Source organism: Cinclus cinclus, chromosome 2, assembly GCF_963662255.1.
Source record: "Cinclus cinclus chromosome 2, bCinCin1.1, whole genome shotgun sequence".
NCBI classification, from domain to species: domain Eukaryota; kingdom Metazoa; phylum Chordata; class Aves; order Passeriformes; family Cinclidae; genus Cinclus; species Cinclus cinclus.
In genome coordinates this window covers 112,964,035-113,030,122 of record NC_085047.1, presented here as the reverse complement: position 1 = coordinate 113,030,122, position 66,088 = coordinate 112,964,035, and the positions used below count along the sequence as shown (strand labels likewise).

Below are 66,088 nucleotides of genomic sequence, written 5' to 3'. Positions count from 1 at the left end.
AGCAGTCTGTGAGTGACTGTCCCAGTGTCAGTGAGCAAAGTATGTGTCTCTTATGTCATCTTGTGTCCACTGGGAGCATCACTTTATAGAGGACAATATCAGCTGGTTATTAAGATGTGCTGCTGCTAGTATTGGAAGCTGCTCAGACAATAATCACCCCTCTGTATTATTAATTTTTAGCTACAGTACCACTTTCCCAAGGACAGCATCCAGCCTTTTGGTACGTTATAAAATAGAATTTACTCTTGCTGTGTACTGCAATTAGCAGTTTTCACTGATCCTCTGGATGGATGTTAGTCCTCCATTAGGATTATGCAAAAAAAAAAAAACAAAAAGAGTGCAACAAAAAACAGTTTGAGTCAGAACTTCCAGTGGGGGCTTTAATGATTTTTTCAGGGCATTATAAACCAGTTGTGCAAACGTCAAGGAATTGTGCTGCTCTGCTAGGCTGGGCTGACATGAGAGGGCTTTCTTTGGGGTGGCAGAGAGCTGTGAGCTGTGCTGTGCTGCAGCACCACAGGACTGAGCAGGTGGAGCTGCTTTGGTGCCCACTGGCCCAGGGATCTCTGCTGGGTTTCAGTGCTGGTGTGTGCACATGGAAGTCATCGTCAGATCTGGGCTTTAATATCCAGAAATCTCTCTCAAGTGGCTCTGGGTTTCAGATTTGGAGCCAAAATATCAGAGAAGAAAAATTACCTGTGTGGGTGGTAGTTTGTAAGAGAACATTTGAGTACCTTGTGCTACCCAGAAAATAGATGGTTTAATGTCTTCAGAACATATCATTTCTTTGTACAGCTGTCTGCTTTGCAAACAGAATGTTTCTGTGATTTTCTTTTTTTAAGATGTACACAGTGAAAATATTTTTTTTTGTATGGGGTGTTTAGATCATGAAGATAAGGTAATTTAAACTTTGTGTCCTTAACTGTATTTATTAAAGCTCTAGGCCTTTGTCTTGCTCTATGCTCTTAAGTTTTGTGAGACAGTGCAAGAGTCTATACACTTGATTAGCAAAACACTTTAAAAGCCCTGCGAAATATTAATGAATGTCCCATCAGCTACTGGTAACACTTAATTTCCAGGGCTGTTTTGTACCTCCTCAGTCTCTGAGTTGTGTCACTGGTTTGATCCAGCACGTGCTTCATGCTTGACCTGAACAGTGTCAGAATGAGCTCATTTTTCACTGTTTTGCTGAGCAGAGCTGCAGGGATAGCCTCAAACCCACAGGGACTTAGGGAAGGTTCCAGGTCCTTGCAGGGAGCTCTAGGAGGGTCCTGAGCCTGCACTCACCTGGCTGGAAGGTTGACCTCACACATTTTGAGTAAACCAGGGGGAAATACTCGATATGTGAACTCAAAAGTCTGTGCTCTGTTTGGGCTGTGGTTAAATGTAACAGAATTGTGAAGCAATATTCCTTGAAAGGATTTCCATCCTCCTGGAATGGGAAACTGCTCCTGGAATGTCAAACTGCTCCTCACTCAATCAGGCTGATCCTGGGGCACTGCTGAAACAGTCTCTGATGGGGCAAAAATAACATTGCAACCCCAAAAAAGCAGTGTTGGCACAACTTCAGTGCCTGTGTGGGGAGGGAGAGATGGATGGAGGACCACTTTAGCTGGAGATTCCAATCCCTTTCCCCAAAAATGGGTGTAGAGCTTTATACTGGTTTACTGAAGCAGTTCAAACTCTGCTGCACTCAGATTTTGAGAAGCTGTCCCCTGTGGGCTGAAGCCTGAGGTTAAAAAGCTTTTGGTTATATTTCTGAAGATATTTAAGTGTGTTTTGGGGTTTACTTGTTGGGGCTGCTGCTGTTATTTATTTATTTATTTGAATAGCTTTTGCACTGCAGTGGCTTGGGTATGGGGTAATAACAGATTATATTTCAGTTCTTCCAAGCTACAAATTTGTTGGACAAAAAGATAAAGATTTGTTTTTCTTTTTTAAAAAACCCAAAAGGTCCCCCAAATAGTGAATAAACTGTGTTTTGTTAGTATCAAGTGTCTATATCCATTAATCTGGAAATGAGCAAGACTGATAAAATTTTGTATGTAAAAATGTGAGTGACCAGTAGGTGCAGCCAAATTTAAATACAACTGCAGGGTTGGTTTGTTGGTTTTTTTAATGTTGATTATTGTGAATTTTATGCATTCACCATCCTGTGTTGAATAAAAAGTAGATTCTATTCTAAACAGAGAAGTGTTGAGTACTTTATCTTTTACATCTTCATGAAGAAATGCTCCATGTATTGGTTGGGAGGACAGACATCCCTGCAGGGACATTTTCCTGAGTCAGGGGCTGAGTGTGGCTCCTGTGGTGACTTTTAAGGTGACATTTCTTTGCTGTCTGCTTTGCTTTCTCTTCAATATATATGGAACTGACATGGAAAAGCTTCATCCTTCCACTCTAGCTCTGATCATCTCCCAGCTTTTAATTGTCTGGATTCTGTTAAAAAGTTCGAGGGGGTTCTTGTGACTGCCTGACACACAATGTCCAAACCACAGGTGCTCTGGGGAAAAACTGATTGGAAAGGAAAACAATTTCTAGTAACAGAATTTCTGACCAAAATGTGCCTGAGGTGCCTTATAGGAATAGGCAAATAATAGCTGGGGTGCTTTATAAAAAAAGGGAGACTCAAATCCCAGCTTCTGTTCTGCCTGGTGGGGAGCAGGAGCATCCCTTGTGAAAATATTTTGTGAAAGCCCTAGCTGCTGCTGGACACGTTGCAGGGAGGGTTTGCCTCTGTGTGTAGGAAGGGTTTATAGGGTGGGAAGAAGGTAAATAAGTAGCAGGGACAGCAGTGTCATGTTCTGAAGTCTTTTTGAGATTCCTTCTGCCTGTAAGTTCTGCAAACACACTCTGTGCACCAAGACTTCATCCTGGGTGTTTTGCTAGTAGGGGAAATTCCAGAAGGGATTCTGCCATTTGTTTGAGGAGATTATTTCATGTGCTTCTGGCATGCCCTCCTTAGAATAACAGTGGGGATCCTCCACGTGTGTTTGTGCCAATGCTGTGCTGCCTCAGACTCTGAACTTGTGCTCACGCCCGGCGTTCTTTGGTTGCTGCTGAAGGTTTCTGCAGCAACTGATGCCTGGGGTGCAAAAAGTGCTGCTCAGGTGTAAGACGGTGTGAATTAAATCAGAGGGTGTTTAGAGATGTTTGAGGCTGGTGGCTTTCATCCAGAATTAATGTGGAGAAGATTGATTGTAATTCCATCAAACGGCGAGGTCCGGGATTGGTAATGGTGGCATTCTCTGGCCTGAATTAAATTTATGGCCTGTGTATTATGTAAGTGGTTAAACTAGATTATTTCATGGTTTGTCCCAACCTCTGATAGGATGTTGTGATTGCTGACCTATGCCCTTTTCACCTTGGAGCAAGGCTGGTTGGGTTTTGTTTTGCTGTGCTGAAGCAGCCAGGGGATGGTGGGGACATGACCTGCTCTGCTGTCCCAGCCTGCAGGGGCTGGGCAGGGGCTGCAGACACTCCTGGGGTTGTGTCTGCTGCTCTGGGGACCTTGAACTGCATTTGCTGCCACGCTGAGTTAAAAATGTGACTGTCATCCTTATGGCTGGGGAGAGGAAGGGGAGAATTTAACTGCTGGTATAATTCAGCCTCACGTCCTGTGCCCTTAAGTGCTGGGTTATGTGTCTCACTGCCTAAGAGTTTAATAAACTGGGTTGTTATAAAGTGTTAGTTGTTTCCTCCTTTGTCTCCCTTCTTTGGGTTTTTTTTCCAGTTTGGAATAAGGAGATAATTAGTTGATGCTTGGGGTGGGTTTTTTTTTTCTGTAATTCCTCTGTCTACCAGCTACCCTTTGGCTGCAGTGAAACACTGACTGCTCTGTATACTGGGAATACAAGAGCCAAACTTTCTTCAGCACATTTCAGGATCCTGCTCAACTCCTGCTCAGCTACAAAAATGTGTGCCAAGTCTCTTGATGCTATGTTAATGTTGAGGATTTTAAGGATGTTTTCTTCACCTCATGATGATACTGGGGTAGGGTTTCTCTCCCTCCTTCTCTTAAAAAGCAGCTGACAAATACCCACATTTCCACAATATTCCCTTTAGTCCAGTTGTTTGTTTCATTAAAAAGACTTCAGTGTACTGCCATGAGCTTTGGAATTCTGTTACAAGGCTGGGGTTATTTTCAGTTTATCTGGTACCTAAGCCCTGAACAGGTGGTGTGCATTTCACGGGTTATTCAGAAACCAGCAGCTGCTGCCAGCTTTGGGGCCAGAACTGGAAGCAGCAGCCTGAGTTGGTGTATTGAAACAAAGTGATCAATAATGTCTGAGTGCTCAGCTTCTCTTCCCTGAGATGTGAAGGGTGCTTGATGTGGGCAGCCCATCACAGCTGAAGGACACAGGCAAAACCTTTGGAAGGGGTGAGTTGCCTCTGAATCTTCCACCAAACACACTGCTGTTAAGTCTGCTGCAAGGACAGAGTATTATATTCGAGTCTGAGTCACCCAATTTCACCACAGGCCACATGAGGCTTCAGCTTAGTAAGTACAGCAGGTTCTGAATTTTATTCTTAAATTGCTTGGATCATCTGGTTGGAAGCAGCTGAATGCTGTGTCCTTCTGTTGTGTCCTGCAGAATCTGCAGGTTTAGTTTTATACTGAGAGGTAACAGTGGGATTCAATTTAGCCATTGCTGTTAAAAGTCTTTATAAACCTTCCTCTCCCTCTGGCTGGAGCTTTTCAGTTACATGAAAGGAAGAAAATATGGTAAAAAAAGAACAAAAGAGGTCAAAATATCTCAAAAAACATACTCCTTCCAAATTTTGCTTGCTTGCTTGACACCAAGGGAGATCCACTATCACAGCTGGTTTGTGTGTCAGCCTGTAAATCTGTGCAGTTGCTGAAAGCAGAGAAAAATAGAAACCTTTGGGTTTCCTTGCTCTGATTTCCACAGTGGCAGTTCTCAAAATAGATGTCCCCAGCCCAAAAAGGCAGAACCAGCATGACTGACAAATCTGGGGTGCAGGCAGAGAAGCCCAAGGATGTTTGGTTTAGGACTGATACCTGTGTTAGAGCTGAATTAGATAGATTAAATTCCCATACAAATCCCCCTGGGGCATGTCATGAAGCTCTAAACTTACCCCAGGTGTCAGCAAATAATCTTTTGAGGAGGGTGAAATCCATCACTGGCAAAGCACCTAGAAATGGAGCTAGAATAGATGAAATCCTGCATTTTTCAGAACGGTATTCACTGTCATTTGAAATGAGGCCTCCTGGTTGAAAGGCTGCAGATGATGTAAGCCTTACAGTAACAGGGAAAACAAAGCTCCCGTGTTTGCCTGCTTGAAATCCTCTAATAAAATAATGCATCTGTCAAAGCAGCATCTAAATGCCATTCCTCTGTGTCATCAAAAGGGAAATGTTATTCCAAAACGCAGACTGGTTCTCATACACAGAGTTTTTTCAGGCTTCCCAGACCCATAAAAGCAGTCAAGAGGGATGATTAGCAGCTCTGGTACGTTCACCTTGTGCATCTCTGCAAACATCAGGAGCTGCCTTCTGCATTGTTTTTGTTGTCTCTGTTTTTCAAGCACATTTGGAATGTCCACATAAATGGGTTCTGCTTGGAACAAGAGCAAAAAAACACCCCCATGATAAATTGCCTTGCTGGTCTTATATTTTAGGCAAAGAAAAAGAAGAAAAAAAAAAAGTTGTAGTACTGCGTGCCTTCTGTACAAGTTTAGTATTCTGTGGCATGAGTCTGTTTTCAAGCAAGTTTGCCCAAGCAATTACTCTGTGAATTTACGGTTCAATTCACCCAGAGTCAAATCCTGGGTTGTTTTGGAGCAGCCTTTGCTGGGCTCTGCCTGTGCAGGTATCTGGCAGCAGCTCCTGCTTGTGCTGGAGGCTGGGCTGGTGTGCCAAGGGCAGGATGCTTTCACAAAGTGATCCTGAGTGATGGGTTTTGTGTCTGAGGAGGACTTGATCAAGTTTAAACCTCCTCACCTTTGGAGCTGGTTTCTGAAGCCAGCAGGCTCCCAAAGGATCATGGCCAAAGAAACAAGGAGCAGATGCACCCAGGGAGCAGCAGAGGCAGCACTGGGGAGAAACAGGGTTCCAAAGACGGGAGGAGAGTGTGGGGCTCCTCTTGGGTAGTGTTGGGATGTCTTAATCTTGTTGGAGGTCTGTGCATCCTTACAGACAACTCAGTGGGAATTCCTAAAATTAATACTCAGCAATGCTAACGGTGATGTTTGTTGCAACGTGATGCTGTAACATGCCAATAATATTTAATTCATGGAACCACCACCAGTCTCAGTGGTGTGTGTGTGTGTGTGTGTGTGTGTGTGTTTGAGGGGGAAGGAAGCCTGTTCACAGTGCAGGTTGTGCCTTCCAGCTTTGCAGAGACTGTCCCAGACGTGGGTGTGCTCACAGACCTGCACACAACACAGGCACTCCACTGAACAGCAGCTCCCCTTCTTCAAACACAGCTCCAGCCTCACCCTGGGAATGTGATGTGTTTGGGTGGGAGGAGGGGAGAGCAGTGTGGAGAAATAAAACAGACCAAAAGCACCACTTTATTAAGAGAAACAAAGTGATCTGTTGCCTTTGGCTTTCCCCCTAGCGCTAGGGTCAGGCTCTCACAAGCTCCAAAGTAAGCAGGGCTTGGGTTCCTCTGCAGGAATTCTGTTTGGCTGCTGAGTGATTCTGGCCCTGGGGCTTTGCTGCTGCCCCTGGGCACAATTCCTTGGGCAGAGGGAGGCAGAGAGCTGGTGGCTCTGCTGGCAGAGGGGCTGGATGGCAGATTGAAGGGGGAAGAGTGTGGAGCCCCTTCCTCCCTGGCAGGTGAAGACAGCGAAGCAGACAGTGGGGAGCAGAGCACTGACCAGAGGAGATGATGGTGAACCAGCAGCAGGGGGAAACAAATGAGTAAAAACACAGGGAAAAGCTGTGGGGTTGGAGAAAAGGGCTGGGTACAACGTTGTGCCCTTTTTAGTGGAGGGCTCCTGTGTGTTTATTTCTGTATGTATATTTCTGTGTGTTTATTTCTGTACGTCTTTGATCTCAGTTTCTTAATCTCAGTTTCTTGTTCCTGATCTGATTCTTCTCTGAAAACCTCCTTCCTGCCTACTTGAATACTTTAGGGGGGGGGCTAAGGTCCAAGGAGAGGAAAGCCTTCACATCCAGTGTCCAGGATGTGGGGAAGCAGCTGAAGGTGAGAGGATAGGATTTGGCGGGGGGGGGGGAAATAAATTTGTGTGAATCCAGTGAAATCCAAAACCAAAGGAAAAAACAGAAAGAGGAGGATGAAGGAGCAGGAAGGAGACATGGCTTCAGGTGTTAGAGTGTGACTGGAGAGAGTCCAGCCTCTAACAAAGCCCCTCTGGAAGAAACTTCTCACTAAAAGGTTTGTCTGGGGCCACCTCTAAGGAAAGGACGGTGCAGGGGGGAAGGGGAAGCATGGGCTGAAACCCAGGACTGGGGTGAAAAGCTGGACTGTGTCCAGTCAAATGGAGGCTGGAGAAAGCAGAGTGAAAAGTAATCCAAAAATAAAATAAAATTCAAGTTCTGTATGAGGCACTCCCTCCCCCCATAAGTTACTTCCCTTTCATTTTCTGCATAACTTCAGTGCTGCCCTGTCTCCTGACCATGCCATTAATCCATGATGTTTACTGTTTGCTCAGGAAATTGGACTGTCTTATTACATGAAAATCTGAGCTCAATTTTCCTCAGTGAGAGTTTCTGGCTCTCAAAGTTCTAGAGGGAATCTCCTGTACCTGACATGGATGAGCAGTCAGGTTCAGTGAAGAGGAGACAACCAAAAAGAAGAGCCACAAATGTGTTATTTGAAGGCAGACAGTAATGATTGGTCATCCAATCTTTTGAGTTCCTTTGGTCATGACCTGTGATTTTTTGGAGATGGTAAGAATGCTCTGGAGAGTCGTGTGACTCCCAGGAAAAGTGACACTCAAGTACTCATAATTTTGAGAACTTGGTTAAAAATGTCCCCATTTAATGTTGGCTTCAAATATTCTGACAGAGCAGATCATACACTTTCAGTGCTACTGGAGGCTTTTGTCATCTTTTTCACATGGATTCTGTGGCAGTTTTTTGGCCTCCCTCCCTAAAAGCTGAGACTCTTCCATCTCTTCTATTGAGAAAATGTTCTTTGGCCTGTTAATGGAAACAGCACTGCACAAACAGAACGAATAAGAGAAAATACCTACATCACAGAAAAAAAAAGTCATATACCTGAGAGATTACCTAGCTATTTATGAAAACTGCTATTCTAAAAATATTAACATCTAATTTTTAATGTACTGCAAAGAGCTGTGCAAAATCTGCTTGACCCCCCCCCCCCTTCCAGGAATTCCAGGTGACTCTCTCTGAAGAGATTCAGCTGAGGGACAATCTCCCACCCATTGAAAAGCATCCCCAAGCAGAGCAGCACTTTGCAGACATTCCTGCTGCTGTGCTGGTGTTGCTGGAGGGGGTGATCTGCAGCGTGCAGACAAGGAGGCTCCAGGGATGAGTCAGGGATGCAGAAATGATCACCTCCTGCTCTGCCCATGCCAGCTCTGCCCCTGTCCCCACCTCTGTGAACTGTGGGACAGGCTGGCACCAGGATCAGCAGCCCTCAGTCTTTGGGTTAATCTTTGGGTTGCCAAGACTTCGGGGTGTCTGAGGTCTGCTTGTCAGGGAGATGGAGGAGCTGATTTACAGTGAGTCACTGCACAGCTCCGAGCTGCTCACATGGCAGCCTCCCAAAACAGGCATCTGAAGTAACTTCACTTTCCTGCACCACATCAAATGCCAGGCAGCTTTCCTCAAGTCGAGCCATATATCCCTTGCCTGCAGGCTGGGATCATGGGCTGCAGCCCCTGCTCAGATTTTGCTGCCAAGAGCATGAGCCAACCTTGCCCAGTGGAGGGAACTGATGAATTGATTTTTCCACTTCTTGGCCATCATCCCTCTAAATGATCTAGTGGGTGACTCCAGGCACACTTAATTTTTTTTTTTTTAATTTCTCATCAGCTCTTGAAAGTTCCAGTTGGGTCTCTTAATTTCTTCCTTGACCTTATGAAAACAGAGCTCTGAGAGCTGGGCTTTCCCAGCATCTCTATTCCAGGGATGCAGCAGAGTCATTATCAGCCACGTGTGTGTGTGCTTTGCCTTGCAAGCTCCAGGTCCTGCAGAGGTGCCTGAGACAGGATTCTTGGCTCTCTCCTACTTCAAATGAAAGCCTAAGAACACGCAGCTGGATTGAGGAGATGGCAATGGGAAACAAAGAGGTAGGAAATGGAAAGCAGAGAGGGAAGGGAAGCTGAAAATCAAGCAGAGAGGTTTCAATGGAAAGGAGGGCAGCCAAAGGCTCTCTGTAGGCACACCATGGCACAGGACTTGGAGATTCTGGGGGTCCTGTGGCTCCTGGAGGTAGTGGAAAGTGGAATCAGGATGCCAAGGACCTGGTGCCTCTGCCATAGTGAAAGGAAATGCTTGAGGAGGGTGAGCTCCTGCCAGCCCCAGCAGGGAAAGGCAATGGATCTGCATCACTGGGAGACCTTCAGGAAACCAAGCTGGGACCTGCCAGGTATTGCAAGTGTTGTAGAAAACAATCACTGAAAAAAACTGCTAACATAGAGCAGGAGAAAAAAGGGTTTTTTCCCCTCAATACACAAAAGAGAAAAGCCAAGAAATGCCAGATGCTGTATTGGACAGGTGCTTTACAAAATGGAAGGACTGCCCATGGCTTGAGTCTGCTCTTCTCTAAGCCAGCACTGCACACACAGATATTTGTGAGGTAACAGAGATGGCTGTTTCCACTTCCACAAGATTTGAGCCTGTTAACTGGCTCTGAGTGTTGAGACACAGCGAGAATTCCTGCTAGGTACCAGAATTTTCCCTACAGCTGTAAAGAGAATGAAGGCAGCATTATCACCTCGGTGGCCAACGCTGCTGGATTAAAGAGCAAAGCTGGTTCCCCAGTGAGTAATCCCACATCTCCCGCCCACAGAGCTCTGTTCTGCACCCCAGTGCCCTGGACCAGCCACATCAGATGTCACAGCTCCCTCCCAGCCCACGTTCCTGGGGGTTTGCCATGGAAACCAGGATGACAGCGAGTGTGGCTGTACTGCCTGGACTGGGAATGGGGCTGGGGTGAGCCACAGGACCCAGAAATGGGGCTGGAGCCAGGAGTGAGGTGAAGAGTTGTGCTGCTGAGTGGGGAGGGGCCAAACACCACTTTCAGATGTTTCCAGAGTTTTCAGGGCTTGTGTGGACAAATCCTATAAGGGTCCCAATATTAACAACCAGTCATTCTCTAATTAACCTTCAATATGATCACTTCCAGGACTGGGTCTGTGGAAATCTAGCAGTGTGCAAAAGAAATGTGCAAAGAAGTGAGGTAAAATTTCCATGTGCAGCACACCCTTTCTGAGGGTTTATGGACAGGAGTGAGAGCTGGGATGGAAAGGTCAATTGTGCTCTGTGTGGAGGAGCTCCCACTGCCACAGCCATCACTTGGCTGTTAACAGCATAAATCAGAAAGTCAATTCCTGCAGGGAACCTGCCTGACTTCAAGTCTATGGGGGAAAAAAACACCTAGATGCAAAAATGACAAAACACCATAGAGGGTGAAAAGAAGGAGAGAAGACTGAGTGAAGTAGGGAGAAGAGGAGCTGTGGGAGGGAAAGAAAAACCTTCCCAGCTCCAGGGCCAATCTGGCATTTTGGCAGGTTGGAGCATGGAGAGGTGAAGCAGCAGATCAGGGCCCTGTGGGGACATGGAGACAGACAGACACATGCAAGGGACCTGCAGGAGAAGGGATTAATGGGCAAAGAAAGCACTTGAATGCTTAGATATGGAATAGGTGAGGAAAAAAGTTAATTTCAAAGAAGTACTATTCTCTGTTTCTAATTCTAGGCGAACTTTTCTCGAAGTACAAAATCTTTCCCTGAAAGATTTATATTTTCTGGCTCTTTCCCCCTCATCTCAATCCCCCTGAAGATCCCTGCTGTGCTGTCCCCAGGGCTAGATGTGCACACAGAGATTTGCAAGGGGCACTGGATTTTTTGGCTGCAGCAAGAGGCTGAGGGCTGTGCTCTCACCATGTCAGCACAGTGACCTCAGGGCTGGAGAAAGACAGAGATGAGAGGGGACAGGAATGGTGCAGGGCCTGCATGGAGAGTGGCTTGAGCAGCCCTTTCCATCCTTAAAGCTTCTCCCTCGCCCTCTGAGCAGGGTTTGCAGCAGGGGGAGATCTCAGCCCGTGCAAAGCCAGCGTGGCTGAGCTGTGCCTCGACAGCAGCCAGCCCCAGGGCAATGTGGGATCCGAGCATCCTCCGGTGGCACCTTGGAAACCCCAACAAAGCTGCCTCTGAACCACACACACAGAGCTGATGCCAGGCCTGGGAGACAGAACTGCCTTTTTTCACTCCTTCTTGGCCTCAGTAAACAGTGCACGAGAGGCAAAGCAGAGCTGTGAAACACTTGATGTGCCCCCTGTGATCAGGGGCACAAGAGCCTGGTACTGCCCTGAGCTGGCCAAAACATTCCTCTAAGGCAAATGATGGAAAATCACTGGCTGGCACCGTAATGCTTGGATTTGGTCTTGAATTTGAAGGACTTGATGAAATAGGATAATGCTTCCAAATAATTTTTCGCTCCACATTGCCCAGTGTGTACTGAAATTAGGAGATTCTAGAAGGTTAAACCAACTCAAGGCAGTGATCTGCTGGAGCTGCACATTCTCTTTGGTGAATGTTATCTTTCGTCTCCTTTCAGGCATGGGCTTGAACTGAGCCTTCGATTGTATCAGGCTTTTGTCATAATTTCTGAGTGCTGAGCTTTTGAAGATTCACTTCTACATGAAGATCTTGAAAAGAGCAATAGTCAGCAGTTTTACAGCAAAGCAGTTTTTCCAACAAGTATTAATGTAATTAGGGAGGGGGGGATGTGTGCTGGAGCTATAGAAACACAATTTTAAATACACAGAAAGAGTAGATAGGACAAGGACAGTGGAGAGGCAGGACTAGGATCATCACCTGATGATCTTAGATTCAGAGCTTGTCTTTTTGCTGGCTGGAGAAGCTGGTCACATGTAAAAAAAAAAATCAAAAAGTAGATTCTCACCAGTGTGAGACTTTGACCACTAGATTATCTCAATGAGGTGTGATCAAATCCTGAAATGCACCAGTGACATTGTCTGACCACGCCTGGAGTGGGTGATCACAGTGGGAGAGCTCAGTGTCCTTCTCTACAACCCCAAATGTCCCATGTGCATCCCCCAGAGTGAGTGTTCTTGATCTCTCTTTCCAAATGGCCGCACTTTTGTTCCTCAGGAACCTGCTGGGTCAGTCAAGTCACTCAGGACTGAATCACAGCAGAGCAGGTTACAGAATAATGGGTCACAGAGGTCCTGGCTGGTGTACAGAAGCAGTGGGCTCGGTGTGGAAGGGCTGTTGAAGTGGGAGAAGCTGTAGCTCAGAATAGCCATGGGGGTCACCTGTGGACCAATCTGAGGGATCAACCCCTGGGCTAGTTTAGAGGATAGTCTGTTGGATAGACTGCAATACAGCCTAGAGGACAGTGGAGTGGCTAGTGGGATGTGGGACAGGCTGTGGCACAGCCGAGGGGACAGCCCACAGAACCCCCAGGATACCCCTGCAGTGGCAAGGGCTCTCTCCTGGGAAACGTCCAGTGCCTGCTCCAAGCTGGCAGAGGAAGGATGTGAGGCAAAGGCTTGCACTTCCCAAAAGAATCACCTTGCTGCTGGCTCTGAGAGCTTTAGGAGCACCACTGGCTTCAGCCTGAAAGGTTCTGACTCCCAGGGAGCTCTGGGACCCACTCAGCCCTCCAGCCCCTACAAATCCCCTTTGCAGAGCAGCAGAGCCCTGTCTGCATTTCCAGGGGCAGCCAAGGACAAACCGCAGCCAAGGACAAACCGCAGCCAGGGACAAACCACGGCCAAGGACAAGCCACAGACAAGCCCCTTGGCCTCTGCTGGGGTCAGTTTTGTCTCTGGCTAAAGAAAGGGTTTGGGGTGGGCAAGATGAGCAGCACCGACCCCTCTGCCCCAAGCTCTGCTCTCCCAGCCTGCATCACTAAAGGACAGGAGATGCTTTTGCAGCCCCTCCACCAAAAGCCCCGGAAAACCCAGAGATTCAGTGCTGGCAGGACAGGCTGTGTGCCGGCTGTGCAGCCTCTCTGCTGCCTCCGAGCTCCGTCCCCGCCGTGCCCGATCCTCTCCCCGGCTCCCCAGGCACTGCACCCCGGGCACGGCAGATGGCATCGGGCATCTGCTCCGGGAGCACCGCCGGGGCTTCGCTCCCTCCTGCTTTCCTCATGGGAGACGCCTTTGCCGGAGACTTCACGTTCCCCTAAATAACAAATGCCTTCACTCCGGGGGTGGCACGGATGGCGGTGGGCGAGAGCGTGGGCTTTGTGGTTTCTTCGTGCTGCTGGAGCTTACAGGGGGGAAACACGCTTCTGCTTTTTCTTCTGTCCTTGTAATGATAAAGGGGAAGGGGAGGGGGGGCGCGGGGGGGAAGGGATGTGGAAATGGAGCTGCTGAGTTTGGATTGAGACGGTCCAAGCCCTGGCTGGCAGTGGGTGTCTGAAAGGACACTTCCAGCACAGAGCACTTCCAGACGGGAGCCTGTCCCTGTGCAAGCAGCTCACCAGGAGAAGCACTAACTAATAATTACGGTCCTGTTTCAGCGTAAAATCAAATTATATCTCTCACCACCCCGATGCAGGAGGTTTCTCTTCCTCCGCAGCGCAGCCCACCCCACCCCCTGGGATAAATGCCACTTGATCTTGTGCGTAACAGGAGCTGGTCAGTCCCAGGGTCAGATCCCGAATGCGAATGCCCAGCAGTTCTCAGCCTTAAAGCCAAGAGGGGTTGTTGCTATGGGAATGGAGAGGGGGCTTGCAGGCAGCATCTGGAGCCTGTGTCTTTCCCTGTCCGAGGCAGCTGGATTTGGAGGGAAGCGAAACTAAAAGGAGGTGGCAGAGAGAGACAGAGGCACAGCAAAATGCATGCATGTTAGAGGAGGGACCTTCCCAGAATGAGAGTACAGTGGGATACAGAAGAGCGGGGACACCAAACTGTCAGGCAGCGGTGGCTCGGCTGGGTAGGATAAAGCTGAATTTCTGCTCTGATTGACACCGGAAACAAGTCCGGTGAGAGCCCAGCTATAGCAAGATGGGATCTGCCTCCTCCACTTACCGGCCCAAATGTATTTATTTGGACATTGATGGAAGAATTCAAAAGGTACTTTTGCTGTTTTTCACCAAGTGGCGTGTCCGGCCGCGGCGGGCGGTGCTGGCTGCACGGCCGATCCCGCAGCGCACCCAGCGGGCTCCGGATCCCTTTTGGAGGGGAAAAGGGGGGGGGATTCCTGCGTGCCTTCTGCTTTGTACACGGATGTTTGTTTAAAGGGGAAGGGGAGGCTGGCAGAGGGGAGGGCTGGGCGCTGCCAACACTGAGTCGCTGCCAGCTCTCCCTGCCGGCGTGGGGACGGATGCTCGGTCTCGCAGCCGCGCTGCCTCCCGCTCCCGGAGCGCCGTCGCGCCGTGTTTACAAAGTTTAGCCTGGGGAGAGGTTCCCCCCCTCCGGGCAGCGGGAGCAGGGAGTACAGCCGAGCCCCTTGGAGACTGCCTGCCCCAGGTTCTGTTCCGGCCGTGGGTGTCACCCCCCGGCCCAGCCGGAGGTCAGGCAGGTGCCGGGCTCTTTGTGCGATGCCGCTGCATCGCCGGGGGCTGCGGCGACCCCGCCGCCTGTGCCGAAGTAAAACGCCGATAATTAAAACTTTCCCTGCCGTTCGCCTGCCTCGTTTGGTTAAGCACGGTTGGCAGCGCAGGGAGAACTGAGCTGCGGGAGAAATGTGTCCTGGCTGAAAGGGAGAGCTCGCACGCTGCCGAGCTGACAGCCCACTGCTTTTAAACACAAACAATGCCGACGCCTTTCTGCAAGTCTTTCCCCCCCCGACCCCCCTTCTCTTTGTCGGCAGTTCTTTGGCCGCAAACCAAGTGCCTTTTCTGTAACAGAGGGCTGCTGCCAGGCTCCAGAGCAAGTAAACTCTGATTTGCAAAATTCAGATCTCTTTAAGTTTTCGGTTCACCCAGCCTGGCCTTTCGCTTCTTCTTTGTAAAGAAACAGCAGCGATGCCCTGTCCCTCCCCTCCCCTCTGCTGTGTGAGTGGCCGCAGAGGTGAATGGAGAGCTGGTTCTCACAGTCCCATCCCACCACACATCCCCTCCCTCCAATCCCCTCCACCACTGCCCTGCAGACACACGGCGACCGCTCAAAGTCGTGTCCTCAAGAACAAGACCTTGGAGAATCCAGATCTGTGCCGGAATCCCCAGAGAAAGCCGCTCCTCTTCATCCATCTTAGACGTGTCTTAGTCGTGATGATAGTCCCTCTGCTGCCGTGAGATTGTGCCTGCCGGCTCTGCTGAGCTGAGAGCACTGATTCTCTTTTTCCAGGGTTTAATAAATCGGTTGCCTGGTGGCCTCCCAAAGCATGGATTGAATGGAGCCTCCCGGTACCTTTTGTAAAGTTCAGTACAAAAAATATATTTTGGCATTTCGAAAGGGTGGTGTTTCCACAGATGTCGGTAATGCACAGTGTTTGTCATCTATGCTGGATTAAAAAAAAAATACAGCATTTCTCCAAACAGCCTCTGGAGAGTACTTATAACACTAGAGGCACAGTCACATGAGAAAGCAAATGCAAAGTCAGGCAGCATTAAGGGGGTTTTAAGCTGGATAAATGTTATCTGTTTCTTTTGTCAGATGTAAAATCCCGCCTGTGTAATGTTTGGAAGGATTCCTGAAGTAAAAATGCCGTGTAAATGGGGTTCACCCAGCGGTAAGCAGGGCATAGCTCAGATTCTCCTGCCTTCTCAGTAACGTCGTTAGAAAGAAGCAGAAGGGAGGGGTGGGGGACAAAAAGCAGCAGCTCTTAATCTTCCACGGAATGCAGCAGTGGAGACTTCTAAAGGGAACTCATTAAATCAATGCTAAGCTTCTTGTCAGCCAATAACGAGGTACGAGCTTCATTACAACAGCACTTGTTGAGCTGGAAAGGGCTCAGCTCCAACTCGAACTGGCCAGGCTGGGCATCGTGCAATAGAGCTGGGCATCCTACCCCAGCACTGCTTGTGCTTGCAACTGCACAGAGGCAGTTTTTGTCTTTCTGTGGCCTCATCCTGAATTTCCTCCGGTGCAGCCGCAGGGTGTGCTGCTGACTTTGGGAGAAGTTGTTTCACCTCGGCGTTGGGGTAAAGGAAGGGACAAACCCGGCCCAGAGAGCCCCCCCTGGGACCCTGTGTCCTGCAGATGAGCACTGCAAAGAGCTCTGCAGCAGGAGATGGAATCAAACTAAGTAGCTTTGTGTGTTGGCAGGTCCAGAGGGGCACAGCAGGGAAGGCAGAGGGACCTCATGGTTATAAAAGAAGAGTTGGTTTGGTTTGAAATCCTTCCCAGGAGTTATTCGAATAAAGGAGCTCATCAGCCCAGTTGAAAGTAGGACCACGCCGGTGCCAGCACATCCCAGAGGAAGGGCTGAAGTCCATTTCTGTCTCACAGAATCCTTCTGGACAAAATGTCCAGCCCACAGCTGGGTAACTGTGTGAGCAAGTGGCTCAGAAGTCAGGCACAAGGGGTTGTAGTGAACAGGGTGACATCAGGCTGGTGTTCCATTACTGGTGATGTTCTAGAGGGCTCCTCTGCTTTTCAACACCCTCATCAACAACCTGGACACGGGAATCTAATGAATACTAAATAAGTTTGCTGCTCGCACTAAATTGGGAGGAGCAGAGAGGCCTTGCAGGAAGACCTTGACAAATTTCGGGGCTTGGGCAACCACCAACTGTATGAAGTTCAACAAGGGAAAATGAAGGATACTGCACCTGGGATGAGGTAACCCTGGCTGTGTGCATAGACTGGAGAATGAGATGCTGAAGACCAGTACCCAGGAAAGGGACCTGGGAGTCCTGGTTGATAGAAATTTGAATATGAATAATCAGCAGTGCCTTGGCAGTCAGGAGGGACATCCCTGTTCTGAGGACATCAGGCCAGCATCACCAGCCAGGCAAGGGAGGGGATTGTCCTACTCTGCAATGGGCTGGGACAGCCTCACCTCGAGTGGTGGGGGCAGTTTTGGGCACCATAACATTAAAAAGTCATTAAACTATTGGAGAGTGTCCCAAGGAGGGCCATGAGGATGGTAAAGAGCCTTGAGGGGAAGCTGTGTGAGGAGCAGCTGAGGTCACTTGGTCTGTTCAGCCTGCAGAAGAGGGGACTGGGATAAACTGACCTTCCAGAGGCACAGCAGGGGCTGTGGGAGAGGGAAGATCAAAGGCTGTGGGATTACAGCCACACTCCAGGTCCAGGGCTCTGCACAAACCTGCTTCAAAGAGGTCACTTGCTCTCGGAGCTGGGTGAAAAATGAAATTCCAGTGTAATGCTCTCCTATCCAGCACCCACATGAAGGGGTGCACACCAAGGGGAAACAAGTGTTGCTCGCTTTATTTATTTCTAAAGGATCTTCTCAGCCAGCCATCCATTACCCACTTGCTTGGACACACGCCTCCCTCTGCACTTCTCAGGAGCACCTGGGGCTGGGCACACAGGGAAACACCTCCGTGTGCCAGCCCTGCCACAGCTTGCTCTGCTGCCAGGCACAGCAGAAGACAGCAGGGCAAGGGGAAGCCGTGGCTGTGTTTCATGTAGGATAAGGTGACCTCGACAAACCACCATGGACTGGGATTTCTCCTAGTTCCTGGAGTGCCACTAGATGGGGTCAAGCACCCAACCCCACCCCCCCAAACTCCTCTCCTTTGGAGAGGAGCCAAACTTAAGCCAGATCTGGAGTCTTATTTTCCTTTATCCTGTTATTAACCCTTTGGCTGCGTTTTGAAGAAAAATTCCTATTGAGTCTGTTTTGAATTAAAAATCCACCAGATTTTTAAAAACATTCCCCAGCTCATGCCCAATCTTTTTTTTCCAGGGAGAAACTACTGGGAACATTTTCTTTTGACCTTTGATATTTAAATGGTAGCAGAGTGGAACCAACCAGTGGTCTTATTCCCAGCAGGATGGCTTCATGGCTCTCCTTTTCAAATGTCACAGGGTAGTGGCTTTTCTTGCAGAGTTTTAAGGAGTTTCTCTGAGAAAAAGGCTTGTTTCAAGAGGATTTCTGTCTCCAGTGTCTTAATCAACATCATATTTGTAACAAGTATGGAAACTCAGTGGGCTACAGAGCCTGAAGGAAATGGAAAAAACGAATAAGACTGTTGCCTTTGTCAAGGATTCTATGAAATCACTCTGGTATTTTCCTCAGAAAGCAAGTAAAGAATTTTGGGGTAATTTTGCAGGATTATTTAGTCATACTGGATATTAAGCAGAAAATTTGCCTTTTTTTTTTTTTTCCGAAGAAATTAATTGAGTTCAAGGTTTCTGGGTGTCTACTGACCTGACTTGTATTGCAGGACACTGAGCCATCCACAGCCATTGTTCCTCTTGGCCCAAGGTCCCACCCAAACAAACAGGACAAGGCTCAGACTAAGCTTTGGTGCCTTGGTTGTTGCATTAAAACATCAGCACGCAGGAATCGCTTCTGTCACATGAGATTTTCTTTTCAATTACAGCAGCAGCAGCATCTGTGGTATAAATGCCCAGATTCTAGCAAAGCAAACAGATTTTTCCAAGGCTTTTTCCAAAAGTAACTCAGTGAGGGTTACTTTTTACCTGCAAAACTGGATTCAGATGAAAAACAAAACACAGCAGAAGAAATAATGGCATGATGATCCCTTCAAGGCAATGAAGTATTTTTGCATCCCGATGACTCTTTCAACAGAGCAAGGCAAGCCCATGGAGCCCATCCTGTGTCTGTTTGGACTGAGGGTTTAGGGGAACACCCTTTCAGCTGCCAGACACCAAAGGGGGGCACAGGATGGGTGTTCATGGACACCTCTGGGGGCTGCTCTGTGCCACATCCTGCTTTAGCACAGTGAGGCACAGGAATGTTTTTGTGGGATCAAGGCCATTTTCTTAATGCTGGCAGACCTCTGTGGGTGTGGGAGGGTAAAAGGTGGCACAGCCTGAGTCTGGTCAGGCTGTGGCTAACCTTGGCTTTCTCACTTTAGCTGTCCCTGGTGAGTTTGGGGTGGCTGCTTGTTCTTGTTGTAAAGCAGCACAAAATGAGCAGCAGGTTCCTTGAACTCTGTCAAATTGAAGCATATAAACATTTTAAGGAGTAAAAGTGGCTTAAACTCATGCTTTTAAAAATATGAAAGATAACATCACACGTGGGTCTCTCTCTCCCCTACTCCCCCTTCTCCTTGCTCCCCAGTGAGAGCTCCTCAGAACATTTAGGGAGCCAAACCATAACACCAGCACAGCTCCAAAATTCTTCCATACCCTTCACCCAGCAAGGCTTGTTTACTGCTGTTTATCTTTGTGAAGTCACACTCGGTGTATTATATTTCTTACAGTTTATGTTCACACTAGTCCAGACAAAATATAAGTTTAACACTCTCAGTCTAACACTTTCCTCATAGGTAACTCTGGTGTTACGTATGGGTACAGACCAGCCAAATATAGCTTATTCTCCTCATATACAACTCTTCTGGCTCCTCACAAACAAGACAAAGTCATTCTGTTTCTAGAACTGATGCCTTAAGGTTTAGCTTTTGTATTTTTCAGATTCAGTACTGCATCAGTATATAACTCTAAACTTCATATAAAGTGTTAGCAAGTTCTCCTCACAGTTCAGTCAGACAAAACAATCCTTTTCCAGCCCCAGAACCAAGGACACCATTGCACTTCAGCCCCAAAAAGTGCAAACAGCAGAGAACTGAGGAGAGAATCTGGGAGGATGGGACTGCAGAACCTGGAGCTGGAATTGGACAATGAACCCCAATGTGGAAATGGACCAAAACTTATAAAAGTGTGAAAACTCATGACCTGGGGTCCATCTTGGGTAGAGACATGGCCAGGCTCTTGTACTGCCCAAGGTGTGTCCTTGTCAGGCCTTTTAATAAATCCCTGCTTAATTCCTTTAACACTGTCCAGCCTGTGCTCTAGGTCAGCCTCTTCCTCATGAACTTGCTTATTCAAGTCTTGCTTATTAAAGTCAAAAGGTTGATTCAAGTCAGCCTTTTCCTGGTCTCTCCTCAAACCTGCTTTTCCTCACTCCATTAATTAACATGTTCCTTCTAACAGGCCACTATTACCAAGCCAGTTCCAATGTCAGACTTGAATCGTGTGAGCAGCTTGGAAACAAGCAGCTTCACTCACAGCTACTGAGAACATTTGGTGCTAAAGCATCCCTATTATTTAATTTACAAAACATTTCAAGTCTCATGCATTTGTGTGCTGCAGGGTTAATTGCACTTAGCACTCCATTAGCAGCAAAATGTGTGCCCTTCTTGTGTTAAGAAAAGTCAGAATATAGACATTTGTGTTGCTTGTTAAAGGTTGAGATACTTTCATGAAATGTTTTTATTTCTGCTGCTGAACACAGGAAACTTTCAGCCTGGCCCCTCACAAGCAGCCTTGCTGGTTCCTGGTTGTGTTCTGCCATTAATAATTAGTACTGACAGATGGAATATTTGCAATATATCCCTCAGTGTAGTCAGTAGGTTGCACAAATTCCTCTTGAATGTAATCTCCCTTTTTCTATGACCCCTAGTGACTCTTAAAATTGCTGAGATCCTTCTCTGGTCACAGTGAAAGAGCCTACCTCTGTCATGGTGCCCCTCTCAGTGGACAATCTGCAAGATTGTCTTGGGCTCACACATCTATGAGTGCATCGTAGATATTTTTCTTTCCTAAAAAGAAGAAAATCTCTTTTCCCGTAGTTCTCTTTTCAGGGATGTTACAGGGCTGGGAATTGTGACTTATCACATGCCACATGCCTCAGGATCCTGGTATGTCAGCTCTGGCTGGCAGCTCCTCCTAATTTAGAGCAATGTATATGATAAGGAAAGGATTCACCACAGGCATCCCAAAGTGAGTGATGGTTGCTCCAGGAGAGCCGTGCAGGTTCCCCTGTAGTAACTGGGGAGGCAGGTGGCATCTCCAGAGAATGATTCATCCCATCCTAAAGGGGGTTTTGGAGACATGTGGGCTAATTTGGAGATCATCCTCCTTCTCCACTGGCAACAGAGGGCACCTGGCAGAGAGACACTTGAGAGAAGCTGAGCCTGTGGATGGTTAAAATTATATCAGACAAACCCAAGTACATTTCGTGCTGAAATGAATATTCTCAAGCCATGTCCCTGTCCAAAACTGTGTGAATCAGCAGGATTACAGAGCTGTGGCTTTTGGGATAAAATATCTGCCACACTCCTCATCCTCTATCAGAGTCAGTGTTTGAGGAGCTCGGGGGAGTTTTCATTTTTGCTCAGAGCCTCAGCTGAGGGCTCTTGTGTTTTCTCCCCCACACATGGACATACACACATGCACTGGTTTTCTGTTCTTCTCTAAGAGAAGCTCCCACTGTACCAAACAGATGGTGAATCTGGCAGACTATTTTTAATGCTGCCTAACATTCAAAGCTCAGATAAATGAGTGGTTTTCTGAATATCAGCTGTTAATTAGTGAGAGAAATAAAAAAGGAGACAGAGAGTTTGGGTATAGTTGGGATGATGCTATGTTTGTATCTGAGTTTAAAGAATGAGAAAGCTGGAATGTTTTTAAATATGGGATTTTAGGTAAAGCTTCTTTTGGATATTGGGGATTATGACGGAGAGGACATTTACGGATTTTTTTTTTTAGGAAGACCTATTTGCTTACGTGTCGAGAAATATGAATTCCTTCCAGTGATTCTTACAGAGGGATGCCTAAAATTTCTGGGTCGTTCTTCATTTTGCTATGGATGACAAACATCTCTGGAAAGACAGGGAAAATCACAATGAAAAATTTCACATTAACCTTCTGCCTTAATATTTCAGAAATCCTCCATGAAAACTGCTCTTACAGAAGCAGCAGCTATTTTCACACTCTATGCTAGATACATAACTGAGTTTTACTATAATCTTTTCTGACATAGCATCCCCCATTCTCATTAGTGGAAGATTGTAATTTAGATTGTTTAAAGTCTGCAATTTCAGCCCTGAATATGAACATTGCTCACTGAGCTGAATGAAAGACATAACCAACTGCTAAAGTATTGAAGACAGGAGGTTAAAACCAGAGGAAAAGAAATAGAACTGGAAACTGAGGGTATACTAGTTTCAAAAATATTTTTCACTTTATTTATTTAGGAATTTTGCTAAGGTAAAATAAAAATAATCAAATAGCAATTAAATTCTTGGAAGCATACCAAATTACAAGCAGCACATCAGAACAGGATAATGTTCTGGACAGAGTTTGCTGTTTGCAGAGAGGATTAGCTGTTCTGAGGCTCAAATATAGAACAGAAATTAGATTTGTAAGATGTGTTTTTACCTGTCCTATCTGAAAGCAAAATATAATGTGATTAATTGTAAACTGGTAGGCAGCAGAGTCAGTACACAATGGTCTTTTAGTAAAATCTCCATCACAATCTATCTGAACTCCTCTCCAGGTGGGAAAGCCAGCCCAGAGCACCTGAGCTCCTAATCCCTGCTCTTCACAAGAGGGGTTTTAAAATCCTTGTCCTAGACCAGAGATGGACACTGTGGATTAAGAAACAATGGCTCCTTATTTCAGAAGAAAATGGTTTAAAAAAACCAAAAAGCTGCAGAACTGTTTCCAGGAAAGAAAGAAACCAGTCCCACAAAATTGAGGGCCAGGCCAGGAACCAGGCATCCCCATCGAATCACGCTGTCCTACTTTGCAGTCCCTGCATTCCTCATCAAAATGTTATTTCCACTCCAAAAAGCCTCAGTTATTATTCATTCTGCTTTTCCCCCATTTGCATCACATTGCTTTCCAGGTCTGACAGAACATTACCCACTTAAATTGAATTGCTGCTCCTTGATATTGATGGAAACTCCTTGACACAAACAAGTTAAACCTTCAGAGAAGGCTGCTTTTCCTTTTGCTGTCTTTTTTTTTTTTTTTCTTTTTCTACACATGGTAGAATCATAGAATTGGGTTGGAAGGGTCTAGTTCAACCTTAAGGGTCTAGTTCAATCTCCTGCAATGAGCAGGTACATTTTCAACTTGATCAGGCTCCTCAGTGACCCATCCAACCCGGCCTTGAATGTTCCTATGGATGGGCCATCCACCATCTCAGAGGTTTTGGTAACAGCAGCAAGGACAGAAATATGAAATCATGTTAACTCTTGGGGAAAATAAAACCTGTTTGCAGATGCTGCATGACTTTTCGGGAATACAGCCTTTTCCTCCTGGCACAAATCCAAGGGAAATGCAGCTAACAGGGTTTACATGTGGCTGATTCTGTTCTTGGCAATTAATCATCAATCTGCAAGCTGAAGCAGAGGCCTCTTGTTTCCCTTTCCCATGTGGTTTGTCACTGCTGTGACTCTGCTCAGACATGATTTGGGTTCTGCCTTTGCTTTCAGAAATTGAGTGTCTTGTGCTGACTGGTCTTGCAGGAGACTTTTGTGCCACCAAGCAACATTAGAGTTCCTCTGTCTTCTTCATCCCAGGATTTTTGGGCTGACTTGAATGACTATGCGTGTTTAAAATGTGTATTATGAGGAAACCTGGAATTTCATTACAGGAAAGCCTATACCTGCACAATCTTAGCCCACTACCAGAGCTGGAGGAACTGCTGTGGTCTCTGACTTTAGCCTCTGTTATGCAAGATCTCAATCTTCTCCTAAGCAAGGATATCTTGCAGCACCGGCTCTTAATGCAGGGAATGAGGTTCTGTGAGACACATCTCAGCACTGGCTTGTCACCCAGGGGGACCTAAGCAAGATGACTGTGGGTCAGAGACAGCTGAGACAGCTCTGAAGAGAGAGGAAATTTGTGGATCAGACCCCCAGACAGTGTGAGAAATGTATGATCATGGAGACTCAGGCTGAGCAGCAGAGGTTTTGGGACACCTGCCCAAGCAGGGACATCTCCACAGGGCTGGGTGAGGGCTGCCTGTCCTCAAAGCTGCAGATCAACCTCTGCAGGTCACGGGAGAGCCCACGTGCCCACGCAGCCAAAGTGTGGCCACCAGCCAAGTGTCCCCACGTTGCCTTCCTGCTGCTGATGTCCCCCCAATGATAATGGACTCCAGGCAAATAGGATTCCTATACTGGGCTGGAGGCATCAATAGTACTCAGTGCTGTCCTCCCATCCTCTGAAACACATTCCAATTGTATTCCATCAGCACAACTGGCATCGACTTTGCTAGGAACACAAACCTGTGGACAATAACAGGAACAATTGCACATTGGTACAGAACATCTGAGGATGGCTGCTGTGTTTTAGAGCAGAAGGGAGATGCTCAGAAAAGCTCAGCAGGCTGCAAAAGAAGGAAACTTTAATAGCATGTGCTTTTTGATTAAAAAAATCCCAACCAGCTGAGGACAAGCATCCTGACACGAGTATGAATCTGCAGTGGGTGATTCACAAATCCAGTTTTAGCAAACCTAAGTAAAAATGCCAAGTATGGAAAACTGAAAAGCATGTGTGGAGATAGCTCATGATCTAGTATCACAGCCTTTGTTTTGCTTCCCACTCTTTCACTACTGCATGGAGTAAAAGGAAACATTAAAATTCATCCTCAGTGCATTGAAAGTTCCTACTGCTTTCTATGAGTCAGGCCAAATTTCTTACCTTTAATGTTCACTAATAATTTTTTTAATCTTTTACTGTCTTGTCTGTGCTGGTCAATAATAATTGATTTCCAGAATAAGAAACCTCAATACCTGAAATAGCACTCCTGGCACATCACAAGTTTTTGGCCTCTGTTCAGCCACAATTAACATCATCTGCCCAGTTACTGCATGTACCAGTTGTACTGTCCAATATTCTGCCAGCCAATTTTAGCAGCTGTCAGTCTGTCAGGAGGCTGGGTTCTACTAGGAGCAAGATTTCAGCCCTATCTGAACTCCATTGGCTGTGTTTTATTGCTTTGATTGCATTAATAACCAAGGGTCAATCACTGGGCAACAGAGACTTTCAAAACACACCCATTTCCCCAGAAGCACTTACTACCTGCCTCAACAATCAAGTGCCTGCAGGTTTTGTGAAGATATTGCCTGGAATAATTTAATCTGGGGCAGAACACAGGGAAGGTGGGTGTGAGTGTAGGTGTGGGTCACCCCCACCTCTTGAAGTGACCACCATCATCTTCTCTGCCACAAAACCCCTGATGCTTTGCTCAGGAGTAACAAGGCTCCTCACCCCCAGTGAAAGCTGGAGGCTGGAGCTTTGCAGTGTCCGTGCAGCACCAGGGCAAGCCAGCCTGGCCAGACCTTGCTGTGCTGTCCAGCCTGTCCTGGTACTTCAGGCTGGCATGTCCTGACCTCTGAGCAGGCATTACAGTCTTGAGCAGCCTGGGGTCTCCCACAACTCCCCCATTTCCAGTGGCAGAGGTGTGGCTGGCACTGTGACACCTCCAGGTGAGGGGTTCCCCTGCAGCCTGAAAAGCACCTTGGAGGAGGCACAGAGGAACCCTGTCACACCAGTGCTGTGACAATTTAGGAATTCAAGCACTTGAAAACCAAGGCTGACAAAGTGAGGTTGCAGGCTTAATTACCTCCTGGCACCTACACCTTTCAGAGGAGTCATTAATTAGATGATGACTTCTTGTTTTTCCAGCGTGGTCCTCACCTCACTGAACACACAGGGCCTGCTCAGTCTGGGGAGGGTGGCTGCAGCCCCCCTGCCTCCTCCCAGCTGTTATCCCAGGTGACACATTCCTTATTTCCTGGGTCACCAGCCTCCAGGCTGATCTGTGGACATGCACACCCCTGGACATGCCTGTGATGGGTAGCAACAGAAACTGTGCCTGAGAAAATGGAATGGTTGTGGGGAGTGGAAAATTGCATTTCTGACACTCAGGGAGAGGGGAATTTTTGACCTTGATGTCCCTGTTCATCTGCAAAATGCAAGCTACTTGTTCCTCCTGAATTTTGCCATTAGGTCAATCTCCACCAGTGCCTTTGAGCTGCTGCATCCTGAGCCCAGAGGCTCTGTGGCTCTTTCCTGTGGGATGTGAGAGAGGAGAGGGCTTCAGTGCTGGGCAGGGAAGCTGCCCCTCTCCACACCACTGCTCCCCCAGCCCCTGCAGCCTGCAGCCACCCCATCAACACCAGCAGCCCCTGGACAAACCATCCCCACTGCTCGTTGCTGTTCTGGATTTAGGAAGGAGAGTCTGCCTGCACCGAGGCACTTCATTTCTGTGTCAGGTTCAAAGCCCCCACCACAGTCACTCAAAAGAGCTCAGAGCTGCTCTGAGAAAAGGGGCATGGCGCTGGCAGAAGCATTCAAACCCAATCCTTTATTCTCATGTCTACACTTCCTTTTTATTCCACCCACACTTGCTTTATTCACTGGCAGCAGAGATACTTTTCAATGGCTATGTTTTCCCCAGTAAGTCCACTAGGAACAAGATTTTGATTTAGAGCACTGGAAGATTTGATAGTACAACATGCACCAAACATCTCCAACAGAGGAGATGTGGGTTTGGATTGGAAACAACCTCAGGGACAAGGACAGACATCCTATAAATGCACATTTATTGAAATGGGACACTCCTCATGTAGAGTGCTGCTGTTGAATTCTTGAGTATTTTTCTTCCAGCACACTGCCTCTGAATCCAACAAGACATTAAATTAGGACTCCTGGGTTCCATTTCTGGCCTGCCACTCACCCATGATAAGACACAGGGCAAGAAATTTAACATAAAAAAGCTTCAAATTACAGAGTTTAAATATTGCGCAGGGGCATAGCGAGACTGATGGGAAGTACTATAATGGTATTATTAAAGTATTTTCTAACTGCAGAAGAAGCTGGGAGGACCATGACCTGCAAGTCCTGGTGGACACAGTAGTCTTGGGGAAAATTGTGGCATGGGATTGTGTCACGGAAGGCACAGGAAGAGCAGGAATAGAAATATGGGATCAGGGAATGTGCTGCTCAGTCTTCTCTGCATTGGGGCTGCCTGGTATGTGTGGGAGGGTAGGGGGATGAAGAGGTGTTTGGGGAGATGGGAAGGTAACAGTGGCACTTTTTGTAATTCCAGATCTGGCTTCTGACCTAACAACAGGAACATCTGACAATCAGTAGGAATTTTGGCACAAGCTCTGCTCACTTTAAACCTAGTATAAGGTGGTATAGTACAGAAAGCAGTTCCCATTTATACCACCCCAGGGCCTGCCCAAATCAGGGCAGTTTTCTGCCTAAATCCAGGCTCTTACACTCTTAAATTTACAGTTGTTATCATCCTGCAGCAACACAGAATTTTGAGAATCCCCATACTCTCAGCTCACACAAGTTATTTCTCCACTTCTGAACAGTGCTTAGGTCTCCTGAGCTTGCTTTCTTTATCAACAAACACACAGGTATTACACAGGAGTAGAGAAAAATTTCAGCTCACAAATCAAATCAGATAATTGAAATCACAGACTGTGCCTTAAAATTAGCCCAGTTCATGCCTGAACAGTATTCATATCTCACAGGGAACTAACCATCCTTTCTTTCTCTTTTTCTTCATTTTCCCCCTCTGCTGCTGTTTCCTTTGGAAGGTGATCTTCAGTAAATACTGCAATTCCAAAGATATTATGGACCTTTTCTGCATTGCAACAGGCTTACCGAGGTAGGTCTGTCATTTGTGACATTCATTTCACTTTTGTTTCTTTCTTTTGGGAATAATTTAAAGACAGGCCCCAAATGATTTATTTAGCTGCTATTCAGGCTTGTCTCTTGTTCCAGCCTGCTGGAAAAAGAAACTGGGGCAATCAAGAGCTGGAAAAGTGTGGAGGCAGGGAATTGAACCACTTCACTGTTGGCTGCACATGAGGAACAGAGTGGAACAGAGTAGAACAGAGGAGAAATAATCTAAAATAAAAGCAAGTGAAGAAGCCCAGCCCTGAGTATACACAGGTTGGGCACACCTACCACTTATATCTCAGCACCACATTTTTTTAGTGAAATGCAGTCACGTTTAGAACCTTTTTTTTAAGGGGGGAAAAATGGGGCCAACAAGAAGTATTGTCACTAGGTAATAAGCTTTATTTTTAGGTGTTTTAAAATCTAATCCCAGGTACAGGATAATCAAGCACAAAGTACCCCAGCTGAACACTTTTATAGAGTATAAATATCTCCAAATCCATTGCCCAGGCCACATATTTCCTAATTTATGTTGTCCGGCAAAATTTCTGTGTCCTTTCTGCTGTAATTTTCCATTTGGAGAAATCCCAAATAGGATTTGTTCCCTTCAATCTCAAGAGCAGGATCCAGCTGAAACCTCAGTGTTGAGAATGGTCCAGGGTCACGGGTGGGTGTGTGGGAGAGACCAGGATGTTATGGAGGGTAGCACAGTGTAACATCCATCCATCATCCATCCATCCATCCATCCATCCATCCATCCATCCATCATCCATCCATCATCCATCCATCCATCCATCCATCATCCATCCATCCATCCATCCATCCATCCATCCATCATCCATCCATCATCCATCCATCCATCCATCCATCCATCCATCATCCATCCATCCATCATCCATCCATCCATCCATCCATCCATCCATCCATCATCCATCCATCCATCCATCCATCCATCCATCCATCCTCCATCCATCATCCATCCATCCATCATCCATCCATCATCCATCCATCCATCCATCATCCATCATCCATCCATCATCCATCCATCCATCCATCATCCATCCATCCATCCATCCATCCATCCATCATCCATCCATCATCCATCCATCCATCCATCATCCATCCATCCATCCATCCATCCATCCATCCATCCATCCATCCATCCCTCCATCCATCCATCCATCCATCCATCCATCCATCCATCATCCATCCATCCATCCATCCATCCATCATCCATCCATCCATCCATCTCCACCTCTGCAGCACCTCCAAGCAGTGCAGCGGGGGAAACCCCGAAACCATTTCTAGAGCCCTTAATCACCTCTAGAAGGGGAATCTGCTGTCTTCATAAGGACCTTGAGCAGCACAGCCTGGATGCAACAAGGCAATGTCTTTATCTCAGGACACATAGCTTTACAATACAGGAAAAGTGCAGGAGAAAAATAAGCCAATCTTTTAATCATGGTTTTATTGCATGACTCCAGCTCTGGGGACTGAAAGATAAAATTGAATTTGCATAAGTTGCTTGACAGAATTAATGCCCTTTGCTGTTTGTCCTATTTCCTCCAATTTGACCTTAGAGAGGTTAATAACTCATTTTCCTATGATGTCAAATACTTCCACTCCATCACCCAGGAAACTTTGTTCAGCAGCTTTAATCATTCACAATCAGGGTGTTCACTGCATATTTGGCATTTTATTTTCATCAGAAGATTTTCAAAGGAAAATTGCATTTCAACCAGGATCCTTGAGCCAAAGTAAACCTCCAAGGTTTACATCTGAGCCTATGAGATCACCTTTAGCATAGCATTTTAAAAAGACCCAATATTCAGCAATATATTTGTTTTGTTTGTTTTGGTAAATGAGTAACTAAATAATTTCAATACATTCATAGCACCAAAAGTCATTTGTATGGTATGAGTCAATATGTACCTGCTGAGTCAATGTATCACAAAATACAGCTTTTTAACAGAAATTATTATTCAGTGACTCAAGAGAACAAATGAATTAGCAGGGAGCAAGGTCTGCTCTGAGATCAAAAATTATCACACTTCACATTTTACATGGGTGAAGCATCAAGCCTACCCTGCTCTTTCTGCTTTGACTCTTTCTGCTCTGAGGTAACAGAGGTGCCAGGCCAGGAGTGAGGAGAAAAGATGCATCTGCAGGAGAGAAGGTGGCTGTGCATCACATGCAGGAGCACAGAATTCCAGCCAGCATTTCTAGGTCAAATAATCCTCTTTGGAACTTGCTTTTCAGGAACACGACCATCTCCCTTTTGACAGCAGACAACTGCATGGTGTCCATTGACCCCACCATGCCTGCAAACACAGAGAGGTAAGCCCTGCTGCCACCTGCTCCTCCAAAGCTGGCTCAGGCCCAAGGGCAAGGGAGGTGGTTGAACTTGTTCACAGTGTGCCTGCAGAAGCCTTTTGTGTGCAGTGGGAGGTGAGCAGCTCCCCAGAGGGAGGGGGATGGCATTAAGAAATGCTGGCCTGTAACACCAGTGCTGGTTTGGAAGATTTTTACTTGTTAAAGCAGGAGTAATTGTCTGAGGGAAATAACATGCTGCTTTTAGGTGTTTAATGTAGAACATCTGTTCCTATCCCTCCCTGTTTTCTGTCTGAGCTTTGTTGTTCCCCCACTCCTGATTGCTCTGCTAGGTCACAAGCAGCAGATTACTTGAAAAGCAAACACAAAGCCTGAGATGAGTTTAGGTCTCTTCATTGCTGGCTTTGGCCCATATTTCATTATGATTTATCACTGCCATTGCTCTTTTTGATACCGTGTGTGGAGCTCCAGCAGCTGGGAGGGAGCTCCTGCACAGGACAGTGCACAAACAGAGAGCAGAATGAGGTTGGGGCTATTCCATCCCTAGAAGTGTCCAAGGCCAAGCTGGACAGGGCTCTGAGCAACCTGGGATGGTGGAAGGTGTCCCTGCCCATGGCAGGGGGTTGGAACAGAATGATTTTTAAAGTCCTTTCCAAGCCAAACCATCCTATGGTTCTAGGATTCTGTTTCTAGTAAATCACAGGGTTGTACGTTCAGAAAAAGTGCTTATTGCTTATTCAAACTCACAGGTTTTAAGAGAGCTTAGAATATATTCAGATATTTCTTCCTATTTCTCAGGGAGTATGGATGGGAACTACAAACTGCATTTTGAGTGTTGCTTACATCAACCCTCTGTGACTCTTCCAGGTCTCCATACAAAGTGATACCAGTTGTGACTGAGCAGCTCTCAGGTAAAATGACCCTTTTGAACTGAGTCTAATAAAGCTGAATTAAGTAAAGCTGGATTTGCAAACATTTGCATGTGGAAATTATGTGAATTTTTAAACATTTGCATGTGGAAGTTATGATGCAAAAACCCAAAGATGTCAGTGTCATGGTTGTAGCTGCAGCAGAATAAGAAGTGTTTGATCACAGTGTTCTGCAGGAAAGCTTAAAAAAAATGTGCCCAAATTTCAATTTGAGGATCAGGTGAATGGCTGAGTCCAGGAGACTTTCCCAGTGCCTCACTCTGGTCTGGCTCAGCACTCCTGATGCCCTGGGTAAAGTCCTGCATGGACCAGTGGGGGTTTTTCAGGCAAGACAAATGAAAACCTATCCTGCAGTGTTTTGTTAAACCTGTCCATTCCTCAGCAAAGCTCTGCTGGAAAGCTGAGCACAACATTTGTCTCATGTTTTTTCCAAATGGCTGGGGAGAGAACATAATTTCTGTTGTGGGCATGGTAGCTCTAAGTGTGATAAATATTTAAATTCACCTGACAAGATTAAAGAGGGCCTGGGTGAAAGAACACATCTGGAGCACATTCCCCAGCCACAGGCAGGGCTGAAGTGCCTCTCCTCCCACTTCTCCTTCCCTGCCAGGATCACCCTCAGGCCAGCAGCTCTCACACTGGAGCAGAACACTGGCTTGGGGCAATTCCTGTGAGCATCTGGCTCATGGTTTCTCCCATCTGTGCAGCTGCAGCTTCTTCTGCCACTCACACCAGGGCAGCCTGAACACTCTGGAGCCACGGGGAGAGGCTGGAAGGGGCTGCAGCAGGAGAGGAGATCAGCTGGGGACGCTCCTTGGAGCAGTCAAATGGGAAGATAGGAGAGATAAAGGGCATTGTCCTGGAAACACAGAGTGCACAGGCAGAACAGGAGTGAGACAGAACTCCAGTGGGGCTGGACAAAGGAGTGTGCAGGAGTGCTGAGTTTGTTGGGAGGGGAGAGATGATGTCTTGGTGGTCCTGCCTCATCTTCTGGCTTAGGGTACTGAATTATGGATGAAAACAGAGTGTCTGTCAGCACTGCTTCTTCTAGAAGGGGGCACAGGGAACGGAGGCTGTTCTCTGAGGCATCTGCATTGGCAGAAACATCTGGAAAGGAGGATGTGGAGAAGACAGAGAGGCAACAGCAGGGAGATTGTGCATGCAGGGAGCAAAGGTGAAAAGAGAGCAAAGTGAACACGGAGGGTAGGGAGCGGGGAAGAGCCTACCCACAGTAAGATTTGTAACAAGCCATAAACAGGTTCCATGTCAGTGATTGCCAGAAGGAGGTAGTCACAACCAAGGGACATGAGACTGCAAAGGGGAAGAAGCTGTCTGCCAAACTATTTCCTTATTGTGACATACCCTGCAGCAGCAGCATCACTCTCCTGGTCTGGGAGTACACTGTTTGCATTACCACCTGAGAAAAGGTGGGGTGGAGCATGTGGTTCTGTGTCCCAGCTGGTGTGAGTAACAAGTCTCCAACTGCCCCATGACAGAGAAATGAGGTCAGCGTGGCTCCACCAGGGAATGCCACTGACTTATACCGGCTGGGAAGTTGACTGAGGGGCTTTCTAGAAAATACACTCCTTTTTGAATGTAGCTTTTTGTTCCCCTACCATGAAACTAACAGTATATTTTTATAGGACCGTGGATGACTTTTCACACTCTCCCAAGGCCCTCATTTTTCAGCCCCAGCTGACAGCACATGGCTCTGCTTTGTGCAGAGCACAGCTCACTGTGTCAGCAAGATCTCTTTTCGCTCCCTGCATTTCATAAAACAAGGATTTCCAAAGATCTGAGCTGAAGGACAAGAAAAATTCTGGCCATAGATCATCAAAACATAAGACAGAATCTGCTATGGAAAGAGGAAGAAAGTTGAGCTGAGTGTGATGGAACTAATGTTCCTTGGTATCTTTTTCTCTTTCACGTGGCTTGTCATTAATCTTAAGCATTCCTGACATTTTGCTGACAGTAGGAAGAATAAACAGAGTGGGAAATTGTTCTTCTTCATTAAATGAAATAAAATCTCTGTTCTATTCTTCACTTGTCAGACAACTCTGCCTGCATGATCCTGCTTCCCAAAGCAACTCATCCAATTACGTGCCAAAAAGGGGGTCACCCCAATTTTCACAGTGGTGGGAGGTAATGCACCTCTTTTCAGCAGTCTCCCAGGCAGCTGCAGAAGAATGACATAGGGAACAGAGGCTGTAAAAGGTGAGACTGAAAATATAATCCATCAGGAGGAAAAGTATGAGCAGTGGCTTCTATCCAGCAGAGGAGATATCCACCAGTATCCTGCTAAGAAACACTTCTTCATTTCCTGTCCATAGTCATGGGAGAGGGTTGGGAATAAAAAAACAAATATTATTCCAGAGATTGTCGGGTGCAGCAGCAATTGATGTGTCAGGGTCAGCTGTCTGCAAGTGTTAGGGTGAGGGTGAAGGTGAGAGTTAGGGTTAGGGTCAAGGTGAGGGTTGGGGAGCCCTGAGCTGGCTGGCTCTGAGCCTGTGAAGTTGCTGGATCACACCCTGTCCCTCCTCCTATGGCCCTGGACCACATGACATATGGCTATCCAAGCAGAGCATCAAAACCCTGTGGCAAAACCTTTTCTCTTGGTACTTAAATTTCCAAGCCCATTGAGTGGGCATCCTCTCCCTCCCAAGAGCAGAAGGGCTCTGGGCTGTGTCCTCCTGGTGAAACTGGCTCAAAACTCACAAATTGGTGGCTTTGTTGTTGCTCTAATTAGTAGGCATCAGGTACTTACAGATTTGATGGAGGTGACAATTAATTGAACAAACCCTGTTAGCAGCACCCTCTTGAGGGATAGCATTGAAGCCTCTTGCAGTTCTGATAGTGCAGAGAAAGGAGCTGTTGTGGAAGTCAAGCGAGCCTGACCCACTGTGATCCTGAAAGGACAGGAAAACATTCACAGGGACTTTCCTGCTGCTCCAAAGGTAGGGTAGAAAAGCCCAGCACTAGAGATCTGCAGGGATGCTTTTTCCCCTTGGGTGATTCAATAGCTGAGATCTTGTGCAGTTTGGTATTGCTAATGAGACAGAAGCTTCTCACTGTGTCTAAATCTTCTTATTCTGGCATCTCTCTCTTCTCCTTTTGGAGTCTTGTTCATGCTCGCAGCTCAGGCAAGACTGAGGAGGCAGAGGCTGGGAGAAAAAAAATCCTCCTCCCACGTGCTGTTCCTTAGTGCATCCCACATGGATGCATGCACTGGGATTGCTCACCTGATGGGGAATTTGCATGCGACAGCCCAAATTAACCTGAGCTGTGAATTACATGAATCTAGGGCTCAATATGACAGATTCATGGATGTGGGCTTGAAAATCACCCCTTCCCAAGACTTTTGTCCACCTGGCTGCTTGTGGTGATTTCTTTAAATTACTCTGACTGCCCTGATCCAAGCAAACCGCAGAAAGTGAAATGCAGACAGAAACCCGAGCCAGAGGCAGAAGGATTTGTGAGAAACAGGGCAGGAATTCACCAGCCTGATGCTGGCAAGGAAAGGGAGATGCCCATGCCCTCCCAGCCTTGCTTGGCCACAGCAGGAGGGACAGGGGGAAGCCAAGCCACCCCCCCAACCCCACGGACTGCCTGCCCACAGCCTGTTGAGGCTGGCAGGGTGGCAAAGGGAGCCAAGGACAGTGGGAGGATGGAAGTGGCTCCCTGGCCATGATCCCAGAGGGTGAGAGGGGGGAGGGAGAGGCACTGCTGAGCTGGGCATTGCGAGGCAGAGGGTGCCTGCCCGTGGGTAATAAACCACCTGTGCCAGTGCAGGGTCACCTGAGCTGCTCAGCCTGCACCTGGTGCCAGTCTGGCAGGGAAGGTGTGCTCTCCCTGCCAGCCTCCAACCTGGCCACAGCGAGGGTCACAGGAAAAATTGCTGCTGCCATATTCCCCAGCACCTGCTTTCTTCCCAGAACCTGCTGGAGACAAGGCAGAATGGCTCCTTTCTCCACGGTGTGCTGGCCAAGCTCCCTGCTGAGCTTGGCAGAGGCCACAGGGCAAAGAGCAGGAGTCCCTGTGCCTGCTGTGAGCTGGGCAATGAGCCATGGCCAGCCTGGGGAAGCCTGGGCTGGCCTGTCCCCTGCCCACCATTAACCATTGCAGCATCTTCTTGGGGGGTGGGGGGGGGGTGGTTCTAATTGTCATTTGACAGCTGTAAAATACCCAGAGTGTTCTGCAAAATCCTGACTTGCTGAACACCTGCATTTGTGAACACTGCATATTCACAGTGCTGGTGGGAGGAGAGGGGAGAAGAAAGGGGATTTTTTGGGATGCTGCTACAGGACCCTCAGCAAAGTGCCCAGAGCTGCTGCCAGGGCTGCTTGCAGTAGGATTTCCTTTTCGGAGAGGGAATCACAGCAAAACAAATGCAGCAATCTGAGGTAAAAGGTGTCTGTGTGCACCTGGGGCTTCAGCCCTGCCCAGAGGTATTAAAAAAAAAAAAAAAAAAAAAAAAAAAAAGGCAGAGGGTAATGAAGGGAGCAGAAGCACACTTAACCCTCCTGTTCTGCAAAGGAGGGGACAAGCAAGACTAAAATAACGTCAGAGCAATGTCTCATTTTCTTCAGAAACAGGGGTTACCAGAGGTCTTCTCCTCGGAAAGGAAGAGGACAGAGAAATGGATCTTTGTCTCTTTAAGATGAGGCGAACTGCCACTCTTAGTCATATATCTTTACTGCACCCTAGGGTTATAAAAACATACATCTTCATTTTGAAAGTCTTTTATTACATCCATAAACATCAGATTGCAGCTGACTGTTCCCTGGATGAGAATTTCCAAGTACTCCAAGTGAGTTTTGACAGGGGGAGGGAGTGAAAGTAAGATTGTTGGGTTTGGTTTTTTTTTTTTTTTTTACTGGAACAGTGTTTATAGGAACTTGTCAGGCTCTGGCATGCTCCAGCCACTGTCAGAGGGCTGAGCAGCACTGAAGGGAGAGGACACGGGTTTCTCTGCTTTCTCTGCTTATTTTCTCTGTCGGATTTGGTGCCATCCCAGGTGCTGCCCCTGGTAAGTTTTCCTCCTTTCTTAAATAGGACGCAGCGTTTGCTTTGTTTCAGCGTTTGGGTTTTGTGAGAGAACTGGAAAATGGGTCTCTGTGAGAAGAACCAATCTCTCTGTTTTCTCTGCTAGCTGCTCTGCTGGGAGCTGGGGAGGGGGGAAAGGAAAAAAAAAGAGAAAAAAATTAAATTAGATCTGAGACTTTCAGAGCACAGAATGCTAGCTCCAGTTTTGAGACACAGGGGGTAACAGGAAAATTGTTTTGGCCAGCGATGTGAATGCTCTTGACAAGTATTGCTGATGTCTCTAATACCCGAGGAACTGCAAATCCTTTCAACAGGTACAAGAGCTATTATTTAGAAATAAATGGTAAATGCTGGGCTGTATTTCTATCTGATGTGTTTTGCCTGGGTGATAACACTTGTGAGATGTTGCGTTCCCTGGGGGAGGGACAGAAGTATCTGCAGAAATGCCATCAGGGTGTTTCTGTGTGGGGTATAAATAGGTGTTCTGTAATCTGCAGTGTGTTTATGGGTGCACTCAGTGTTTCCTTTCCTTGAGCAGATCCCCAGTGCAGGAATCACTGCAGCACTTTGGGACAGTTTGCATTAGCTGGTGGGGGAAAGAGGGAACAATCCCAAACCAGCATCTCAGGGCTCAGCAAAGGCGGTTTGCACTTGCCCTTTCTGTGTGGACGCACTAAAAGATGGGAAAACATTGCCATCGTACTTTTCCTTCCTAAAGTGTGCTGTCCCTTGAAATCCAGGGTTCTGTTTTGAGGGATTGTTTGCCTTTCCCTGTGTTGGTGAAACTGAAATCCTGAGAAGAGGCTGGGGCTTCATCAGGCTGACTTTCCTGAACCCAGATCCTGAGCTGGGGAGCTGCTGCCACGAGAGCTCCCAGTGTGGCCAGTGCTGCAGGAACTCGGGGAACAATGGGATCTTGACAGGACCCCTGTGGCAGCTCCGTCCAAGCTGAGTTCTCAAGGGAAAAGGGGCTGGGAAACTTGTGCCCTGCTGTGTCCATCCCACAAACCAGGAAGGGCAGACCTCGTCCTGCAGGGACAGCACTTCATCATCTCATGTTTGCCTGGAGTTTGTGCAAGGCAGCACAATCCCTTGGCATTTGCACCAGAAAAATTGGTCTCCAGGATAAAACTGAAAGGCAAGCTGGGTTTTATTTTGTGCTCATGAGCCTGTGGTGCTGTTCGTGGGCGCTCTGTCACGGTGAGCAGGAGTTTTCAAAAGCCAGTTGGGATTCTGGGTGTCCCACCCAAGATCTGTGAAAGGGATCTCCTCTCCAGAAAGTGCTGCCTTAAAACAAGCCACCTCTGAGAGACCCAGCCTCCCAAAAATTAAACTTCTGAGAAACCCTGATTGCAATTTGCAGGAAGAGGAAGGCAGGTGAGACAAGGAGTCATTCCCAAACCCTGTCACTCTTCAGAGGACCAAAACAATTTTTTGGTTTCACCATCAGAACTGGAAGCCTGGGGACACCACTTTGCAGAAGGGTTGAGGGTATGTTCTTTCCTTTCTATTTTTTTCTATCATGTCTCCCTTCAATTTTTTTTTTTTTTCAGACAAAGAAGAATTGTTCCAGAATTTACTGGGACAGATTGCTGAGCAGTTCTCGAGGTAAGAAACTGAACATCATTATTAATTTAAAATGTGATTTCTTTTATCAGCCTGAAGTGAAATTTTCACAGGAGGCAGAGGGGCATTTAAGACATCTTTCAAATCCCACTCTGCCTGCCAAATTTAGGTCTGGGACACGATATTTCCTGCTGACAGCAATACAGTAGCTTAAACCAAAAGAAATTTCGGTGATTATCTTTGATCTAAAAAGGAGATCAAGTTGTAAATGCTCCTTCCCTCTTAGGAAGCAGAAGAAATGCTTCTTTGTTGAGCAGTCAGATCATCATATTTGTTTAATTTTCCCCTTTATCGCCCAGAAATGTCTCTCCTTCGAGAGGATTTCTCAACATCTGTGTAGCTGCTTATTTAATCCCAGCTGGTTTCAATAAGACAGATCAGTCCCACCACAGCAAATCACTAGCATAACTCAACAGGAGGGGAGGAGGTTTCAGAGTGTGCAGACACCAAGACGCTGCTTTTGGACAATTATGAATTATCAATTTAACAATTATCAATTTAACTTTGCTTCCCTGGGGGATACAGTAGCAAGTCACTGCTGAGAGAGGGGGAGATGAAGTATTGTAGAGCCAAAGTACATTCCCAGGGCCATAAAAAAAAAAAATATATATATATATCACTTGTTAATTTTTCTGAAAATCAAACCCAGGTGTGTTTTCTTCCCCAGTGTTAGCATTTCCATGGAAAATTTACCTTTCCTTATGACAAACATGGCTGGGCAGATTAATCACAGAGACACAAATGTGGACATTCCTAGCACAAGTTCTTAGCACCTAGGGTAGGTAGAGCATAAAATGTATAACATTAATACATGAGGGTTTTCTTTCCAGGGTTTTTAAAATCAACGAGCTAAAAACGGAAGTAGCTAATCACTTGGCAATGCTGGAGAAAAAGGTTGAATGTGAGTGTCCCTTTATTCCTATCACAGTGGGAACTGGTGCCTTGTTGTGCCCTCTGACCTGTCCTGCTCCCCAGAGCCCCTCCAATTTCTCTAATCCTTTGTACTTTGGCCGACTTTGAGCCCCAAAGGCCACAGGTGAGGGCGTGGGGATGGTGGGAGCCTGTGGTGGCACTGGTGTGGGGATCAGGGGGGGCTGGCTGGTGCTGCCAGCATCCAGAGCTCCTCCTGTCCTCCCTCTCAGGGGCTGCTGAGCCCTCCACTGAGCTTTGGGGCCATGTCCTGCTGTTCCCATGGTCCTGTGGCACAGGGTCTCCACCACCTACCTCTCCATCTCTTCCTCCCAGCCCCTGGCCAGCCCTCCCAAGTGCCCCGTGGCCCAGGTGTCTGTCACCTCCCTGCACCCAGCAGTGACCCCCCCATCCCTCTGCACCCCCTGATCCTCTAACACTGGGGAAGCTGATCCCACCCTCACTGGGGCATTTGGGCTGCAATTCCAGGGGGTAACACCCTCTTTCTGCTGCCACTCCAATCCTTGCACCGTGACACGACCATTTTGTAACAGTGCAACAGCCAGGTTAAATTCACCCGGTCAATGAACTCCTTTCCTTGTTTTTGGGATCATTTTTTTCCCCTTGTGCAGCTTCTGGGTTGTTTCAGTGCATTATGCAGAACACAGGTCCCAGAGGGGCAGGGAAGGGGTGTGAATGAGGTGCTGCCATTCAGCTGTGATTCCAAAGGACACATCCTTGAGGATGCTCGGAGTTGAAGTCAGGAGCAGGGAGAGCCTTTCCCAGCACTATAGCTGCAGAGAGAATTTTCCCACTAGGGCTGGCTGGAAAAAAAAAAAAATTCTGGTTATGGAAGAAGTTGTTTTCCTATAACTTCCCCTTACCAGAAGCTACCTTGACCCTGCAGCTGCTCAGGGAGACTGATCCCTTTGTCAGCACAGAGAGGAAGAAATGTCCTTATTTGAAGAGCAGCTGCAGGGAAGCCTCTCCCTGTGGCCACCCCAGCCTCAGGCTCCTGGTGCTGAGGGATGTCCACAAAGGGGGCAACCTGCAGATTCCTCCCTGTCTGTTTGGCTGCTGCTTCTGCCAAGGCTCTGCTGGTTTATTCTTTGACCCCCCCCCCCCCCCCCCCCCCCAAAACAAAAGAAAAAAAAAAGGGGAGAAAAGAAAAATAAAAATTAGCTCAGTCACTCTGCATTTTCAGTGAAACTTCTGACCAGCTCCACTCCTCAGGGCTAAATGCCACGGATTAGAGCAAATGAGGTAAGCTGTGGGTCTTTGTATCCCCTTGGCAGCCCAAGCAAGCAGCTCTCCCAGCCAGCCAGGGGCAGCTTTTGGCCTCTGGTGAACCCCTGGGATCCCTGGCACACACTCTGCCTCTCAACACTGGCAGCTCACGGCACAGGAGGGAGATAACCAAGGCATTGATGCCATTCCTGGCAGGAAAAAAAATGAGTACCTGCCCACTCCAGCACTTTATTGGTGGTTTAGGGAAGGGAGCCTGCCCAGAGATGCTGTGCCATGCAGATTGACTGAATTCCCTGCTCCCCAAGGGAGGGATCTCTCCCTCCGTGGGTCCCACTGCTGATGGAACCAGCAGCTGATGGAGCAATCTGTGGGCAGGAGCTCGCTGGGTTTGCCTGTCTGCAATGCACCCATCTGCTCCAAATTGGATTTCCAGGGTTTGCAACAGAGCCCAGTCTGCAGCATTCTGAAATAATTCCCTGGGCTGTCACGTTTAAGAAGGAAAACCATGGGAGAGAGGGAGTATCCAACCTCCCTGCTTGAGCTGGGCTCCCAGAGGTTGCTCTAAGAGCCATGTTTCACTGCTGGATTCAGCCCAAGGATTTCTTCAGACAGCACAGGGTCTTTTCAGAAGGTATTTCTCGCTGCAGAATAATGTAATGGCCCCTTAATCAGTGCACATGACATGGCCATTTATCATTTGCAAGCCAAATGTGGAAAGAATTGTGCTTTTATTTTGCTTTTTCTCCTGCCTCCTTCAGAGATCCTTTTTCCACCACTTTCACGTGTTCTCTCCAGGATTTCTTCCCCAGAGGGGACATTGTGTGTGGGGATAAATGCTCATGACAGCACTACATCTGCACCTCACATGAAATGTTGTCAGCTTCCTTCCCATTCCTGCCTTGAGACCCCACCAGAGATGTGTTTTCAGGGAGCCAAGTCTTTTAGCTGATTTTTAAATCCCAGCTAAAGCTTGTCACTTCCCCTTGGAAAATGAGTCCATGCAGAGCAAGCACTGGGAATGCTTTGTCCCATGGCTTGACTTACTCTGCACAGCAACCCACACAAGAATAAGGAAGCTGGCAAAAAAACCCTTTGCAATTTTTTAGTGCTTCACATCTACCTTAAGAAAATAATTATGTAAATTCTCTGCTCCTCCAGAGAGATTTGGGATGAAAACCAAAGGGATACAACACTAAAAAAAAAGAATGCACAGGGCTTCCAGTTTGCAACAGAACTCCTGCCTGCAGTTGCCTGCCCCACTTCCCTGTCACTCTGATAACTCTGTTTGGCTCCCACTGCTCCAAACAGGCACTGGCCACCAATTAAACATCTTGGCAAATGGGCTACCCAGGAATTTCTCTCATGTGAATGCACCAGTGTGGTACATAGCAGCACAGGGCCTGCAGGTCACCTGCAACTGAGCATCAGCTGTTGAGCAAAGCCCCCAAAAAAGCGCAGGCAGGTATCCAGAATGAAGATATCCAATAAACAGGACAGCAGCTTGCCTGCATCACCACACTGTGATCACCCAAAGAAATTGCCTGTAACAATGACTGACAAAAAATATAAATGTCTCAATGGGATTTTTAAGAGGAGGGCATCCCTGAAAGCAAACATAAACCAACCCCCTTTCCCTTTCCTCTCCTAATAAATGGCATTCTGGCCTTGGTTCATACACATTTCTTTCCCTTTTCCCAGTTCCAGCTGCAATCTTTGTTGTTACTCTCACAAAGGAAAACAAACCTGAGATCTCTGCTTATCTCCAGAGCTGTGCCCTTCAAGGCAGGGTATTATCACTTACATGCTGCTCTCCAGATAAGTGTGATCCAGACTGTGATTTTCTAAGAAAGTTGCTGAATACTGATTTTCTGATTGCACTGTTCTCTTGAGTTCCCCAGCCACGGCTCATCCATGCAAACACCGAGTTCAGTAAACAAATGAGCTGTGAAGTGATTGCATGTGAATGACATGGACCTAATAAATGGTTCCGTGTCCTTGATCACGCTGACAGTTCAACGAGGGGGAAAGAAAATGGAGAATTATTCTCAGTCTCAGGGAATGAAGTGCCCTGATACATAAAAAGGCAAATCAAACTTTTTGCCTCGTGGCTCTCACAACTACACGCAGAAGGGAAATATAGGATTTTCTGTGCTGCATGTAGAAATAACCTTTGATTACAGGATTGATTGGCAAAAAGAAGTGACAGGATTTCAATAGTTTTTTTTTTTTTAAAAAAATCTATCATTGGAGCCGAATTTTCAACATTTCGCTCTCCCTCCTGCATTCTCGGTTTGGTTTTTCTGTATCCAGCAATGCCTCTCAGAGCTCCTTAATGCTCTGCACGAACTTCCGAATTAAAACCTTTTATCTTAATGGGAATTCTAATCCTACCGGGACATGTTTGCATAGCCGTGCTTATCATCCCATCACGGGAGTGGGTTTGTTTTTTGTTTTTTTCTGCTCAGGATTTCCTCTGATTTCGTGCTCTACAGCCGAGAAGTGAAGGCACCAGCCTGCTGCTGTGGAAAAGCTGAGATGTTATAGCCATTCAGTGAATTAAAGCTCTATTATCTGCATGGGCAGCAGGGAATTCCTGTGGGTTTCCAAGATCTCCCGCCTTGGCAGCACCTGCACGTGGGAGAGCTGAGGCAACCTGTGAGATCTGGCTGCCTCCCTGGATAACCCCGCTGGCAGAGCTCGCTGAAATTTTGCACCATTGTGAAAGGAGATCCTGCGACTTTTCACCACGGTAACACCCCTGTTGTTTCCCTCTGTTGGCAGTGGAAGGCCTGAAAGTGGTGGAGATTGAGAAATGCAAGCGCGACATTAAAAAGATGAGGGAGGAAATGGCAGCAAGGAACAGCAGGTAAGTTCTGCTTGGGACCCAACCACAGGAGTAAGTGGTTTCAAACCCTAATTCAGCATTTCCACAGAATTATCTCCTGGGCTTAGAAGTAAAATAAACCATCAAGGACAGTGGCTTTAATTTACCACTTGAAGATTTATAGCCATTCACCAGTTAAATTAGTTTGGTCCATGGGAATAGAGAAGAAGGTCTAGGGAGTTGTCACCATACAGAATGGGAATCCTTCATCCTGATTTACTGGGAGAGAGAGAGAATGGGAAAAGAACTTCTGCACAGTGTAGCCTTTGGTTGGGAACCAGTTAGCACTCGAATCAGCTCCAATATATTCTGGGGAATTACCAAATAAATATGTAGCAGCTCCTCTAATTATGATCTCATGCTATTATAAATCATCTGTTTCAAATGCAGCGAGAAATTGGGAATTTACTTTCTAATACAAGGGCTCATTGTGATGTTGAAGCTCAGTTTTGCTGTAATTAAAACACCAGCAGAAAAAATTGCATTTCGTACGGTGCGTGGTCTCAGCTGGAAAATGCCCCCTGTGTCACTGAAGTGCTCCACGAGGACAAACAAATCATCACTGTGAGACTGGGAATACTTCTGGGAAGGTTGCTGGAGAGGAATATACCATGCTGCTCAAAATGTGGGTGAAGGGGATTTTTCTGAGAAAATGTTGTCTTGACAGTCTCGGGGTCAAATTGTATGACCTTTAATCAAAGCTGTTTACTGCTGAGGGCAATGGAAGATGTGCTAAAAGGTTCAGGCTTTATAATCACTCGATTTTATAAATGTTGCCATCCAGATATGTCAGGAGACGCAATGATAATTCATTCCCATGAAGTTCAAGGCCAAATTCAGCTGTCATATTAGCATAAATGCAGAGTAACATTATTAACCACAGATGTGTGCCTCAGTTTTATCCCAGCAGGATGGAATGCAGTTTGCCCTGTGACTTGTATCAATTCTTGCTGGGGTATGTGGAGAAATCTCATTAGAAAAATCCAAGCCCAGGCTGGCAGCAAATGCAAGAGCATGTGTGCTGATTTGTGCTGTGTGTGATGTGAGAAACGTGTGTGTCCATGTGTCTTTCCTTCAGCTGTGGTAGGGAACTGGCAGAGCTGAACACTGATCCACAGGTGGACAAGGAATTAGGTCCAAAAAAAGAAATCACGGCAAGTTTGTGTTCTGTCAGTTGCCACCTCACCACATCAGAAAGTACAAGACTGTCCCAGCTGCCATGACTGATTCCCATCCCAGATCCTGTCACCTTCCAGTCTATATTTTGTGGTCTAAACAACAACCTGTTAACAAGAAAAGCCAGAATGGGGGGTGTTCAATCTGCTCAGTGCAGCTGGCTCCAGCTGGGGTGTCACCTTCACCGAGGGCTCATGCTGAGATGTGACAGGCTCCAAAAGCCAGAGACCAGCAAGGATGTGAGGCTGGAAAGCTGTAGTGAAGATGGGTGTGGGGTCAGCTGGGCACAGACACCCACCCTGGCTTGCTCTGAGCTCACACTCCCAGCTGCTCTCGCTGGAGCAGGAGCAGGACCCGCTCTGCTCAGCATCACTTCGGTGCTGTGTCCATATGGCTCTGTCACAGCTCCTCTTGGTTACCTTGAGCTGCATCTCCCTCCTCCCAGCTGCTCAAAAACTCCTCCTGCTTGCCCAGAATTCTGCCCACGATTATCTTCACCCTTTGGGTTCGGGACCCAAAGCAGCAGCTGGATGTGGATACGGGACTGAGAGGATGCTCCTTGGTGGCTCCCATCAGGAGCTGCTGTGGAATGAGCTGTGGTTCCCTATTCCCAAGCCACCCACAGCAGCCAGGTCACCAGCCTGGGGTGATTCCAGCTTAGGGATGCTTCACTCCAGGGTGGCTGAGCAAAGCCTCTCCTGTTGGCATGGGATATGTGCTGGAACGGAGGCATCCCAGGGAAGTGGAAATGTATTTGCTCTCATTTAGACCTGTCATCCCTTGTGCAGTGTCATTTGCTAGATAATGCGTTGTGGTTGCAATTAGGGATCCCATCTAAATTTAATTAATGTACATAAATATGTGTGAGTGCCTGTATTCCTTCAATAAGATCACAGTGTGCACAGCTGTGGATGTTTATCTGTTCTTATATTTGCTGTTACATTACCAAATGAGAGAGTAAGGCTGGGCAGCCAGGTTTACAAAAGCACAGTGATTTGTGCATCTCTCTGTTCAGAAGAGTGAAGCAGTTCCTTTTGCATCCTCCTCAAACTGCTTTTTTTTTTTTCCTTGTCTGCTTTTTGCACTCACTACCGGCAGATGTTAATAGCATTGTGGTGTCATTTGAAATCTTGATCATTTGCAGATACAGTTTTACATTTGTGCAGGTCTGATGCATCCTGGCTCTGGTGTGTTCCCCAGTGTGCTGGGATGAAGGCTTCAATATCCTACTACAACTGGGAATTAGAGATAGCTTGTTGACCCTCAGCTAACCCTGGCAGTCAGCTCCAATTAGGGCAAGGAATGCCCCAATCTCACTATTTTTATCCTACTAATACCCCACACAGTGGAGTTCTGAGGAAACAGCTTTAGAAATTATTAAGACAGATTTTCATCAACTGAGAATCTTCTTAAACAGGGCAGGAAAAGGCAGCTGGTTGAAGTCAGCTAACCACCATGAGCTGTAAAATGACATAACTTCCACAGGATTCAAAGACTGCCACCAGAAATGACAGCAAACATCAGTGTCAGGAGAACGGAGACCTGGACTAATTCCCAACAGAGAAGAGAATCACTCAAAAGAGATACAATGCAAAGTGCAATAATCAAAAATGCACAAACCGAGTTAATGGAATGCTTTGCTTGGCTTCTTTTGGGAGGTTTCTTTTTGCTTCCTTTGGCAGGGGCTTGAAAACTGAGAGAGGATAACCCAAATGTTAGGACTCCAGGGATAAACCCCTGGAAGTGCTCAAGGCCAAATTAGATGGGGCCCTGAGCAACCTGACCTAGTGAGCAGCATCTCTGCCCACGGCAGGTTGAGTGGAGATGGATGATTCTTAAGGTCCCTTCCAACCCAAACCATTCCATGACTATAAATGCAAAATGTAAGAAGATCAGCGTCACATGAGAGTTAATAAAGTCCACGTGGACAGCTACCTGGGAAAAGACCTGCAAGGACATCAAATCCACCTTGTCACCCAGCCCAAGGACAGAGGGCCACGTCCAGACCTTCTTTGGACATCTCCAGGGACGGGGACTCCAAACCTCCCTGAACAGCCCCTTCCAGTGCTTGATCATCCTTTCAGTGAAGGAATTCTCCCTAATGTCCAGCCTGTCCCTCCCTGGCACAGTTTGAGGTCATTTGGGAGAAGAACCTGACCGTTGCCTGGCTGTACCCTCATCAGGGAATTGCAGAGAGTGATAAAGTTCTCCCTGGGCCTCTGTTCAGATGGGAAAAACATCAGCTTGGCTTTTTCGTCTGCAGAGGAAAGAAGAGTAGATAACTGGCAGTGTTAATAACCAAGCAAGTGTTAATTACCTATAATTGCTGGCAGTGGCACCCTTTCTCCAGGATCAGGGAGCCAAGCAGAGCTCTTTGCTTTGCCAAGTCTGCTGTTGTCTCATTTGAAGGGCAGCTGGCAACGAGGTCAGACCATCTGAGTGGAAGTTCTTATGGGCTGCAGCAGGGCTCAGTGGGTGCCTTCAGCAGTAAATCAGCAGGGGTGTGCCCATGCCCATGGCCAGCGTGGTCCCTGGTGGCCCTGGAGAAGGATGCCATGGACATCAAGCTGCTCACTGGAAGTTACTTCATTTGAGGAGGAGTGGTTGGGTATCCATGGATACATGCCTGAACTCAGATGCTTCTCTCCTGGATGCAAATAGACCGAGAAAAGGCAACAGGGGTGTTGCACAAGGGGATAAAATCCTAAGGAGGATCACATTTTCAAAGCATTTGAACAGCACTGCATTAGAACGGGAGAGGTTGTGGAGTGGGGTGGTTCTCTGAGGGGTGGCTACTGGGAGACCAGAGCACTTCTGGCACTTTTTGAGGCACTGTGCTTCTGTTCCCTCAATGTTAAGAGATGAATATTTCATTTCAGGACTAACTGTCCCTGCAAGTACAGCTTTTTGGATGAAAACAAGAGGCCAGCTCCCCGGCGGGATGTACCATCCTACCCCAAGGTACCACAGAATCCTTGCTTTTCCCACATTCCCACTGCATGGCTGCCATCCTGACGAGTGCTGCTTTATAATGCCTGACTCCTTGGCCATTAATTCCTAGTTATTCTAAATCCAAGGTCTGATCCAAAACTCCTGCAAGCCAATGGAAAAGGCCATCAGTTGCCCACTGTGACTTAAAGTTTAATTCTCAGTAGTCTTTAATACTTGAAAGCTCATTAGTGTTTGAAATGTTAATGAACATTGTGCATTCATCAACATTTAACACTCTTTTGTCTAGTTATATTTGTTTATTCTCCATGCTCATAGCAACAATCAAAAACACCCTGTAATGCTGTGTTCTGATTGAAAGTAGTGCTGCTGCCTGTTTTCTCCTAATAGATTATTTTTTAATTTAAAATGTAATTTATGGTCATGCTTCACCTAGGGAAACAAAGAGAAAATGCAACATTGGATTCTCTCCAAAATGATTCATTGTCCCTGAGAAAATGAGTTAGTGTATTTGCTAGAGAAAACAGTAATGCTGGAAGAAAAATGTCTCCTGGGCAAATACAAGTACAAATCCACAGTGATGAATGAGGCTGAAACCATAAAGAACACGGGGTCTTTGGTCCCAGAACCAGCAGTCTTTGCCCATGAGAATTATTAAAAGCTGCCAGGTTATGCCTGCCCAGTGCCCAGCTCTTGACAAAACACCAGCTCACACATCTGCAAATCATGGTTTAACCATGGGCATCTCCTTGAACCTGAGCTGAGCATCTCCTGAGCACCAAAGCTGGCTCAGCCACCCTGAATCCTCACACTCCTGTGTGATGCAGGTGCATGATAGGGTTGTGGCTCTGTGCACATTTGTCTTCAGAGCCCAGCAGAGCAGTAAATTCTGCTCTTTGTTTTGCGCTCCCTGGCAAAAACGACCTCCACTGAAGCAGAGACCGTGGGACTTCTTTTAATTAATTTCTGCCCAGGAGGATTGTGCTCCAGACGCTAACACACAATTTTAAAGACCACATCAGTTCTAAGCCATTTTTTTTCCCCTAGATAAGTATACATGTCAGATTAAACTTTGATGGAGTGCTGCATTAGGATTTTGAATTGAGGAGTTGCGCTGACCCACTGCAGAGTAAACTGGTAGCTTGTATTTCTGCATTATTCCTAGATCAAAACTCATGGGAGTTTTGGGTTTTAGAGATTTGCAAAATTTTTTATCAGTTGTCGGGTGTTGTATTTGTCCAATGTCAGTGAGGCTGAAGGAAGATGTCACTGCAACACCAAATCTGTGCTGTTAATTCACAGTTTTCTTGCAGAAAGTCACACTAAATTTGCATTGTGTATGCAAATACAAAACTCCTTGCCTTCTGAAGAAGAAAAATTAATCTTTTGTGTTGTTCCTCCTTGGATTAAGTATCAAACAATTTGATGGCTCAGAAATTGTCATTCACCTGCTCAGGAGAGTAAACCCGAACTAGAGACAGCCATAGTAATTGGGCCAATTGAAGCCACAAGGTTTTTGAGTCCCAAAAACCACTGATGAATAAGATCCTGAAAAGATGAATCTGTAAAGTCCTGATACCCCCATGTCTTCTAGCCCTGCACATTCCTTTTCATTTTGTATACAACCATAACTGGTGAATGAGCCTGATTTTGTTTTAGGCTTCTGAGCGTAATGATAAAAAATCACTTGAATCTTGCAGGCTGACAACCAATTTGAAACTGTGGGCACTCTTGAAAAAACACTTGAAACGAGAGCATAAATCATCTGAAAATAAACATATCATCCCCACCAGCTAATTTAGCACTGTAAGCAGAGACTCTTCACACCACCCCTCCCTAACTGGCAGCTTTGATGCTCTGCAGGCAGCAGAACCAGTGCAGCCAGGGATGGGTCTATGCCCTGTGCCTTTGATTCCCTGTGCTGGATTTAGCCATGACCCTCTCCTTAACACCTCCACTGTCCCTTTTCTCCCAAGTTCTGCTCCACAAGGATCTGCCCCAGTGAACAGCTGCCAGCTGGCAGAAAGGGTGAGGAGGGTTGGGTGGCCAGAGGGAGAGATCATCTGCTCTCTCCTTGGGAAATGTGGCTAAACCCCTCGTGAATGGAAGCCTGGGAGCCCCAAGGACATGCCAATAGCATTCCCATGGCAGGGACACCCTTGTTTACACCTGCTGCCTTTCTGTCTGCAGTACATGCTGTCCCAGGAGACCATCGAGGCTCTGCGGAAACCAACCTTCGACGTCTGGCTGTGGGAGCCCAACGAGGTGAGGATGCCACGTTAGCTGGGATGGCACCTTCTGAGAGCAGATAAAGCCAGAGGAGCCCTTTGAGACAGTCTGCAGGGTTTCCTCCCTTTTCTGCCCCTTACTCTATTCTTTTGACTTTCATACCACACCATAAACCCAGTGCTTCTTCCTAGCAGATACCAGGTCGATTATACTGCTTGTCGTATCCTGGCTCCTCTTTATTTGCTCTTTAATCTCTTCCTAGTAATGTCGCTCAACTGGTGCACTGTCATTACTGCCACATGAATTCTCTCATACCACTTTATCTGAACAAATCAATCCCCAGTGAAGTGTGTGCTTAAGCACATCATCAATAACTCCACTCAAATCAATAAAGCAGCGGGCAGAGGTGCAGGCATTGATTCACACCCCTTCAGCTGAGGGGTTTTTTCTGCAGTTTGTTCTGAAGAGGTTGCAGGGCTGCATTCACAGCCAATTGGTATCTCCTTATTGCTTCATTTTCTTCTTTTTCTTACTGCTATTAGTGTTATTTATGGTTCATCACTTGTACTGCAGAAGGTTCTGGAAGGTCTATGTGTAAACCTGTAGGAGTGTGAAGGAGAACGATGTTATGAGTGGACAGTTTATAATATAATGTAAAACCAAATTTAGCAAATACTAGCAAATCTCACTTAAGAAAAACATAATGAAGGACAAGACTAAACCAGGGGTTTAGTGCTGTTTTTTTCCCAGGGGAAGGCTTGGGTAGCTCTGGCAGCACCCCCAGCAGCAATCACCCTAATTGCTCTCTCAGAGGCTGTGCACACGGAGTATTTCTGGCTCAGCATGACAAGGAAAATTAGCCCATACCACATCCACAGGACCAGCACATTCCCTTCAGGATATTTCCTATGTCTGGAAGAGCAAGAGGGGCTCTCTGGTGACTTTAGGTCCATCTCCCATTCACTGAGGCTGGCAGAGCTTCCCTTGTGTGGTCAGAGGTGCTCTGCAGCCCCTGCTCCCTCTCCAGCCCCTTTTCTCTGTTCCATGGCCATAAATGCCTGTCAGGTCTTTGCAGCAAGAGGGAATTACAGTCTGACAGGTGCACCATAACCCTGCTGGATTATTCTTGTTCTGACTATTAAGAAAGAATGAGGAGAGACAAAATCCATCCTCCACGGTTTCCTGTGGGCTGGGGGACAGCACTTTAGCACAGTAACTCATTTAGAGGGCTAGGAAACATTATATGGTGGCATGAACAAGGTAAACAGGAGGGTGTGGAGATTAAGCTTGCCCTGCAAGGAGGAGTCTGCTCAGAAATGAGATTCCACACAAGCTGTGGCGAGCCAAGCGCCATATGGGTTTATCTCGCCCTCTTAGCTCTGCTTTATGTTTACAGAGAATATTTCAATTCTTTCAGTGCTTGTTTAGCACTGAGTGTTTGCCCACGTGCTCAGTGTGGGACAGGCAGGTCATAAACCTCGGTCATCTGTAAGCAAATGAATAATGTGCTCTGCTGCATCTCAGTAAACACAGCTTTGCAGCAAGCCCGGCTCCTCCTTCTCAAATGCCCTCTCACTTTTCAAGCCTTACAAGAGTCCCATATTCAAGCTTTTGCTGCTGACCAAGAAAGCTAAACATGAAAACTGAGATTATCCTGTGTTCAGGGGCAGGAGTTTTGGGACTGAGAGTCGCCTCGTCACTCACCGAAAGCTCCCTTGGCAACAGCTGCATTTCTCAGGGTAATTCAGCACTTCTGGATAAAGTTTATTGTCTTGGAAAGTCTTTTGTGGAACTATTAGGAAGAAGTTTTTAATGGAAAGAATAATAAAGTATTGGAATGCTTTGCCTGGGGAGGTGGTGGAGTCACCATCCCTGGATGTGTTTAAAAAAAGACTGGATGTGGCACTCGGTGCCATGGTTTAGTTGAGGTGTTAGGGCAGGGGTTGGACTTGATATCTTGGAGGTCTCTTCCAGCCTAGTTATTCTGTGTGTGATTGCAAAACATGTATTCTACCAGGAAAAGGGGATTTTTAGCAAAATGCTGTCTGTGTGATCTGAGCAGAATTCAGCCCATGGCTTTGTCCCTCAGGTCTTGCAGGAAAGTCTCTCTCTGTTTGGATTACTCAAAATCAGCCCTGTTTTTATTCCATGACTTGATTTATGCCCTGGATAAAATTTCATTAGATTAAATAATTTTTTACTGGTGAGTTTCTAAGAGCCTAAATAATAGAAAACTAACTAGAAATGCCTCCAGGGCTGTATTTGTGACATTGTACTCATCACATTGAAACCCCTGGATCTCTTTAGAGTCTTAAGAACTGCATTTTCTAACACAATGGCCACATTCCATGCCCTGCAGATTTGCCCTTCAGAAATGGCAATGCATATGCACATAAACTCCTGAACTCCAGGAAACCTGTTCATTTCTGACTCGTGAAAGCTGTTAAGCACCCGAACACCTGAGATTATCAGTATCTTTTGTTTTCAGTTCTTTCAAGCCCAGATGATTAAATGTGAGGGTGCTAAACTACCTGCATCCCCCTTCCTACTGCAGAGCAGGTGTTGTCTCAAAAGAGCTGCCTGTTCTTGCATTTCAGCTATTGGGATCCATAGTTACAGTCTCCATGAGGAGATAATCACAAAACTGCTGGAATTTTATAGGGTTATAATGGGAAATCCTTTAAATAAGAAATATGAGCTAAGGTAGCCGAGTTAGGAGCTCACAAGAAGTCATAAAGAAAGAAGGTATTGACAAATGCCTGAAATAAATGTTTGTTTAGGGATATCTTATTTTCTGCTGTCATTTTCTATTCAGCTAGAGCCTGATCCATTCCTGTACAGCCAGGGAAAAGCTCTCACTAGTTTCACTGAGTGACAAGACACATCTCAGCTGAACTAGAAAAATGGCAATACTTTATTTATGAGCATGAATTGCTGTGATGTACACAAATCACAATTACTGAAGAGTGCTGGTGATATTCAAAGCCCTGCACAAGACCTGTGAAGTCAACAGCAGCGTGTCTGCTTCAGGAAACCTCTCAGAAAACCTTTCAGAAAAACCTTCTCTGTCTCCCCCCTTGCACTGCCTTTAATCATGCAATCTTTGAAGATATTTCTTTCATCTAAAGAGGGCTCTGCAATGATTTGATGCTTGCAAGGGGGAAATTCACTTCACAGGGTGTCCTCAAGGGATATTTACACAGCCAACAATAACCTGCCTGTTCCTGGCTGCAGATGCTGAGCTGTTTGGAGCACATGTACCACGACCTTGGGCTGGTAAAAGACTTCAACATCAATCCTATCACGTTGAAGAGGTGGTTGGTGAGTATTTCAAGTTACTGGTGTTTGCAATTTTTCTCATTCAAACATCAATAAACAAGGCATTTAGCCATGGAATTAACATGACTCACATGAGTAATCCCAATGAAAGCTGTCAGTCTATACAAATTCTTAAAGAACATTTCAGAAAATGTTTGCATTCTTGTGGTCACAAGTGACTCTTTTTTAACTGTTTTGCATTCATTTGCTGAGGTTTCTATTACTGAAAGCAGTTCATTTCTGCTGAGTGCTCTCGATACCTACTGTAAATGGAGGCAAGACAAGTGCCTTCAGATATAGCTAAAAAGTGCCAATATGTGCAATAATCATTCAGTGTACTAAATCACAGGGAGCAGAGAAAATAGCAAGTCAGTAAGGAAAAGGAATTGCTGAGAAGGTAACTTTCTTTGCTTCAGTCTTTGATGTGAGAATGTTGCAGAGATGCAAAATGTGAGAAAGATGAGATCATAGCAAAAGTGAGATGTCTAAGGAAGAAACACTGGAATATTTAAAAAGCAATGAGTTTTCAGGTCCAAGGGAGACCATAAGAAAGTGTGTGCTAAAAAGCTGAAGTATATATTGGGAAAAAAAAAAAGTCATGTTCCTAGAGAACTGTAGAACAGTAAATATTTTAACCATTGTTTAAAAGGCATCCAGGCATAGCCTGAGGAATTACAACTGGAAAAAACTTACCTCTGTGTCTCACAAACTGATAGAGACAATAATTAAAAACATCATGGTGTGAATTCATCATACAGATGTTTCATAGGATTCCTGTACTAATGACTTACATCTCATAAAACTCTTCTAATTCCCTGAGGAGCTTGTGAGAGTAGAGGGCTCTGGTTTAGATGGGTGTAGACTCCTAAAAAATTTCACAAAGTCAGGAGGTAGCTGGAAAAGACGAAAAAAAGACTGGGTCCATCACATGTTGCAGTACAGCAATGGCAGGAGGCACAAGGGGCTGTCACTGCTTGGTGTCCTGCTGTAGGAGGGAGACAACAAGGCACAGGGCTGAGCAGAGCCTGGAATGAGGGATAAAATGTCACCACAGGAGGCAGGAGGCTCACCTGAAATTTATTCCCAGTGCTGGTGAAGCCCCTTTCTGGAAAAATAATATGACTGCATCAAAGGAGACACCAAAAATGATCAAAAGTTGATAAATCTCTCTCTCTCTGAAGAAGACAAATGAAAAGCTGGGTGATGTTGACCTTGGACAAGGGGTGGGATGAAACCCAACACAAACAAGGGTAACACAGAGTAGATAAACCAGAAGATCCCCTCCTCCTGTTTCACAGCCCAAAAACATGGGAAGCAAGGTGATATGTCAACACACACCAACAGCCCACCCACACACACTGCTGCAGGCAGCTTCCCCTAGCTTGTGTCTCCAAGCAGTTTGTCACCACTAACATTTGAGACAGCCTTACTCTGAGCAACAAAAGGGGAGTTTGTTGTGTATTTTCTACGAAGGTAAGACAGGGTGAGGTCTCCTATCTTCTTGCAGAAAGAAAGATGATTTTTAAAAGCCTCAAAGGCTCTGCTCCAAAGTGGGATACTTCCCCAGGCACTGTGTGGGCATCACTTTGAACTCAAGCAGGAGAGAAAAAATCACCCTGTGCTTATCCTGGCTTTCTTGCTCCAACATCCACTGGCTACAAAAGTCTTCCATAAAGAGGAGGGAAGAGTGATTAATGCAACCCAGTGACTCCATCCCTTCAGTGCTCTGAGTCAGGAGTCCCCTGGGATGCTCTGGGCTCCAGTGCTGGTTGTATACATTACATCCATCCAGTTTTGTGCAGTGCCATGGGTGTCCATGTGTAGGCTGTGAGATACTCACCACCTGTGAGCCTGGCTGACAACCATATCATGACATTCCTAAGTCATTTTAAAATAATGAAATGTGTTTCTGAAATCCTTGCTGCAGAATAATCTGTGCAGCTTTTGCAATGAAACCCTCAAATGTTGAATAAGTATTGAAATGCCACACTTCTCTTGACCTCATCTGGAGCTTTTTGGTTTCCTAGAAGTCAGGTGATGGCTTAAAGTGTTTGATGGGGTGTGAGGACTCTTGAAGTAAATTCCTGATTTATCTGGGGAAGTGGACAGGAATTCTGTCCATGTCATTAATTCAGGCTCAGTAACTGAAGCATTTGCATGAGGGCTCTCTGGGGTCCAGGCTCTGGAGGAGGATTCAGCAGAGGGCTCCAGTGCTGCTGACTCTTGGCTGCTTTGTGAGGGACAGGAAACCAGAGGAGCACTGGAATAATGACTGTGGCATGTGTCAGCCCAGCTGTGCCAGCCTCCCTCAGCCAGCCTGGCTGGCACTAGCCAGGACACAGGGACAAGCAGGCTTTATCCTGCCTGTGGAACATCCAAGGGCATCCAAGCCGGGATCTGTCAACAACGGGTCCTGGGAACCCTTAACAGCTCCATCTCTCCCAGGGTGATTGGTGTAGAAAACCCACCCAGGTGTGCTCCAGCCTGGTGTGCATTCACATCTTCCCTTTGCCAAGCAACACATCCCAAAATGCCACCTCTGAGCACTGGCAAATGAAATGACAGCCACATTTCAGCCCTCAAGGTATCAGAGATGCAGTTTGTATTCAGCAGGAGAGGGGAGCAGGGGTCTTTGCAGTCCCCCATTTAGCCACTGCAAGGTCTGAAATACAAATTCAGGATGAAAGCAGAGAGTCCTCTCTTAAGGACAGAGATGCAGCTGTGCTGGGATGTTTGCCCATTGCTGGCTGGTATGAGAGGAGATTTTCTGTGAGCTTTACCTGCTGGTGAGCTCTTGGAGCACACAAATCTCACCCAGGAAGGCAGAAAGTGTCAGAAGCCCTATGCTGTCACTGTCCTAGCAGAGAATAATGCTGGGCCCCATAGGACTCCTTTGAAGGATATACAGTGCTTGGTAAACAGCTCTGCCACCTCTGACAGCTTCATTCCCTCTCTCTGCAGCTGTGTATTCACGACAATTACAGAAACAACCCCTTCCACAATTTCCGGCACTGTTTCTGCGTGACCCAGATGATGTACAGCATGATCTCGCTCTGCAGCCTCCAGGTACCACCCCCTCTGTGCCACCACTCCATTTCCATCCTCAAACCTGAGCCACTTCTGCAAAATGGGCCACCAGCCAGCTGGCAAGCGGTGGCCTTTGAGGAGGCTGCACTTGCTCAGTCCCCAGGCACAGGAGGAGAGGTGTTGCTTTTCTACCCCTGGCTGCCCACTCAGCCATCCCATTCCTGACCCCAAACTCCTGCACAGCTTTCTGAGGCTGCTGGGAAGGTAACTGCACCTCCTGGATGTCCACAGTTCATGCTCTGATGGAGTGAAGCATTTAGGAATGACAGCCTAAGCCCTACTGAATTATGGTCTGTGGGTATGTTCTTTGTCTGGGGCACAAAATGTTCCCACGAGAGGCTTTCTCCAAATGTGTGCTTTTACTTGTGCTTGTCCAGGCATGTATTGTATGTAGGACACATGTTTGACCTTTATTTTGTTCAAAACTATAGGCATCAATTAATTTCACTGTCTGGATAACCTGCACTCGTATATTCTTTTAATTTCTTTGCAAAACTGCTATTTTCACTTTTAAAACCCCATTTTTTCTCCATAGTTGCACATATCAGTTACTGGCCTAAGTCTGTTTTCTTGCCAGTAGCAGTATGAAGAAAAATATGCTTTAATGTAAGTCCATGCTATTCAAAAGCTGTGTGAACACAAGATTTAATTTTTCTTGCTCTTTTCCTAACTTTAGTTAATGCAGAATGCAATGGCAACAGAGCCATCTTGCAGACCTCCCTTTAACTAATCAGGGTGCTCAAATGACTTGTAGGAGACTGTACTAATGTCTCAGTGCTTTTATATGATCTCTGCAGTAATAGCAACTTTCAAGGAAATTGCCTCCTCTGAGCTGCTGTTATTTAATGCAACAAAGGCAAATCTGAGTCATTTTTACTGGAAGGGAAGGCAGATTTCTCTTTCTTGACTGAAGTAAATTCATCTAAAGAAAATTGCTTCACTTTGCTCAGATTTGCATTTCTCTAAAAAAGTAAATATGTCTGGTTTCTTTATTTATTTTAATTTACAGGGATAGGGGAAGTAGAAATCATAATACTACGTTCATGTTTTGTATTTTACAGGAGAAATTTTCCCAAATTGACATTTTAATTCTCATGACGGCAGCAGTGTGTCACGACTTGGACCATCCAGGCTATAACAATACGTGAGTCTGTTCTCTTGCTTTCTCTTCCCTTAAAATTTATCGGGAAGGTTACACTGGTTGGCATTTTTTGATGGATAAGGTTTTCTTTCTCACAGCCTGACCTTTTCCCAAGGTCCTGTTGGTCACTCACACGTGGGCCAAAGCAGAGCTCAGGTCTGGGTTGGGGTTTACCAGCTGTCCTTGGTTCTGCAAGGAAAATGGGTTTTATTTTCAGATTTCTATTCAAACACTTTCCCCCCCAAACACCTGAGAAAACAAGGTGAAATACTTTACAGCTGGTAACAGTGCTATAAATTATTGTAATGGAATAATTACACCAAAATGCAAAGGGGAATTTAGTTTACACTTTATTTCATAATTATAAATCATGAAGAGTACTTTACTCTGTATGGAAATTATTGCCATTGACCCACAGACACTTTTTGTGTGAAAGAGAGAGTGTCTGATTTATTTGTAACCATTCATTAAAATGAGGCAGTTCTGACTGGGATCAGTGAGAATCCCTGCATTTGCCATTAGTGAGGGTTGAGTTAAACCCAAACAATTTCTTCTGGTTTTGCTCTACACCATCTTAAACTAGAGACATGGTAAAATTTAAAGAAGGGAAAAAACCTTTTTGGGTGAATGTCCATCCACTGAGGGGAACGAGCACCTGAGATGATATTAAAGCAATATCTATTTTCTCTGAAAATCTGATTTAATACCAACAACCAAACAAACCCCAAAGCTGCAGCTAATTGAAAAAGCGTTGAAAAGAACATAACCGAGAGGAAGCAGCGTGGTTTGGAGCAGCTGGCAGTTTTTTAGTCACGGCTTTCCCTGCCCTCAGCTACCAGATCAACGCGCGGACGGAGCTGGCCGTGCGCTACAACGACATCTCCCCGCTGGAGAACCACCACTGCGCCGTGGCCTTCCAGATCATCTCCCAGCCAGAGTTCAACATCTTCTCCAACGTGGACCAGGAGCAGTTCAAGCAGATAAGACAGGTGGGAATGCTGCTCCCGCTCACGCCGTCCCTGAGGTTATAAACGCGCACGGATTTCCCTGATCCGTGCTCAGAGGGGTTTGTTCTGCCTGGAGGGCAGGGCTGGAAATGCCCCTCTCTGGGATCTGAGGGGGGATTCTTGGAAAATTTCCACATCAGCACTCTCTGGAATGTGTTGCTGAGGAATAATGAGTGCATCCTGACTATTAAAGCCTATGACATTTTGGGGGTAGATATTTATATTGCTGGAGGAGCCAATTACCTCTGACTGGGGAAGGATTAAGCTCCCACAGCAGAAGTTTATGCTTTAAGGGAACACTATTAATTTTAAGAGGGGCTTCAAAAGGGGAAAAGATTTGCAACTGCAGAGCACTTGTAGTGTTGGAAGAGGCCCTGGTGTCCTGGGAGTCCTCACAGTAATCTCTGAGGCACTGAACAATGTTACAATTCCCATTAGGGCTCTAAGGGCCAACATTCAGTCTTAATTTCCCCATTACATCTTCCTTACACACTGAGAGAAGCAGTATAAGGACTGGTTGGAGCTCCTGATTCTGCCAGTGTGTGGGAAACTGGTATGAGCCCAGAATGGACTGTTCTGTATGAAAACTTTAAAATTACCACATTTTCCCATCATAAACTCTGCACAGAGGGAGGATACAGAGCTCCTTGTCCATGTCCGAGTGTTTCAAAGCCCTTAATCCAAAGAGGATGGGCACAGCTGGCACCCACATCAGGATTTTTGTTTCAAGGCCACTGAGTCAGCAGCAAAACCCACAGTGCCTTCCAAGGAGATGAAAGTGGATCTTGGCAGCCAGAGTGTGGCTTTTAACATCCTGTTGTACAGTTTGCTTTTCTACAATTAGTCAATCAGAAAGGAAAAACCTCAGTGTCTCTGGAATATCACATAAAACCATGATCCTCATGTACCATGAACTCTTTATATCCATCTTCCAGTTTCCTTGGCAGTCCCAAGTCAGAAACTTCCCCTTCCAGCACAAGCAATTCAGTGCATCTCAGGCATTTTGTGTGCAAGACAGACCCTACTTGGCTTTGCAATAGCAGACTTTGTAAAGAATGTCAAGTTAATACCTGAACATGTTTTATTTGCTAGGGGATAATTACGTTAATCCTGGCTACAGACATGGCGAGACATGCAGAAATACTGGACTCTTTCAAGGAAAAAATGGAAAACTTTGATTACACAAATGAAGAACACATGACCTGTGTAAGGAGGTTTTATGGATTTTTTTTTTCTGTGCATGGAGTGAAAGCTTGTAGATTGACATTTGTTTGTCTAAAAAGCAAGATTTAATAAATACTATCAAAAAAAGAATCCTTCCTATATTCACTGCCCCACCAAAAAAATAAGTAGAGTTTGGAAGGGCTCTATATTAAATAGATTATTCCAGCTTCAGAAATTCTGAAGTCCCATCAGGAAAATTAAAAAAAAAAAAATTGCTCTATTAGGCCACAAATTCTTATTGTCTTTACTGTAAGCAAAAAAAAAAAACAAAAAAACAAACAAACAAACAAACAAAAAAAAACATCTAAACATCTGTAAGAGTAAAACCTCTAGTCTCCTCTATTTCCCAGAGCAGTTGTCTTTGATTTCCAGGGAAGAATTTTGCTGCCTCTGAGTGGTCCACAAAAAACTCAGTGGTCACTTGTGATTGAATCTCTTCATGCAGCAGAGAAGTGCACATCCCACTGTGACACATCCCAGTGCTGCAGAGGGGGAAACCAAGGCACAGAGGGGATGAAGGGCAACTGAGAGAGGGAAAAAGGATCCAGATCATTTAAGACCTCTGGTTTAATCCTGAAATTGTCCTTTCTGGTTGAAAGCATTGCCTCCCACTGCCTTGTAAGGCTGTGGATGGAGGGGAAAGGGCTGGCTTTAGGACTGCAGCATTAAAGTGTTTTCCTCTTTCAGCTGAAGATGGTACTGATAAAATGCTGTGACATCTCCAACGAAGTCCGCCCTATGGAAGTAGCAGAGCCCTGGGTAGATTGCTTACTGGAGGAGTATTTTATGCAGGTAAGAGTGAGGGAGAGATGCAATTGCACAATTTCACAATTTCCTGCCATTTCCAAATCACACTCGTGCTTCACCGTCTGACAGCCCAGACAGGTTCTAGCTCTGAGCTACCTGGTTTAGTGAAAGTTTCCTGCCCATGGCAGCGGGTTGGAACTGGGTGATCTTTAAGGTCCTTTCCAACCCAAACCATTCTGTGATTCCATGGAAAGCTTCTATTACAGAAAGGCAGAGAAGGATGCCAGCAAAAGAACCTGCTCAGTAAGTAAGTGGATGCAACTGACTTTTTTATTTTAATCATTAGTAAAGAAGGAGATATAATTTCTCATTGAATACCTGAAAATAATAACTCCCTGTAGAACAACTGAGAAATCACAGAAATATTCCTCCTCTTTGAGAGCAGTAGGAGTTATCACCAACTTTCAGAATGGTCTGAAATATTTTACCTCACAAGTCCAGTGGGTTTGCAAAGGGAGTCAGCCACCCTGTAAGCCTGGAGATGAACACTTTGATGCTGTTGCTGAGCAGAAATAACTGAACAGAATTCTCTTTATTCAGATGTTGCTCTCCACAAAGCAGAGACATTAGCCTGAGGGAAGCACATCGCTATTCTGTGCTATCTTCAAACTCCTCTGTGATCTGTATCTGAGGGCTACTGATCTGCTGGGTGCATCACTCTCCTCGAAGCCTCCTAGACAGGATTAATATTTGTTATCTCTGGGTTTGTTCCAGAGTGACAGAGAAAAATCCGAGGGGCTCCCGGTGGCGCCGTTCATGGACCGCGACAAAGTGACCAAGCCCACGGCACAGATTGGGTTCCTCAAGTTTGTCCTCATCCCCATGTTTGAAACAGTGACAAAGGTAAAGTCACCAAAGAGGGGGAGAGCAGAGCTGCAGTGTTTGCCCCACCAGGTGTTCAGTTATCCAGGGAAATGGGGGTGGCCCTCCCACACCCCGCCTGCCACCCTGTTTTCAGCATGTACAGTTAAATAATGCAGCAAGTTAAGGAATGCAAAGGGAAATGATGATATTACTTTATTTTGTTTCCACCTAGCTATTCCCAGAAGTGGAGGAGGTGATGCTCCAGCCTCTGTGGGAATCCAGGGACCACTACGAGGGGTTAAAACAGATAGATGATGCTATGAAAGAGGTAAATGCCAATTATCTCCTTGATACAGCAAACATTATAAATGAATAAGCCAAACATTATAATAAAGCATCAGCTTAATTCTGAAACAGTGGGAATGCTTTTGGAATAATCCTTTATCCTGAGAAACACATTCATTACACCTGGCTGGAGAGAGGCTGTGTGCCACAAGCAGTAAAAACATGTCCTTGCAGAATCCACCAGGAATCACATAAGCATGGAGACAGGAATGGAGCTGCTTGCAAGGCGCAGACCCCAGGGATAACCCCCTGAAGGGAGCACAGTAGCAAACAACTCTCCCTGGAGGGATCTGCCCTCCCTTGGGAAGGAGTTTGCCTGGGTTACACTGCAGCAAAATGTTCTGGGGTTGGTTGGGCAGTTCCAGGCTCTGCAGCACCAGTGCATGAGTTTATTTTCTGGGAAACAACTTCCAGTCACGTGTGTGTCATCAAGGATGTGCTTAGCATTTTATGAGGAATCACTCTCTCATGCAAAGCACCCAGGAGGATTAAACACAACCAGTGAAGCCCTTTTATTGCCCATTGGGGACTTTTTTTGTACAGAGCACCTCTCATTTTGTAAGGCTCAGGGGAGGTGGGAATTCCGGGTAACTGCATTTGCTGTCTCTCAGCATGTCTGCATTGCCTCAGGAGCCTGGCAGGGCAGAGACCAGTACCTAGGGCAGCAGTCAGAGTGCTGGTCCAGCTCCTTGCATCCTGTGACAATGGCCCTGCAGTCCTTGCTTGCACACCTCTTCCAGTGCCTCTTCTCCCTGCCAAGATCCGTGACAAAACCTGCCCAAATGGCATCACAGAGTAGGGACTTTTCTGACATGAAAAAATTCATCACGTCGGCAGGCTATTCTCAGTCACTCCATCATTAAAATAAGTTGGGAAGTGCCCTGGAGCAGCAGTTGTGCTGATACTGTTTGATGAGTGGGTAATGAAGGTTCCTTCACTTGATCATCCGTGAGTGGAACAGGAGCTTTGCCATAGCTCCCACCTCCTCCCAAGTGCTTTGGAGGAAAAGCCCCTCAGCAGCTCAAGTACTGAGGCTTGTTGATCAAATTGCACAGGCTCTGAGGGCACTAAATTTTAAAGGAGAACAAAGTCTTTCAGCCATTTTTCCATTTAGACAGGAGCATTTCTCAAACAAGGGCAAAAGAACTAAAATAGGACTGCCAGACTTTCTGAGTCTTATTCATCTTTCAAGTTGAGCTTGGATTTTACTTCTGGTTTACAAAAGCTGTCAAAACAGCATTTTTATACAAACTGATGGAGCTTTAATTACAGTGTATTGGCACAAGAGGTCTTAAAAAATAGGAGCTGCTTGAATTCAGAAATATCCTGAAGCAAGAGGACTTAATTAATAATCTGAAAGCCTAGTACAATAGCTGATGAGAAAGACTGAAGTCTGTGTGCCCAGAACATTCATCCAGAGCTGTTTGGATGAAACAATGCCTGTGATATTCCAAGCTGCTGCCTATTATTTCCCAGGAAATGTTGCACATGCCTTGTGGAGAGCTGAGCGTGGGACTCACAGCAGCCCTGGAAAGCAGCACTGTGAGTGTGAGTCAGGGGGGATTAATCCTGCTTTTCCTTTCTTTCCAGCTGCAGAAACAGAAAAGTGAAGGTTTGACGTCCAGCAGTACCGAAAAGTGAGATGAAACAGCCTTTGAACAAAAAAAACACGAGCCTTGAGGCTACTCTGGTTTGAGAAATGCTACATTTGCCAAGCAGAGGTGGTGGCTACTTCAAAATCCAAGTGGGACCATACAAGGAGAGGTGGCAGGGATGGATCCACAGCCTGCAGCCTCCTCACAGAGGAGCTGTGTCGGACACCACGGGCTCCCCAGACTCTGGCATCCCCTTCACAGCCTCCTGGCAGGACTCCCCAGGCTCCTGAATTCTCACCACAGCCTCCTGGCAGGACTCCCCAGGCTCCAGCATTCCCACAAGAGCCTCCCAGCAGGATTCTCCCTGCGGACACTGCACAGGCTGCAGCAGATCTGCCTTTTTGGTGACTGCATTCTGTAGAGACAAATCAGAGTTCAGCCAAGGAGCCTTTTCTGGGAAATGATCCACTGGCACCAGGAGTTGCTTTAGTCAAGATATTCCCTATATATGTACATCAGTATGCTAATTACAGCATAGCTCACCAGATGCTTATACACTGACAAGGGTCCTTGGCATACATTTTTGTTTGCCTGGTAGGCCCTAATGACACATTTCTCCTCATTATTCTCTGAATTTTATAGTGTTCACAGTACATTCAGAAGCCCAGCATAGTGGATGCAATTTTCTTTTCTTTTCTTTTTTTTTTCCTACACTAGAAGAAATCAGAAGAAACCTTAGTGGGTTTGCCAGGGTCACTTTGTGGCCTGGTACAGCTGGACACCGTGGGATCCTTCAGCACGAGCAAAGAAGGGAGCACAGAGCTGGAAAAACTATGGTGCAAACACATTTTTATCCTTGTTGATGGCCAAAAAAAGCCCAACAAGAGGCACCTTCAAAGATGTACAGATTTTTTTTTTTTTTTTACTTTTAAACCGATCAGCTAAATAATATATTCTTCTACAGAAATGGGTGTTACTGTTTCATTCTGTGTATGTGTTCACATGAGGACTGTCCTTGCTCCTAAAGACCAATGCTCCCATAATGAATACAAAGGAAGGGCTGTACAGGAGAGGGGAGGGATGATTTTCCTTGGAAGAGAAGCCTTAGAATTATTCCTGTGGTACATCATGAAGAGCTCAGTTCAATTCCATTGATGGTTTTGTGATGGTTGGGAGCCAAGCTGTGCCCAGGTGTTGCAGCTGTGTGAACAGCTGGGATTGATTCCTGTGCACCACCTCACCAAAGGGAAGATTGGAATAAATCCCCCATGAGAACCAAGCCACAGCCACGCTGCTCACCTGGTTTCTCCCAGCTGGGAAAGGTTCTCCCTGTCATGGGAGGGGGGACCTGCTGGGACCAGGATTCCCATGCATGGACATTGCTCAGGTTCCCCTTGGCTCCCCAGCCCTGCAAAGCCCAGAGCTGGTTTGTCAGAGAGATGAGCAGGAGGGGGCCAACCTTTTCCCCCATGGCCCAAGAAGCACTTCAGGCAGCTCAGCCTCTCTGGCATCTCTAGCACCAACCCTAACAGCAAATCCTGCCTTCTGCTCTGGAAATTCAACTTCATTCTCCTGTTGGTTCTGCACATTAATCCTGGGTTTAACTCTTGTTTCTCCCCCAGTGCCATTTCCTGTGTTTGGTCTCTTTCATTAGCACGAATTGTGTTATTTGAGTTTTTCTCCAATCTCTCAGGGAGATCCAAATTACCTCAAAGCTTCCATCCCTCTATTCTGTTCCTACCTGGTAGTTTCTAGAGAGCCAGGAGGGACTTTCAGCTAGTTCTGTCTGCTGGTGCCTCCTCCTTTAAACAGCTTTTTGTTTGTGGTTTTGGGCTTTCTGCTGCAAACTGGAAGGGGCTCTGATCCCTGGATTTGAACAGATCCCAAGGGAAATTGAAAGATCCAAGCACAGGGTCAGCTCCAACTCACACAGACAACTTCATGAATGGATGAACTACACCCTAGTTTTGATTAACCTCAAACTTCTGAGGCTGGAAGGTTGAATCTGAATTATGTGGTTTGTGCCCTTTTTGTTTACTCAATCTTATAATCCAAAGTACGCTGTGACCCGGATTGTTCCGCTGTGGAATTCCTCACTACTTTTGCACAAGCAAATCAAATTTACCATCTCCGTTCAAGCGGATTTCCGTCACAAATCAGCTCCCAGAGCAGATGAGCTGTGCAGGAGCCATGAACAATTGCTTCGGCCTTGCCAGCTCCTGCACTGTGCTACTCACATTAGATGAGAAAACCTGCTGTACAAACTTGACTGCACCCTTCTCCCACTAAAACTCCTTAAGAGTTAGATCCTTATAGGAAGTTCTGTTTCAGATGGAAGGATTTTCTCTAACCACAAGCCCTAATCCAGCAAGTATTTATCCATGTGCTTAAATCTCACCAGCCTAGCCATGGACCCTGGCACAAAGGAGCTTCTTGCACAGTGCAGACTCCTTGGCTTTCTCTAACTGAAGGATTTTTGGGAACTGATGGTTTGTTTTGGCCTCCACCATTTTTAGGAGCAACCAAAAAAACTGTTTACAGGAGAGAGATGAACAAAAGACATTGATGAAATCCTGCTGATTTTTTTGGAGCTGCATCAGAAATGTGGGAAAAGGGACTGCAACTCATCCTCAGGGCTGCTGTAGTAGTGACTGTGGTGATGTTGTAATGTGCTGTGAGGGTTATTGAAAGAACAGACAACACTGAGGCTGCCTTCACAGGCAGCTGTAAAATATATTTTAAAAAACCCCATGGAATCACAACCAGCTGACGGTATAAATGGAATACCACAGTAGTTTTTTTTTTAATGTCGTTTGTCTTTGTAATATTAGATTTTTATGAGACAGTCCTCCCAAGATATGTTTAACCAAGGGAAATGCAAGGCACTCTCTTATAATTCTAGTTTCTTATGCTTTTCCCACAATATTTAACATTGTGATTCATATGCTAATTAAAGAATCTGAGAATCTTGGCAATCAGCCCATTAAAATGTCACAGATTTTCAAGGTGACATTTTAAAACCAGACTTAGCATGACAATGAAGTTTTTTGAGGCAGGGAGACAGATGTCTCCCACGGAGTGTGATTTAATCTTTTCTCCTCCTATTCCAATGAACAAGTGTTGTGTCTCTGTTGTTTCAGTTTACAGTAGGTGTCTTACAGAGAACTTTCCATGACCTGTGGCAGCTTTCAGCATCATGTCAGTGCCAGGTGCATCCCAGCCTTGCATTGCTGTCCTGGACTTGTGATCAAAGAAGCTGAACATGAAATGGGTTATAACAATTCCACGCCATTTTAGCCTGGGAAACTAATGATGAGCTCTGAGATTTTCCTTTTTTTTTTTTTTTTTAAAGCTGTGAGATCCCACAGCCCATTACTCTGTTTTTTAGTATGGTTTGATAATCAGATCAAACTGAGTCTTGGGAGGGAAACAGCTTTTTAAAAATGTGAGTACCCCCACAGCAGCCAATTTACAAGGGAAGTTTAGTGTCTGTTAATGCAGGAGTCATGTAATGCCACAGGAGTATCTGTACATGGAAATTGTTCATCTCAGAGCTGCCTCTGAGCAGCAATAAAAACAGCATCTGCTTCATGTGGGGGTTCGAGCCTGTCAGGAGAAGCACTTGTTCAATTTTCCCATTTTAAACAGCAGGTTTTTGCTGAAAACTTCTCTCTGAAAACACTTGAAGAACAAGCGTCACCTTCGTGCCTGGTCTGTGGGATTAAGAGCACATAAATTGCT

At 46.2% G+C, this 66,088-nt stretch overlaps 1 protein-coding gene across 1 annotated transcript; it reads left to right on the top strand.

Moving 5' to 3' along the window:
* The first annotated feature begins 14,165 nt into the window (after positions 1-14,165).
* On the top strand, positions 14,166-62,393 carry PDE9A (phosphodiesterase 9A). The gene is made up of 18 exons (XM_062515205.1): positions 14,166-14,234; positions 27,611-27,681; positions 29,955-30,032; positions 30,894-30,937; positions 37,552-37,606; positions 38,455-38,525; positions 42,563-42,647; positions 46,721-46,802; positions 48,981-49,055; positions 52,254-52,340; positions 55,299-55,403; positions 56,486-56,568; positions 57,398-57,554; positions 58,665-58,778; positions 59,484-59,588; positions 60,318-60,446; positions 60,640-60,735; positions 62,343-62,393. Exons 1-18 carry the CDS (start codon positions 14,166-14,168, stop codon positions 62,391-62,393), a joined length of 1,557 nt encoding a protein of 518 aa, XP_062371189.1.
* The last annotated feature ends 3,695 nt before the right edge of the window (positions 62,394-66,088 follow it).

Coding starts and splice junctions, on each gene's coding strand:
- PDE9A (XM_062515205.1), top strand. CDS start 14,166: ATGGGATCTGCCTCCTCCACTTACCGGCCCAAATGTATTTATTTGGAC. Junction 27,682..29,954: donor ATTGCAACAGGCTTACCGAG/GTAGGTCTGTCA, acceptor CTTGCTTTTCAG/GAACACGACCATCTCCCTTT. Junction 30,033..30,893: donor ATGCCTGCAAACACAGAGAG/GTAAGCCCTGCT, acceptor TGACTCTTCCAG/GTCTCCATACAAAGTGATAC.